At 38.8% G+C, this 72,089-nt stretch overlaps 2 protein-coding genes across 2 annotated transcripts; both read right to left on the bottom strand.

The window, feature by feature from the left end:
• Positions 1-9,000: 9,000 nt before the first annotated feature.
• Positions 9,001-30,343, bottom strand: LOC140241538 (alpha-2,8-sialyltransferase 8B-like). The gene is made up of 4 exons (XM_072321273.1): positions 30,280-30,343; positions 28,634-28,700; positions 9,951-10,505; positions 9,001-9,289 (listed from the first exon to the last, which is right to left on the bottom strand). The coding sequence occupies exons 1-4, from the start codon at positions 30,341-30,343 to the stop codon at positions 9,001-9,003; spliced, it is 975 nt and encodes a 324-aa protein (XP_072177374.1).
• An 11,559-nt stretch (positions 30,344-41,902) lies between these two features.
• Positions 41,903-63,714, bottom strand: LOC140241953 (mRNA-capping enzyme-like). Its single transcript, XM_072321699.1, has 10 exons — positions 63,554-63,714; positions 60,792-60,867; positions 59,903-59,934; positions 58,684-58,783; positions 57,833-57,912; positions 54,830-54,876; positions 46,123-46,189; positions 44,952-44,998; positions 44,165-44,240; positions 41,903-42,752 (listed from the first exon to the last, which is right to left on the bottom strand). The coding sequence occupies exons 1-10, from the start codon at positions 63,580-63,582 to the stop codon at positions 42,254-42,256; spliced, it is 1,053 nt and encodes a 350-aa protein (XP_072177800.1). The 5' UTR covers positions 63,583-63,714; the 3' UTR covers positions 41,903-42,253.
• Positions 63,715-72,089: the final 8,375 nt, after the last annotated feature.

Consider the following 72,089-nt stretch of genomic DNA (forward strand, 5'->3'; position numbering starts at 1 on the left):
CTTAGAAAACAATAAAAATTGAAAGTCTCGTCGAGTAAAAATCATAGTGTGGTAATTTGAGATACATACGCTCCCAGGGTATCATTAGATAAATTACTCAGCGATGTATACAGTGGATTAATAAGGAATAATTATTCTAATACCAAAAAGAGAGCCCCAAAGAACTCATGTGTGCAAACATAGTGCTAGATCTTGTATTATTGATTTGTATGCTACTTATTAATGCACTCTACTCTTATCTAGTTGTGCCGGCACAAGCCAAAGTTGAGCCGTCGATCAGAGTGGAGTGTTGTTCTTGTTGTTTACGTGGAGATCTTACACCAGCAGCTGCTGCAGTTGCCTGAACCTGAGCGCGTATACACACATTGTGCGCGCGCACACACACACACACCATAGGGTCCTACACAGTCATCTACACACAGTGTATTACTGTTATGTAGAGTACACGTTTACTGTCATTCCGCGAGGTGCGTTCAACTCGCCACTCAGAGGGAATTAACCAATCAGAAACGCGTATTCGCGGCAAACTGAAATCTCGTCAAAAATTAACTGTACAACGCAATGATTTATTCGCCAACCTGACCCGTTCATAGGATCAGTCCACATAAAGTCATTATGTTTTCATAGAATGATATTTCCTCTTTCATTTTATACCTCTTCCATTTTGGTCCACCTTAATTTCGTCGGTCTAGTGTACCCCTTAAGAAGAATGGAAAATATGCAAATTTTGTGTTTTATAATTTCCTTGTTCAGTATATTTCATATGTCATAACCTTTCAAGTGGTCAAATTTCATCAAAGTACAACTCTTCAGCTTTTTATCGATATATAAATCATGAAGATTGATAATGTCGTTTAGATTTACAGACACTCTAAAAATGTGGTCTCCCAGCTCATTACGTATTCATGTCCGCGAGGTCCATGCATACGCGTACGATAAATGCGAAGGCTTTTCAGGACGTTGCGGTCTGACTGAGATCACCCCTCCTGAGTACCAATAGGGAGCTTTAGATTTTGACGCGCGGACGTTTGAGCCGACGCTTGCGCTGGACGTTCTCCTCTCCCCGCGTCGTGTGGAAAAGTAGCTTTAGATTACGCTGGGACGCAACGTATAAAAAATAAAATCGCGCCCCCATATGATCAGTGCATGAAGAAGCTCTCTACGTCGCAAACTGTGCGGACGTAAAAATAGCCCAGTACGCGTAGTAAACAACTCAGGCGACGCAAGCTAAAAATAGATTGACTTTACGCGCGCTACTGCGCAAGCTCAGAACATGTTTTTTTCCTTTGAACGTCCGCGCGTCTAAAATCTAAAGCTCCCTAATATTGGTGGAGTGTCGCAATCAGCGGTTGGGCGCATTGTGTGGGTGCATGCATGATTGTGTATGCGTGTGTTAGTGTGGGGAATGCGGACGATTTAAAATCGTCCAGTATCTGGACTAGTGTGTTTGCTGCTCCGTTGGTTAGAACGTCAGCCTTGACTTGAATGAGCAAGTAAAATTGGTACAATTGTATATAGCATTCATTCAGTTATTTCATGCTTGCTATGCTTGGTTTGATCATTCAATATTCTCTCTGTGCATCTCCTTACTTCCCGCCGTTTTTCTCTTGGTGTAATGTGCATGGTCAGGTATTATCAGTCACACGCAACATGCATTATGCATTGTGGTAAAGTGGGAAATAATGAACTCCCTGACACGGGGGCAGCAATTTCTGAATTTCATAGTGATCATTACAACCATCATGACTATGCTTGCTTTTTTGTGGACAACAATTTATATTGTCTGCATAGTCAGGTATTATCAGTCACACGCAACATGCATTATGTATTTTGGTAAAGTTGGAAATAATGAAATACCTAACCCGAAGCAGACATTTCTGAATTTCACTATGATCATTGAAACTCTGCCTGTCTTTTTTTTTTTTTTTTTTTTTTTTTTTTGCGGAGGGGGTTAACCTAATACATAACAGTGCATGACCGAAGTGAGCATGACGAAATTGGACAATCCGTGTAAAAGTTACGCATAATAAAAGTTTCTTGTCAGCCATCGCTGGATGAGAAGACTACTATATTCCGTGAAATCACGTATGGAAAATGGTATGAAGAAATATTAGGAGAATTGTACAAAATTATAGTTTTTATTAAAGGCGCGCATTCCCTTGACATGTTACTAATATAAAGGGTAATATTTTCCTTGCTTTCTTAGAGAGGTTAATCAAGTGCGCTTTCATTTTGCTAGAATAGTAAAAATATGTTTAATTTTCTTTATATTGTTTTCCATGCGTGGTGCCAAAAAGTGTTGTAGTCTTCTCATTCAGTGATAGCTGCATCAAAACTGTAACAATCCATAACGTTTGAACAGATTGTCGGACTTTCCTCACACTTTCACTGATGTGTTTTACTAACATTGCAGCATTCACTCAATCCACATTCATATTTGGGTTTCATTCTTATGTACATTATGTCTTGTGGCAACGTTAGAAATAATCCAATCAATAACCCAGGGGATAATTTCCTAAGTCTACATTGATTTTTCATCATTGCCTGCCTTTTTGCGGAAGGAGTTTAGCGACTCATTCATGTTGAAGGAAAACGAAAACTGGCAAAAATAGGCAAATGTATATACTGGTACATGGTAGTCCCTGCATACTTGGGGGTTGGGGAAAACATTTAATGTGAATGCAAAAGGCTTTTTAAAATCAAAGTTTGAAAAATAACTTTCAGCATAGTTCAACCATAACCATATGATAAAATCATACAAATACTATTCTAAAGCATGATTCTAGTACTTAGACCATCTGATTTGAATTAAAAAAAAAATGGTTTATCAGATGATTACCTCCCCCCCCCCAACTGTTCCATCAGGTGTTCTCAACAGTCACTCCAAAATTACAATTATAATGCCCTACAATTTGAAATTTGAGCTCGCGATATTGAATAAGATTATTCACTATAATTCACATATACAATATTTCATTATTGGTACATTATGGCTGTATTTCTATTCATCTTGTGTTGGAAAAAGTATGTTATAGTTTGAAAAAAAAATGTTTGTTATGTTGTATATACTTTGTGAAAAATGCAGAAATAAATCAAATCAAAATGTTGCCAACTTATAGGATGCCACGCATGCTACATATAGACGATCCGCGTGTGTGTCAGTGAGTCATGTGCTGCGTTGATGGGAACTTCATCCTTGATCTGAATGAGCAAGATATATTTGGTAGCATTAATTCAATGGTTTAATGGTTGCTATTTTAGGCCTACTGCCTAACAACATTTCTGTACATCTCTATATTTTTTTTCCTGTGGTTCTTTCTTCTGTTACATATTTGCACTGTCAGGCATTTTCCTGTAGTGCGATAAATGGGTTAAATTTCACATTGAATATTGTAACAATCTTTGTCTCTTTTTTTTTGCGGAGGTGGTTAACAGAACGTATTGATATTTGCACAGTCAGACATTATCAGGGGCGGATGCAGGAATTCCGTAAAAAGAAGGCGCCTTTACAAAATCAAAGGGGGGGGGGGCGCAGTAGGCCCCCCCCCATTTTTTTTCTTTTATTTCTTTTGTTTTGACCCAAAAAATAATGATAACGAGGGGCGCGCGCCCGGTTCGCCCCCTCTGGATCTGCCACTGATTATCTTTGACAGAAGGTGGATAAGAGAACATTATTTGCACTGTCAGGCGTTATTTGTCAGACCAAACATACCTTATGAGGTGTCATTAAAGTTGGGAATCATGAAATCTCAATCACGAATGCCAGAACATCTGAATTCCACATTGATCATCGCAACTTTGTCTCTAGAATCTTTCTGCGGAGGCTGTGAACGATCCATGTGATTAAACAAAAAATAAAAAAAGGCAGGCCGGCAAAAACTTCAAATGTTTACGTGTACATTAAGTCTACCGGGAATTTTGCAAAATGTGAATGTAATTTAAGTTTGCTGAAATCATACCAGCCCGGTTCTAAAGTGAAATTCTATAAAAGCTAGACCATCTAATTTGCATAAACAAACTGGCTATCAGATAATCACTTAAGAAAAAATCTACCAAGGTGCTTTCAGCCGACACGTGGAAGTTACAATAAAACTGCCCAATAATTTGAAATAAGGGGAACAGACGAGGGCTTAACAAAATCGGACATTAGCTCACAATTTGACCGATATGCGTGTTGTTGCCGATATTATGGTGTAAAAGCAAAGGTTGTCACGCATGCGCATGCAGCATACACGATCCGTGCATGTGTATGTCTGCTGCTGCGCCGGTTAGAACTTCTTAGCACCTGCTCCTTCATGCTGACTTTTTGTGTTGACTTGAATGAGCATGAGATACTTGGCTGCATTCATTCATGCAGGCGTCACTCCGCCGCGCCGTCCCTATATCATGTTTATTGAGCAAAGATGGTACACGATAAATGAAATGTTCAATTCTGCTCTGATCCTGCCGGTGAAGTTTCCCAGGCAGCGGGTGATGTTCGTTATTCCGAAAGTTCGTTAAACTGAAAATGAAATAAGGTTCCTTATTCCTAAACACATAACTTTCCTGTACCTAGATGTTCGTTAATCCGAAAAAGAAAGAGGGCCCGTTAAACCAAACATTTGTGGCATTATTTCAAGTGTTCTTTTATCTGAAAATGAAACGAGGATCGTTAATTCGAAGATAACTTGGGTGTTGATAATATTTTTCGATTTGCTTTAACAGGAATGAATAACCATTGCTTTGATCCAGTATTTTGCAATGATCATTACACATCTAAGATAATTCAAATTTATAAATCTGGTAACAAAACTTCTGCCAACAATAATAGGCCCATTTCTATACTACCATCTGTATCTAAGGTTATTGAAAAGCTCGCCCAAATTCAGCTGTCAAATTATTCAAAATGTAACAACATCCCGTCTGAAGCTCAATGAGGCTTCAAAAAAAAAAAAAACTCTCAACAATTTTAGTCTTACATAAAGTCACTGACGATTGATGAACAACCAGATCGCGGTCTTTTTGTTTGCACTGTTTTCACGGACCTACGCAAAGCATTATATACCGTATAGATGTGTTCTCTTTGACGAGCTTTCTGGTATCGATGTATCAGCTGATTGTTTGTCATGGTTCAGAAGTTACTAAACTGGACGTCGCATATGTATACAACGTTCAATTCAACAACCTCAGCCGAATCAAGGATAGATTATGGTGCATTTTAGGTCCTCTTGTATTCATTATCTACATTGATGACATACTTAGTCATTTGGATCTATGTTCGGTTCATTTATATGCCTACGATACGGTTATCTATGTTTCCCACAGACACAAACATGCTATTGAGTCTGTTTTGAATCTAGAATTGCAAAGTGTTTTTGCATAGTGAGTCTCAATAATGTATATTGTGATAAAACTGTCTGTATAGTATTATTTAGTTCTCAAGGGATGTTGAAAAAAAAAATGTAATGAATTACGTATTGATGTTAATGGAAAAATATTCGACAAGTATCCTCCTCAAAGTACCTTGGTATAATTTTGGATCCTAGCTTAAAGCAGAATTTACATAATTATAAAAAATGTCATCACTCGAATCAGTAAGTTGGTGTGACTTTTATCCCGTTTAAGGTACTCACTCAAATTATCTAATTTGAAAATAGTATTGGCATATCGCAATTATACTCCCAAATCTTGATTATGGAGACAAACAGAACGGCAGCTGCTAAGTATGTGACTCTAAAAATTGCAAAAGCGAGCTATTTGGACTTACTTGGAGTGAGCCCTTATGAATTGGGTCATCCCACGAGACCGACACCCACCAGTCATACCGCCTACGAGACCGACGTTGAACATAGTTCCATGAGTCATTCAGCCCACGAGTGATACAGTCCACGAGTCTTACAGCCCATGAGTTCGACACTACGCAAAAAAGGCTCACGAGACCGACACTATACGCAAAAAAAAAAAATGCTCACGAGGACGACACTGCGCAAACAAAGCCAAACATGGACTTGCTTTGCGTAGTGTCGGTCTCGTGAGCTTTGTTTGAGTAGTGTCGGTCTCGTGAGCCTTTTTTTGCGTAGTGTCGAACTCACGGGCTTTATTTGCCCAGTGTCGAACTCATGGGCAGTATAACTCGTGGGCTTACTTCACTTGATGTCGAATTCGTGGGCTTTGTTCACTTAGTGTCGAACTCATGGGCTGTATAACTAATGGGCTGTATGACTTGTGGACTGTATGACTCGTGGGCTGTATGACTTGTGGGCTGTATAACTCGTGGGCTGTATAACTTGTGAGCTGTATGACTCGTGGGTGTTGTTCTCGTGATGTGCACCCACTTTTGTGGCTTTGATGAGATGCAAAAAGTCTTAAATGTACAGATCTGTATGAATAATGTGGGTGTAGCGGAGTGTTATCAACGCTTTTGTGACATGTACCCTCTCCCGAAATAGTAAGCGATTTATATAAGTATTAGTATTAGATAACCACATGTCCCAAAATACCATCGAATATTACACATGTATTTTAGTTTCTGTTTCACCTGTAAGATTTATTTATCTATTTATGTATTCATATATTTATTCAGTATTCTTTAAAAAATGCATTAGGTCTTCCGCTTCAAAGGCGAGGGGCCAGCTTTAAAAGAACGCACTGTGACATTAAAATACATTACATAATTACGTTTTAGCATCATTGACAATGAGTAACATTGAAACATGTCAAGTATTGCAGCAACCATAAATAAGACGTAATTAAACTTAGTAAAAGTGTTTTATAGGCACAAAATCATTGAGAAAAAAGAATTTAAAAAAATGCAGTAAAAGTATTGCAAACATAAACTATGTATAGCCTTTGAGATAAAAATTAGAAGGCCTGCAATGAACAGAATAGGGAGCAAAATGAGACAAAGATACAAAGGGCCATGTTTAAACAAAGCTACACACCAAACGCGAAACAATATATGGCATTAATACTGCACACTACTTATTTAATGCTAACAGTATACATTCTCTGGTAAAGCGAGGTACAAAATAAGATAAAATACACAATACAAAAAATACCGTCTTTAAGAGAAAAGCATAAATCAGATACTGCGTTCGCAAATTTCCCGCTTGAAATGTTATAAAGGCACTGTTTACCATTGGGAGCAATGATTTAAACAAAAATGTTCAAAATGTCACATTGAATTTTGATGCACGTAGGTCAGTTGTATCACAAAACATCCTACCATTCAAAAGTTTCGTGATAAAGCATAAAATTTAGGTTTTCCCGGCCAATTTCGCACTTTTGTTAGTCCAATTCCTTATTGCTGCATTCAATTTAGCAAAATTTAGCGTAGATGACATGTTCGGTATTTCAATTTTATGATCTGTTCATTCAAAATCATTTTGGAGCACTCAAATTATCTATAACCTCATTCTAATTAAGACTTTTTCAACTGAAATTCGTAAGATAAGCACCATTTCGTTATACGTTCATTCAACCGCTTGGAAATGTTTTAAAGGTATGCTGTTTACGATTGGGAGCAGTGATCAAAAAAAAAAAGATGCTCAAGATATCACATTCCTTTGATGCTTGTAGCTCAGTTGTATCACAAAATATCCTACCATACAAAAATTTCGTATTTCAATTTCATGATCTCTTCATTCAAATTCATTTTGGAGCATTCAAATTACCTCTAACCCCATTCTAATTAACACTTTTCAACTGAATTTCGTAAGACAACGCCGTTTCGTTATTCGTTCATTCAATAATTTAGAATGATAATAAATAGTCACGTGATCACATATATGCTGCGCTCTTTCATTCGAATTCATTTTCGGGCATTCAATATAGCACACATGTTTATGCTTTGGTTCTTTCTTTCTTTCTTTTTGTCATCATATTTATTGTTTTGTAAGCATCATTACCAGTTGATTACGTTTCATATTTTCGTATTCATTTTAGAGATTTTGACAACAGTGTTTTTTTCAATGTGCTTATTGAGTCTCTTAGTCCGAAGATGACCACAACTTATCTAGCTGTTGAGTGTGTCGGCCAGTTCTAGACAGTCAAGGTTATGATCATCAAAGTGTTCATATAATCATTTCTCTGTCTTCTTGAGATATACGTCTGTATCTAACTTGTGCCGTTATGACTGTAAGAAGATGAAGTTAATCTGTAGTATTGGTACATGTAGGCCTATAATGACATGTATAAAAGAAAAGGGACGTTACAGAACAACAAACTTGAGTTATATAGGGTCAAAAATATGATACTTTTACTGCTTAACACTGTGTGGATGAAAAAAAAAGTCACATACAAATGCACGTTTAAATGTTCTCACCTTTTCAAAAAAGAAATAACATGACGTATTTTGAATGAAAATGTTTGGAATCAAATACCCTTTTCGACGAGTGAAGGCGAATTTGAATGCACATAGAGTACCAGCCAATTTGAATGTTCTTTTACGAACTCGAAAGCCACTTGGGCAAATTTCATTGATCGAAATGCTAAATTGAACACACGAGTTGCAATTTTGAAAGACAGATTGTGCGATAACGAGGGGTTTTGCTATATTGAATGAACCTTCTATCAAATGGACTGACAAAAGTGCGAAATTGGCCGGGAAAACCTTTATAAGGAGATATCAATATTTTTCTCAATAAACCATAACTGTAGACGGTTAAGTCTTGAAACATTTTTATGATAGCTATTTTTCACATTTTGTTGTAAATTCAACAATATTTAAAGGACTTATAACTGATCAGTGGGAATCAGTGGGAGTGCTTGGGGATGATTGATCCAATCCTTGTAGGATTCATTTAAGAGTACATCATATATCTCTTGTTGTGTGAAAATTATTTGCTTCAGAATGGTCTCATATATTCAAGTAATGTGCAATTCAATGTTTCCAGGTTAACATGCCTGTACAGTGACGGGTCGTTAACGATCGCCCCGAATTCTACCGATGAAGAATCGAGGATTCATCAAATAGAAGGCTATAACAGTATACACTATAGTAAGCCACAATTATGGTGGCTTTCAGGTCCATGGTCTTAAAATGCGTTGATCCCATCTTCCCGCGCAATCATTCACTATGCGGAGAGCACCCTCGTTTTGAAGTTGGAGCAGTCTTTTGTATTCTTCGGGCATTGCGTGCCTGTTTTTCACGTAATCCATTACAATTGGATCGTAATAGTGGTGTTGCAAGGTTCTGTTGGTCGGATCGACGTTAAAAGGGTAGAATCCGAACAGTGTGATTCGTGAACAGAACTGAGTCGCTGCTGCGTACATAGCCAGACCAGAAGATGGCCGTTTAATACCAAATGCTCTGGTGATGAGAAAAGGAGAACAGTCACGTATATTTGTCACCAGATCGTCACTTTTAACAAGAGGCAAGAGCCAATCTGTTGATAGACAGGTAGGGTTCTACAATAAAAAAAAGAAAAGAAAGAAGATGAACCCGACGCAAGAATGATTAGCTTATATAAATATGAAGTACCAGCCGCTAGAAGGGATCAGTACCATCACTTACTATCGGGCATGAGCCCGGTATTCGTGTGGATATGGCTCCTGTCTTACCGATCAGGAAGTCTTGGTTTCGAATCCCACCAGCGACTACGTATGCCCATGATTTTTATCATAGATATTACTCCCAATATTGAAGGAACGGTGAGCATTTTAATAACTATCTGATGCGGCCACCCAAAGGATACGGGGAAAAGTGGCCGTTATAGACAGGTGTCCGCTATTGACAGAGTCTTTAACATGGCTTTTCTTTCGAGGGAAATTGTTTTATTGGCCGTAAACGGCAGTTAGCCTTTATAGACAGGTGGCCGCTAAAGCAAGTTTGACCGAAAAAATAGAAAAATAGTTGGTTTAATACCTATTCCGATTCGTGATAAAACACATGGACCCACAAGTTCTTATTCGCCGTTCAGCATGCATGATATTGTTACACGACCAATCCTCTTATAGCAAGAGATACATACCGTTTCGCTGGAAACACGGCTATTCTGGGACTATAAGCAAATGTCAGTTGAATGTTGAGGGATTCTCGAAGAAATGACAGTGACTCTCGGATATTATCCATTTTGTACTTAGATAGCAGTTTAATGAACCACAGGACGCTTCCATTTATTTGGGCAATTCTATGGAACAATCTCTCACAATCAGCGGTAAGGTTTAGTGTAGTTAAGTTATAATTCATTTTCACACATGCAGCAAGTTCGTAAGATTGTTCGGAGTTAAAGGTCATCAAGTTAACCTTTGAACCAACATCACGTGCGTAGACACCACCGAAGTAGGCAAGATTCATGCGTACAATCATATCCGCTCTGTCGATGATGTCACCACACGCGCTTCCCAGAAGCACCCCAGCATTCCCGACGACGGAGCAGGACTGTACTTCCGGCACACTTACTGTTTGGTTATATTTGCGGATTCGCGATTGAGTACCTGACGTTCGCATATCTCCGAACGGGATGTCGTGTCGGAAAATTTGAACGACGGACTGCCTGGACAATCGTGCTCGGGATACTTGATGTCTGTATTCAATGAGAAACGGATAAGTCGACCTGATGGTTTAACTGTGTTACCTCTTTTTTAATCACAGTCAAATCATATCAAATCAAATCAAATCAATTTAAAGGGGATGGCTAGTAACTGATCAGTTGGAATCAGTGGGAATGCTGGGGGATGATTGTTCCAATCCTTGTGGGATTCATTTAAGAGTACATTATATATCTGTTGTTGTGTGAAAATTTTTGCTTCAGAACGGTCTCCTATTCAAGTAATGTGCAGTTTAATGCCCCGTCACTGTACAGGCATGCTAACCTGGAAACATTAAACTGCACATTACTTGAATATGAGATCATTCTGAAGCAAACAATTTTCACACAACAATAGATATACGTGTATAATGTACTCTTAAATGAATCCCACAAGGATTGGAACAATCATCCCCCAGCATTCCAACTGATTCCCACTGATCAGTTACTAACCATCCCCTTTAATAAGTATCTTATGGTGGAAGTAATCTCTTTTATATCTTACATAGTCTTTGGCATCTTGATGTGAAGGAATTACAAAAAGTTACTTGATATGAAAAAGGTGAGAAAAAGTAATAATGGATCGTTACTTTTTGAAAACAATTAAAAATGAATTATTCTTTTCAAACCTAATTATTAGAATGTTTTTGTTAAACCTTAGATACGGAGATAAAAGATTTTACCCTTCTCTCCTCCTGAAACTTTAAACATAAACTTTTTAATTGGAATCAAACGGCCTCACAGTTTTTCTTGAAATGAGCAATATTGTTGTTGATATCAGCCCTTCGATGCAGTGTTAATTACTTTGTCAATTAGGTGATGTTTTCAACTGAATTTGATTATGTTGTTCTGTTGAGAGCTAAGCGTCATGGCATGACATTGCACGCCATATATTGTTGCAATTATTGCCACTGACTATCACGTTATGCATTCTATTATTCTGACTTGTGCTAATTTTTTCCTTTTCATTTTCAACGACCATGCAGGCAAGAAATACTACCGATTGAATGGATTTGTACCAGTGATATCACAAAATGATTGGTGGATTATGCCATATGAGTCTGCCACGTTTCGATTAATCAAGTGTTTAATAAGAAACGAGGCTTTGAATTTTAGGGTCTATTCGAGTGCTTAATCTTACCAAGCTATGCTGTGCTACATTATTCTGAGACAGCAACATAGTCATGATTTGGGAAAATATTCTGTTTTTCAAATCTATGTAACTTTTAACTTTTATGGATGTTTGTTAAACTGGACACGTAATGAGCAAAGTTGTAGAGAAAATACCAAGCTTTGTTTTGATGTAAATATTATTGTTGTATGACAAATCTATAGTTGCAACTGATTGACAAATTGCCCCACATCGACGTAAATAAGCACTGAATTGATCAGTGTTTTAGTAGTAGCCATGATAAAAAAAAAATCATGGGTGCACATACTCGAGCAGGATTCGAATCTACGACCTCCTGATCACCGGACAGGCATCATCTCCACTAGACCACCGAGCTTTCGCCCGACAGCAAGTTGATTCTAATCCTTATAGCATGCAACGGGTACTGCGTAATTATTCAAATTCATGAAATTCTTTCGTCGAGGTGTTTTCATTGCAACTGATTGACAAATTGCCCTACATCGACGAAAATCTATAGTTGTTTTTCATTCAAATGACCAGTAGCTACATTATTGTAGAGGCATGGCCTTTGCACACAAAACACTGGCAGAAACTTTTTATTTACATTGTACTCTCAAATCTAGTACTAGGGAGCAGCGCTTGATAGTCATGGTCCATGGGCCAGGCCAGATATTGGTACCACCTGAGGTGGCAAAACCTTTTTGGTGTCATTTTGTTTGTCGGGCATAGATATGCTTATCAAGCCATGATAGCATTTCCAAATGAGTAGCTTAGTCATAATAAATGAATTTTTAACCAATTTGGTCTCGTTGTTATATCCCTATACTTCTGAATTGAGACTAACTTCTAAACAAAGAAGAGCACTGTTTTCTGTATGCCCACAGAGATGTTCTGTTGTAAACGCAGTGCGCTTAGTCTTTATTCAAGACGGCGAAGGGAATATCCAAACCTTATGATACAGTGTATATCCCTTTATCTATAAAAAAAAAAAAAGCAATTCCTCGTGGATTTTGCCATATTTTTAAATTATTCATTATTTCCGGTGAAAACGCTACGGTGAAAACGATAATGCCACGCCGATATCGCTTTATTTCCATCCAAGGAAGAAAGATAATGCAAAATCAATATGCCGGTATACTACAATACATTATAATAAATAATATTATAAATGAACAGAGTGATTTTTGTTTAAAACTGATGTATTTGTTGAGAGGGTAGTATAAAAACAGTATAGATAATCCCTTTTATTAGGAACTGTAGACATGATAACGGTACATTGTTTTGTTTGTTTTTCTTTTTAGCAGTGTTTACCAAGTGTTTACCAGAATATTGTTGTTAATCAGGCTAAAAAAAACACACACACACACAGACACGGAATTAGCGTTTTCACAGTAGCGTTTTCACCGGAAAATGATGAATAACTGAAAAATACGGCAAAATTCATGAGGAATTGCTTTGTTGTTGTTGTTGTTGTTTTTAGATTAAGGGATATACACTGTATATTAAGCTTTGGATATTCCCTTCGCCGTCTAGATAAAGACTAAGCGCACCGCGTGACAGCTGCGGACATCATAACCCTTTGGATATTCCCTTCGCTGCCTTGAATAAAGACTAAGCGTACCGCGTTTACAACAGAACACCTGTAGACATACAGAAGACAATGCTCTTCTTTGTATAGTGGTTAGTTTCGATTCAGAAGTATAGGGATATAAAAACGAGACCAAATTGGTTAAAAATTCATTTATTATGACTAAGCTACTCATTTGGAAATGCTACCATAGCTTGATAAGCATATCTATGCCCGACAAACAAAATGACACCAAAAAGGTTTTGCCACCTCAGGTGGTACCAATAACCAATTTTTCGGGTCTTGGCCCATGGACTATCAGTCACATTAAAGGGGATGGCGAGTAACTGATCAGTGGAAATCGGTGGGAATGCTGGGGGATGATTGTTCCAATTCTTGTGGGATTCATTTAAGAGCACATTATATATCTATTGTTGTGTGAAAATTATTTGCTTCAGAACAGTCTCATATCCAAGTAATGTGCAGTTTAATGCCCCGTCACTGTACAGGCATGCTAACCTGGAAACATTAAACTGCACATTACTTGAATATGAGACCATTCTAAAGCAAATATTTTTCATAGAACAATAAATATATAATATACTCTTACATGAATCCCACAAGGATTGGAACAATCATCCCCTAGCATTCCCACTGATTCCCACTTATCTGTTACTAGCCATCCCCTTTAAAAGATTCAACTGAATGTGATCGGAATGGAACCGCAAGAAACGCATTCACTGTGCTGTTCCATTTTGCGATTTATCGATGTGTTTGGGAAACTTTGTGCGTTTGAGCAGAATATGCGAACTTGGAATGCCGCCGACAGGGTCCGGTGGGCAAACGCGGCACAGAAAGAGTTAAGAGATAGGTTTAGCATCCAATTTTGAAGAATATGTGTATATATATATATATATATATATATATATATATATATATATGAGATAAGTGCTGTAAACACTCCCTTTCAAAAGTTGATCTGCAAGTCTCCATCGCGAGAAACCGATACAAGTCCTGGTAGCCAACGCCCTAGTGGGACCCTGCCCATCATTAATGCCAACAACTGCCGCCAACGGCTAATGACTTCCGAAGGGTTTGTCAGCGGAGACATTCTATATCCATCCCATGCGTTTTACAACGAGAAAGGAAATAATTAGAGAAACACGGCAATATAACAAACAGAGTGAAAGAAATAGCCCACCCTTCATCCAGTCACGTAATCTATAAACCAATGCATTTATTTTTAAACTTTATATGCCATAAAGATTGTGCTTTATTGTCCGATAGTTCAAAACATTAATTGGCATGACTCAATAATATGGATGAATCGATGATCGAGTTTTGAAACTTTAACTTAAACTCTTTGAAAAGAGCTAGGGGTTGACTTCGTTAAAAGGTCCTAATTCAAACGGAAGAAGCATCATGTTTGACTATAATTCTTATTGTTAAGCCACTATATTACAATAAAAGTAAGCTCTGTTTTAACTGTGTGTATTTCATATAACAGGATATGTAGGCCTATAGAGCTCATTTAACGATATTGTGAAAATAATGATGTTCCACTACACGCTTACTTGTGTCAAGCTGATGTAAGCAGTGGTATATCTTTTTACCGTAAGATTGTACAACATGCATATCAAAATCGAATTAAACAAGCATATAGTATATCCCATTCAATCGTGTAGCATGTTGACTAGCTTATGAAAATCATTAAAAAAAGTCATTCATTTCCAAATATGATTAAAAAGCAAAGACAAAAGTGAAAATGATAACATGCAGTATACACGTACAAAAAAATACAACACAATGATAGAGTGAGGAAAAAAAGTTAGAAAAGAAAATTCTAAGAGAGAAAATGGAGGAGCCAGCAGAGGCTATTGGCCTTTCTACGGCTCGACTCCCTCTTGAGATTTTAAGTACCTTATGAGATACGCTTAAAATGAGGGAAAGAGAGAGAGAGAGAGAGAGGGGGGGGGGGAATAGCTTGAATTTCAACGTAAATTCACCCTTTCTAAACTCCGTTTGAATATTTTTTTTTCTCTCATTTGTGATCATAACACAATTGATACTTGTTTGATTTGTATTTGCATGCCTATTGGTATATCTTGGTACTTTATATTGTGAATAAAAAGTTCAGGGAGCGCACCCAAATGCAGTCTGTCTGATTTACGCTAAGGGCCGAATGCATAAAACTAGCAATATTTTATTGCTTGACAACTATTGCTTCAAGCAAAAGCATCAGCTCGTTTAGCAAAAGGTCTAGCTCCTCCTTCTTCTTCTTCTTCCTATTCAGTACAGTCTACCTTTGGTGTATTGTCGTACTGTTGGCAGGCATGGTGTGGAGGTGTTTATGTACAGTGCAGGTTAAAATGACTACATTTTCTACAGTGCAGCTAAAAACATCCCGTTCCCTTCTAGCGGAGTTGAATATCCTGCACCGCTTGCTTATAAACTGAGCTAAAGTGGTGCAGTTGAAGGTATCCTGGGGCAGAGCATTCCATAGTCTGATTGTGTCTGGGAAGAATGTCCTTTGGTAGCTAACTGTTCGTGCATATGGAATAAACAGCCTGTGAGAATGTCCGCGGAGTGATGTTGATGAAGAAGTTCAAGTTTTGAGTGAGATGGACACCAAGATACTTTGCAGTATCAGCTTTCTCGAGGATCTGACCATGGATGTTATAGGACTTTATTATCGGACGTCTCTTTTTGGTTACATGAAGAGTTTGGCATTTCTTGGGGTTGAATTGCATGAGCCAGTCTTCCTCCCATTACTGTAGTGAGTCAAGATCCTGTTGTAACTTGACTGTGTCTGCCTCAGACTTGATGTTACAGTACAACATGCAATCATCTGCACATAAGCGTACAGTGGTATCTGGAGATATGCATTCTGGTAGGTCGTTGATATATATATAGAAGAAATAGCAAGGGTCCGAGGACACTACCTTTCGAACGCCTGAAGTTACATGGCCTGTGGTTGATGAAACTTCCTCCAGCGTGACTTGTTGGGTACGATTGCGGAGGAAGGCAGAGATCCAGTCATGAGTTTTATCCTGAATGCCATAGAAGTGCAGTTTGTACAGAAGTATTGCGTGTGGGACCACGTCAAACGCCTTGGAGAAATCCAGCAGTAATACATCATGTTGCTGTTTTGTCATCAATCCCTTTAGCAAGATCTTGAATAGCCAAGATGAGTTGTGACTCAAAGTAACGTTTTTCGGAAGCCATGTTGTGCATTTGATAAGATATTTTTCTCTTCAAGGTGATTCATTATGCTACTGCTGACAATGTGTTCCAACACTTTGCATGAGATGGAGGTCAGTCCTTTGGAATTTCACCTTGGTTTAGTGATGCTTAGAAGAAGATTGTGAAGATGGGAGTCAGCTCCAAAGCAAGCTCTTTCAGCAGTCTTAGCTGGGAGTCCATCTGGTCCTGTGGCTTTGTGAGTCTCTAGACCAGAGAGAAGCTCAAAGACACCAGCTACTGAGATAGTGATATTTTCCATGGCAGTATGAGGGCTGATGCCTTTGTCCTTGATGTTGTGTAGGTTTTCATTCTTATTGAACACTGAAATGAACTGGTCATCCAGGATCTTAGCTTTGGTATGTCCATCTGTGTATGTTATCCCTTCAGGAGACTTTAAAGGAGCTACTCCAGTACGTTCGCAACGTTTGCTATTGATGAAGCTCCAGAATCGCTTTGGATTACTTTTGGATTCTGGACTAATAATGTCAGTAAGGTATAGTTGTTGTATGCTTCCTTACAGGCAATCCTGGTTTGTTTCTTTAAGTTCAGGTATTCCAGAAAGTCCTTCTGCTCTTGGGATTTTCTTGTTCGTACGAAGCTGCGTTTCTTCCTTCTGGTAAGCCGCTTCACTGAAGTGGTGATCCAGGGTTGGTTAAATCTGGTGGATGTCATCTTTGATGGGACATGTTTGTCAAGAAGTTGTAGAAGGAACTGTTTAATCTCTGACCACATCTCTGGAACAGGACTGGTTACAGAAAAATTCTCAGTGAAGTTCTTCTGAAAGACGACGCAGTCACTTTTCATGTTGCGAAGATCTGCATTTTTCCAGAGGTGTAACTTTCTCTTGACAGGTTTCCTTCTCTTTGGAGAGACATCAGGGTCTACAACAATAATGTCATGATCACTGATTCCAGGGTAGGGGTACACCTATTTACAAGTGATGGTCTGTTTGAGAGGAACAAATCAAGAGTCTTGTTGTGTCTGGTTGGGAAAGTGACCGTCTGCTGAAGCCCGCAGTTGCCAATCATCTCAAGGAAGTGATTGCTGATAGCATAAGTATATTGGTTTCCCTCTACTGCTTGGATGTCCCACTTGATGTCAGGGAGATATTCAAGTCACCTCCGAGCCAAAAAACAAAAACAAACAAACAAACAAACAAACAGCATTCTTATGCTTGTTGCAAAGGTTTTCAATTTCATTGCAGAGGTCGTCAGTGTACTGAGGAGAGCTTGATGGAGGTCGATACAGTGCTCCAACAGTGAGGGTCTTGTTTCCTCTGAGAGGTAGCTCAGTGAATACAGCTTCACACTCCGATCTGCTTGGCACATACTCACAAGTGTATCTCTTGACAATGGCTATAAGTACACCTCCGTAACCATCAGCACGATCCTTGCGGAGGTATGTACTGGGAAAGATTTCGGAGGTATGAATGCTGTCGTTGAGCCAGGTTTCTGTTCCAATGATGATTCCTGGTACTGTTGAGTCTATCAAATTTGCAAATTTCCTCTTTCTTGTTTTTGACACTTTGGAAATTCACTGTAACTATTTTAACGCTGGTTGAAAGATTAGTCTCCTTCACAGCACGCTTTTGTGGAAGAGGCGAAGAACTGGCTCCAGGAGGGCCAGGGCTGCCAGGTTCATTTGAGTTGTCTTCAGAGATGCTGCGTAAACCTTCAAAACTGTTCCACGTATTTGTAATGTGTGAGTCAAAGAGGCTACTTGAAAACTGGGGCATACCACATGCTACAAGTTACCAGGAAACACTGGAGTTAGCAAGGGCTTCGTAAATGGGGATAGCCATGTGCATACAGTCTACATGGTAAAGTGTACCACTGCTGGCAACAATCACAGGCAACTCCTCGTTGTTTCCAAGTGACAGCTCGTTCACATATCTGGCATGGATATTTTGCCTTGGGGCCAGGATTGAGTTCTACATCTGAGGAAAGAGCCAGTACAAGAAGGCTAAGGTACAGCAGAGCATGATCTTTACCATGCGCACCTTGGGATGACAAGCATATCTCAGATCGTTGCTTTAGCAGATCGTGTCACACCTTTCCGGGCAAGCTAACCGGGCTTGTTGCGAGGAGAGATTTTCCGCACGCAGGAGAATTTTCCACGGGCGGACAAGAATGTTTGTGAGTTTCGCACCTGTTTCTTACCTACTAGACACGTACTACTTACTTTCTACTTGCGTGTATTCCGTGTGACCTGCGTGAGAGCTTTGAAACCTATCCGTTTTCTGTTACGAGCGACTTACAGGTACTAAGATGTACTTGCGTTGAAGTTGCCTGGGAGGTGCTGCTGGTAAGGGTCTCAGGTGGTGTTCTGCGTTTACCTCTGCGAGCGAACCCCCATGACTCACTCGCAACAAGTTTTGAGCATGCTCAAGGCCTTGTTATACCGTATCTGGGGAAGTTTTTCGGGTTGACTTGCGGGGAAACAAATTTGCTACCCGGAGCTCTCCGCAGTTGGTCCGCACCTGACAGTACCTAGCGCGTATCTCGCCTTTAGTTGACCGGAGGTGCGCACGCAAGTCCGATTTAACCGCAGCCAAGTTTTCATGACCAAAATTTTTCCGGGTGGGTCGCGGGGATGCCCGGAGAGGTCCACGCAGAAGGCCAGTAGGAGGCCCTTAGTGGCAGCACCTCGCAGGCAACTTCCACGCAGGTACTTTGCAGTCCCGTATGCAGCCAAGATAATGACATTTTGTGGGATTTCTGCCATTCCTTCAGAGGAATTCCTTCACTGAGTTGTCAGCCCCCACGCGACTGGTACAAAGGTCACACAGTATACTCGCAAGTAGAATTTAAGTAGAACGCGTCCAGCAAGTAAGACACATGCACTGACTCGCCAAAATCCCTGTCCGCCCTCAGAAATGGTCCCTATGCTGAAAAATCCCTACACGCAACAAGCCCAAGTAGCTTGCACGGAAAGGTGTGACAGGGCCTAAACATGGTTGCGGGTAAAAAAAAAAATTGCGTGCACACCTCCGGGCGACTACGGTTGAGATACGTGCTAGGTACTGTCATGTGCGGATCATCTACGGGGACCTCCGGGAAGTTAAAATTGTTCTTTGCAAGTCGCACGCAAGGCTTGCCCGGAAAGGTGTGACACGACTTTTACACAACAGCGGGGCAAAAAGTACCCAACTCTCCATTACCAATTCTGTTGGTAAATATTCGCCCAACATTTAAGTAAAAATAATTGCCCAATGTTGGTCTAATCACCTAAAAGCTCAATTGGGCGATATTTGCCCAGAATTGTGATTTTTTTTTTTTTTTTTGTTACCAACCAACAATTAACCAACTAAATTTGCCCAATATTTTAAGAGTGTACGTTTTTAAGCAAATGCTTGGTCTCTAAGCAATTGCTTACGGGCAGCAAGCACTTGCTTGTGCTTCCTAGCAAAAGCTTTTGCTCGCAAGCAATAAATTGCTTGCTTTTATGCATACGGATTCAAGCAATAGGCTAGCACAAGCAATTTCTAGCGTTTATGCATCCGTCCCATATCACTTGTATATTGTCATGTTTTGCATTGCTTTCAGCGCAGCTCCGACGATGGTCATGGCCCTGTGCACAAACCGTAGCGTCGTTGATTGCGACTCAACTTGCGTGCACGCTCTCAGCTCCCGTGTTTGGTGTCTATTTCACGTTTGTGTGAATATGCATTTTGTTTTCTTTCCCCCTTCAAGGTCGACACGTTCCCACGTTTCTGCTGTCCCCTGTTCGCGCACAGTCCATCCTACTCCCGTGTTTGTTATCATTAACCCGGCTACGTGATATTTGCTTTTAACTCTTCGAATAGTGATGCATTTTTTTGATGATACTGCCAGACACTCTTCTGAATCCCATGAGGCAAGCAAAATGTTTAGTCCCTATGAATAATATACTGTTATATTGAATAAACATAATATCTCAGCGAAAGCTTTTGAATACAATTTTGACTCAAAGTGATCATGTGACGAGCCCACCATGCGGCTAGTTGAATGAATAGTATAGATAAAACTTTTCTGTTAGCCCACCAGAACGTATATACGTAGTATCACTGCGTTTGACATGAGAAATCCGTAGAAATATGGTTAAATCCTATATTAGTCACTTATTTGTGTGTGTGTGTGTGTGTGTGTGTGTGTGTGTGTGTGTGTATGTGTGTGTGTGTGTGTACCCGGCTTTGAGTGAATGTACAGAAACAGAAATGTCTTTACGAAGACCTGAATGTCATGACTGGTATAATCGAACTCCTTTTTGTTGAAATGGTAAATCCAAAATGAAATAATTGGAGTTGATTTACAGACACTGACAGACGCCCTTGATCGAATTCAAATTAGTTTTAGAAGTATACATAATTTGAAGATGTATACAATGGATACGTTTAATTTGAAATGTGATTCTTAATATACCTCACAAGAATCCGTAGAAACACTACAATGTCTGTTTATTTTTTCCGCTAATTTTCAAGCCTACCCGTGCTGTCGACCTATCAGCCACTCTGACGGATAAAATTGTTGGCAATTTTTCTGATGAATAATACATATCCGAACTGTAATTTTTTTATTTTGAAATTAGCAATATATTTTCAAACTTCAAATTTGGATTAAGAGAAAATCACAACACAACGCACGCCCTACATTCGGTTGAGAAAGTTACACGTGCATGCGGTTGATAAATTTTCACATACTATAGGCATATCCTTGGGCTTCGCCAATTGAAGGCTTTTGAAACGATACGATGTACGTCTCTCCAAATCATCCCATTGCGGCATAGCTGGAAAAGCCTTGCTTTGGTTCGCGAGATACCTATCATCCCTATCTAACAGATCCCGATAATGAACACGTCGACGGCTTTGATCACCAATGAAAACAACTGAATGTGGTGTTTCACGACATGACGTTGTCATGAGGACAGGTGCTGATAGGCCCATTACTATTCATAATTCATATCGATGATTTTCACAGGTCCTCTGACAAACTCCCACTCCAAAATGTTCTATTATGATCCTACTATCTTGATACGAAGAGCAAATGATGATGTTGGATTTGGCCAAAAAAGAGAAAAAAAAAATAAAACGAAATAAAACTAATAATGTCATTAGACATTGTTAGATATTGGAGACAAAAATTAATGCCTCTTATAGCAACGACTTCCAGGCAACGTTGCATTATTCGCCTAGAGGTCTAGAGGAAGTTTCTTCCATTAAAATCTTGGGTGTTTGTGTCAATAATAATAAGCTTTCATGGAAGTGTCATATCAATGATATTTGCAAAATTACTACTCTTAAAATAGGTAGAATGAATAGGTTGAAAGACTGTTTTCCTAAATCTGCATTATTGGCACTTTATTCAAGTTTATAACGGTATCTGAAATACGGATTCCATTTTGGCAGTAATAATATCAGACCTTATGAGACAAACTTGCAAAAGGGGCCAGTTAGACTTCATACCCGAACGCATAATGTTGATACTTTGTTTTCTGAACTTGAAATAGTGCAAGCATAAAAGATTTTTATTCATTTTTAACTTGGCCAGGTCATGTTACATTTATTCTTATTTCCACAACTTGCACAACTAGTTTAGATATAACTGATATCATACACCCACCCAAAATACTTCATGATTCATTTCATCGATATGTTCAAGTAAACAACTTTCCCGCGCACCGATACAGTGACAACTAGTGGACGCCTTTGTCATAATTATGTTTGTGAAACTTGTACACAGGTTGACTCTCTTTGTGCTGACAGTGCATGCTCAAAGTTGGTTTCTGACCTGAATGCCATTTATTGGTCGTGATGGAGACCTATCACAGATAGTGTAAATAACTTGTGTTTGTGTGTGTAAACACATAAGATACTATGCATCAGTTTTAATTCTATTTTCGTATTTCTCGATCGAAAATACTAAATTAGGATGATACATAATGTCCCGCTTGGATACATAACAAAATACAAACATATAGTACATAGCGGTCGATGTGTCAGTTTCAATCAAAGTAAAAGAATGCTATAGAGAAATACGATGGAACCTACTAAAAAATAGAGAAATACCATGGAACCTACTAAAAAACAAAGCTTGTTGGGAGCGTAGGTCCCAACAAAGGCCTAGTGTGAAGTACAGGATGAGGAGCACGGGAACAACGAAAAAAAAAAAAACCCGAAAAACAATACCATTAATACTCGGGGTACAGAAGATTCTTCTTAAATGCAATGAAATGAGAACAAGTAATCGCATGCTACACAGAGGAGCGATAATGTGAATAAGACGTGGAGTTAACATTAAGCCCCAGCCACAATTATAAACACGGATCCTCGAGGATCTACACGGCGATTCCCGGATCATGCCGGCGATGATCCGGAGAGTTCCGGGCTAATATTTCGCCCCGGATGGAGTGTCAACAAGCGTTGATGATTGTACACACGGTATCAACACGGCAGCTACACGAATGAGGTCGGACCAGCAAGGCATCTACACGGCATTCACACTGCACTTACACGGACCTCCACGGACAATGCCGGACCCACCAACTACACGGTCAGTGCCGGCAGAACACGGCGTCTACACAGACCAACAGGGCAGTTAAACGGACCAACAAGGCAGCGACACGTACCACGCCGGCAGACGAAAATCTGTCGTTAAATGCTTGCTGATTTTGGATTTTCATTAATCTTATTATCGTCCCCGTCTCTAACGGACCGTATAGATCCGTGTTCATCCCTGTAATATCATGTTTGAATGTAATGGTCCATGTAGCTGCCGAGTGGGTGCCGTGTAGGTCCGTGTAGCTGCCTTGATGATCCGTGACGATCCTTGATGTGAAAAAAAAATACGACACGGATTGCCAGGCATACTCACGGCGCCTACAGGATCGTTCCAGGCAGCCACACGGACCATCCCGGACCACCCCGTGTCTGATCCTGGGTGATCCGGGGAGAGATCCGTGTTGACGCCGGGAGGCCAACACGGCACATTTTGGAGGTCAAAAACATCCGGCGTCATCCGGGGACTGCCGTGTTGGCAGAGCAATCCGTGTGGTCCGTGTGGCTGCCGTTTAGATGCCGTGTTGATCCGTGTAGATGCCGTGTTGGTCCGTGTAGACGCCGCGCTCTTCCGGCCTTATCCGTGTAGCTGCCGTGTTGATGCCTTGTGTACAGTCATATCAACGCTCGTCGACGCTCCATCGAGGTCGAAACTATCCGTGTTTATATGTGACTGGGGCATAAGGCCCCAGTAACATATAAACACGGATGCTCAATGATCTACACGGTGATCCGGGGAGATCCGGGAAGATCCGGGATAGTGTCTACCTCGATGAAGTGTCGACGAGCGTTGATATGACTGTACACACGGTATCATTACGGCATCTACACGGATCAACACAGCAGCTACACGGCAGCCACACGGACCATCCCGGATTGCTCTGCCAACACGGCAATCCCTGGATGACGCCGGATGTTTTTGACCTTCTAAAGCTGCCGTGTTGGCCTCCCGGATGTCCCCGGACCTATACGGACCTCCATGAATGTCCATGGCGTCAACACGGATCTCTCCCCGGATCATCCCGGATCAGATCCGGGGTGATCCGGCATGTAGGCTCTATATATGACTGGGGCTTTACGGCTTCCATTGAAAATTACGGGAAGTGTCGGAAAATGAAAGACACTGTATTAACAATTATTCCTATACGTGATATACCAGCCACCTGCAATGCAGCAGGAAAAAAGAAAGAAAGAGAAACTATGACAGTCTCTGACGCGACCAAAGGTCTTATATTAGAAGTGGAAAGAAAAACACTGAAACGGGTAGGCAGGAATTTTAGAGTGCAAGCAACTACATGTACAGAATGTATGCATAAGTCTTTTCACATGGCAACAACAGAGTAGTAACAGCAGAACATCCACGAGCATAAACAATGATAATGACAAACAGCTTGTGACTTCTGTGGGGACATCATTCCAATATTTTGGATCTTTATACATAATTGTTTTGTTTTGTTTTGTTTTGCGAAAATTGTTCGAGTGCATGGAAGGTGGTGATAAGCGTCACCTTGGCGAGTTGTATAGTGGTGGAAAGAATTGTCTCTTATGAACATCTTAAAAAAAAAAATCAGGAAGATCTTTTGAGGAAAATTTATACATAAGAAATACATTAAAAAAGTTATAATAAAAAAAAATACCTAAGTTATAATCAAATATATATGTCAGTTTCAAAATTGTATTTTTCTGGAAAATGGTTATAATAATCATAAGAAAGAGCGAATCCAGCAAATATTTTGATGCGTTACACCACGCAATAATTCCATAGTTGAGATATGGGGATATAGGGGTTGAATATATCTGCAATATGTTGTTGGGCAAAAAAAAAAATAATATATAAAAAAATGTTTCAGTTTGTTTAAGATTCCTGTGTCCCAAGAAAAAATTTTGCTCAAAGAATTAGAGCGCGTTTTCCAGGAGAGCAACTTCTATGGATATAGAGTCCTAAAAACTTAGTACTGTTCACTCAAGTTAAATTGATATCATTAATCTTAACATAATCAGGAATAACTTACAGAGATTTGCTAAACTGTAACATAAACTCCTCAAAAAAAAAAGTTTGGAAATCTGAATTCAGTTGTAAATTTCTCCAGTTTGTAAGCACTAAACAATACATGTTTGATATCAATGGAAAGATTATTAATTTTTTTTTTCATGATATCCTACTCATTATGATTATGCTGTCAAATAAAGGGCTGTACTCAAAAGTGTCTGATAAGATCTGCATTGAAAAGTTGTAGAACAAGAACGGTCCTTTAGTATGAATGAGAATGGTGGTGAAGGGTAAATAGAGAACATGCTCTTTTGTGTTATGTCTCTTGTTCTCAACTGGTCAGCCATAAATGCAAATTTCAATAGACATCTTAACTTCATATTCAAGTTTTCAGTAGTGCCATGCCAGGCAATTTTGATAGTTCATCAAGTTTTATGGTTGTACATAATGCCATGTATAAGCTATGTTCAAAAAGCCCGCGCCATAGGGCAAATTGAAGCTGAGATGCTTCAAAAAGATGACAACGCAAGACCACATTATACAGCGAGACTTGTGCGCAAATTTCTCGAGAGAGAGGGCATCACTAGAATGGACTGGCCTGTATGCAGCCCCGACCTCAACCCCACAGAACATGTCTGGGATCAACTTGGCCGAGCTGTGGGGAAGAGGGTCACAAATGCAACGACATTGTCAGGACTCCGTCAGATACCGGTTGACGAGTGGAATGCCATTCCTCAGCATGCAGCGAATCACAAAGTTAATCAACAGCATGAGGACACGAAACAAAATAAATAAAAGGTCATGAAAGCATCACCAAACATGTATTACTTTATCACTTTCACCATTCAGATATTAATTTTTGACTACCAAATCTGGTGTAACAAAAGGAGAATCAAAGAATTTTTTTTTTTTTTTTTTTGGGGGGGGGGGGGGGTACTCAAGGTACATCTCCATGAGTTTCACAACACGTACTTTACCAACCACTGCAACAACCAATACATGCAATCTACAATCAACGTCATTACATTAAGATATGTTTTTCCTTTGGAGGATCGTCAGACTGATGCCAAAACTCCCATTTCCTTATATTTATTCTTCTTCCTCCATTATCAATTTCTGCACATGGTTACAGCAAGTGGGTAAAACAAGCAAACAAACAAGCATGTCAATGTTGAGTTTTCCACGCTTGCGTCCACATAATATCATTATGGCTGTGTAAGGGAAATAATAACAGAAACGCACATGGACCTTCCTGTTTGAATATTTTTCCACCATATCACTGCAATTGTGACATGCTTTTTGTTTAAAACAGAAAAAAAAAGAAAAGAAAATGGGGTTTAGAGTGAACCGCATGAGATACATACATCCTAGCAGGGTATATCCGTGCATTGATTCCTGACCAGATTTGGGGGTCTTACGATGGTTTCTGTCGCAAGGAGGCTCTGCCAGCATAAAAGCGAGCACAATCATGAACCCCCATGTTTACAATTGTTCTGCATTAAGTAACTCTTCTTCTACAATTTGATAAAGTTTCGTAAAAATGACATGGGTTTTGAATGTACAGCATGACATTCATGAACCCCACCTAAACAGGGAACCCACGAGAGGTTTATAACCAGATTTTGGGGTCCTAGGATGAGTTCTACCATAATCTTATAGCTATCTTATAACTAGCACATGAACCCCCATTTTTTATTGTTTTTCTGGAATAAGTAAGCCTTCTACTATTTGGTCAAGTTTCGTGGAAATGACATGGGTTTTGAATGTACATCATAAGTTTTATGAACCCACCCTGTCAGGGCATCCCTGCATAGGTTCCTGACTAGATTTTGGGGACTTACGATGATATATGTTGCATGGGGGCGCTGCTAGCACAAAAACGAGCACATGAACCCCCACTTTTTATTGTTTTTCTGGAATAAGTAAGCCTTCTACAATTTGGCTAAGTTTCGTGAAAATGACATGGGTTTTCAATGTACAGCATAAGTTTTATGAACCTTGTCCTTCAGCTCACCCCTAACAGAAAACGTTGATGAGAAGGATTTGAGCGATTTCGGTGTTTTCTGCCGCGTGAGGGTGCTGTTTGCTCAAGAATGAGAGTGTAAAACCAAACTTTAAAAGCTTTCTCTCGTTTTGGGTACCTTTTTCTGCAAATCTTGCAAATTTGGAGAAAATATCGTGGATTTTGAAAGGATTATGGGGAATTAAATTTGTCATTGCAGATTTTGTTGCCAATCATGGTCTTGATCCTGTAACGCTATTTTTGGTACTGGACGGCAGATTAGTCATATTCTTCAAAGTCCCGTAGAAGAAAAACAAGCACATGAACCTATGGTTTTCTTTACATATTTGGGCTTCGGATGGGTCAAAGTTACGGACTGTCATGGCCATCCTCGTGAAAGCTGTCAAAGAGGCTATCTTGAAGACATAACTCAAAAAGTTTACGAATCCCTATACATGATTCGATATAGAAAGCAAGGACAGAGAAATAAGCCACTTGTCAGTGCGCTCCCATCCCATCAGATGAGGAAACTTCAACAGAGGCTCGATAAGGTTGATGATAAGCGCGACGACCAAGAGCAGCAGAGTCGACGATTCTGCCCCAAATCCAGAGTCTAATTTGATCTCCTCGCAAGATATGTCCCAATAATAGTCAGATAGTCTCTCGCGAGCGCCGCAGTGCATTATCGTGTTCGTCATTATATCATGTGCGTGTACAATTCAATTTGGCCTTTCACACAAATTTGTCATTTTCAGTGGGCTGTTGTGGGCAACCTGAACGAAGTCCAATCAGGAATGAGAAGTCTTAATGCTCTTCTCGTTACAGCTTCTATTCTGATGAGAATAATGCATGTTTGGAAGGAATACTGAGTAGATCATTCAGTATAAAGAAAAGGTTGAGGACTGCTATTCATTCTCTAAAACATGTCGGAAATTATAATGAGCTGATTTCTAAAAACTAAAAAGAAACAAAGATAGACAAAAACGAATAAGTGCGTTAGCCACCATATCATAGATTTCAATCTAAGAGGAAGTATGAACGTTTCAAAGAGAATAGACACTTCCTTTTTGTGTTGTCACCATTTCAAAAGAATATGAATAAAGGCAGAGTTATCTAAGATGATAATAATTATTATTTACGCCCGCGCACATCTTTCAGGTTATTACTTGCGTCTTACTGAATTTAATCCACCTCTTCCGTCGATCTGCCTGTGTTTGTGGTTAAATGTGTCGCGAATACAAACCTTGATTTATTCTCTAGATAACATGAATGAAGTTAATGAACCATACAGGCTGTCTGAATTCATACAGTAGCGTTCAGAGCACATGGTTTACAAACACATTACAACGAATGGGTCGCTTTCGTTTCAAATCATTTATTACATGTATTATAACGCACCTAAATGTCTGGTTTGACAGGTATGTAGATAATATATTATATTCACATGCTCTTTTAAATCAGCAAATTGTAAATTACACTAACTTTTCCCTCTCTCTCTCTCTCTCTCTCTCTCTCTCTCTCTCTCATCTTTTTTCTATGTCGTCTTATCTGTCTAACAAAGCACCAGCCTCAACCTTCCTTGCTTAGTGGCTCCTTGTAGCATGATAATGCCATAAATATATAATAGTCACGACAATAATGTCTTCCGACAATACTTACCTCATTGTAAGCGATGCGTTCTCGTTTAATCGAGTCCAGCTGTCGTATGTGATGTTTTTCAGTGGTTCTAAGAAATTAAGTTGAAATGGAAAGAGTATCATCTCTATTGTACAGAAGCATGTCAAGTGGGGGTTTTGGAGCCTATCATCGTTCAATATTCCAGATGACCCTCTGACGTAGCGAACATCAGTATACGAACATTGGACGTTTCGGAAATGTGACGATCAATTCAGGATATGAAAATAAGTATGTTACCTTTATTACAGAAAACCCCGTTTAATTTGGTTCAGTGGTCATGGAGAAATGTGGATCTTCGTAAACGTATGTCACGGGTCCATTTCTTCCAAGTTTAGCACTTGGATGCTCTTGGCATCCATATGAGTACAAAATATTTTGCTCACAGGTGACAGGCTACCAACAAATGAATTCGAATTTTGTGCATAACATTACATCAATATGTGAGCATACACATTTGTAAATATGTAGATAATGCTGTCATAATTATCTTCATGAAGAAAAAAGAAAGAAAAAGAAAGGAGGAAACAAAAAGCAAAAATAAAAAACTTCAACGCAGTCTTCAATGAGTTAATAATTTCTTATCTTCCTTTAATCGTTCGTTTTCACACCTTAATCATGCTTGCAAAACTAAAAAGAATCTGCATTCTTGTTTCTGTTATTTATTTTTTCATTCATTTAGTTGAAAGGGAACAAGCAAAAGAGATTTTTGTGAGAGAACACAATGAACAACTTGGTACACATGTACTTGTAATGCTCGAACACAATGGACAACTCGTCTCCTTATGCAAAACTTGGAGGGAAGGGACTTCTGATATGATCTACAAAGATCCCTGTGACCACTGAAACAAATCGACTGAAATTTTCCACGGGATGTACGTAATGAGTCATAGTCTCATACCCTTGAATTGCATTTCGATCAATTCATCACTTTGCAGAAAGTCCAATTGTATCTTTTTTTTAATACGATGTAGTAGATTAAAGAAAAGGATGACATTATTGTTACATTTTGAGTACTGCATTAATGTAACCGAAAATTCCAGAAAGTGTCATTACAACGTAACACGTTGCAGAAAGTCCAATTGTGTCTTCTTCTTTTTTTAATACAATGTAGTGGATTAAAGAAAAAGATGATATTATTGTAACATTTAGAGTGCTGCATTAGATGTAACTGAAAATTCCAGAAAGTGTCTTTACAACGTAACACGACGTGCTTTTTTCATATCTTCCTTTACTCATTTGCTTTCACACTGTAATAATGCGTGCAAAACTTAGAAAAAAAAATCACCATTCTTTTTTATGTTATTCATTCTTTCATTTCTTCAGTTGAACATAAAGATCGGAAATAAAGAGAGAATTCTTACATATACGTATTATTGAATAGCTTTTAATTTTGCAAACTACATGATAGAAATATCACGATAATGGTTTTTGATGAATTTATCAGGTCTTCGCAATGACGGGTTGCATAACAAATAGTAGCTGCACTCCAAGTAAGTAAACGTGTTATACTCGGGTACACGCATACACAGTTCACGTATTATCATAGTACGAGAACTTAGGAGAATAAACGTATTATGTTCGGGTACACACATACACATATCACGTATTATCATGGTGCGAGAACTTACGTTTAAACGGCAGCTGAGTGAGATGATAGTCAGTTGCAGTGAAGACAGCCATGAACATGATCATCAGGAATACAACTAAGGTAAAAACTGATTTCAGATATCTGATGTCCAACAATGCAGCCATTTTTTTTTTTTTAAATCTCACACTAATTGTTTGTGGAGATTTCTGTTGGGTGTATGTGAGGGCACGTTGTTGACTTAAGGCAGTATTTTCACGGGGTATACGCGAAAGATTTGTGAAAGACACGAATGTGAAAACGGCAATGACGCTTCTTGGATCAAGCCAACACGGAACGTCTTGTCCATGCCTTTGTCACCACGCACCTTGACTATTGTAATTCTCTGTATATCAACCTTCGCTATGCCCATATTGCCCCATGCAAAGAATCCAGAACACAGCAGCTCATCTCGTCTCTCGCACCAAGAAATCCGACCACTTCACCCCCATCCTTCGCTCCTTTCACTGGGGTCCTTCGTATACGGGTCATTCTATGATGATCTTAATTTCCAAAGAACTCGGAAAGTTATGGCTGAAGCTGATTATCCATAAAAACACCGACATGTATCAAAACAACTCCTCCAAGGCTCTTAAAATGGGTAACATTGACTCGTGATATTTGTTTGTATAATCCTTGAGCTGCAGCAGAGTTTTGAGTAATGTGAAGAAGCGTGAAGTTTCTGTTGTGGAAGAGCTGCTAAGCTCAACCAGAGACTTTTATTATCATTCATTAAAACAAACAAATACAAATGCATAATCATACTAATTTTCCAGTCGTTCCTTTTGATAAAGTAACCATTAATAACAGGTGCAATATTCTATGTCGTGGTTGTTTTTTTTTTTTGTTTTTTTTTGTTGTTGTTGTTATTGAGTGTTAAGATTTCTGTGATATTTTATATATGAATTAATGACACTTTTATTTTCCCCTAAGATTCCTCTAATGGCAAAAAGGCAAGAGTCATGAAAGTACTAAGCCGAATGAGCTCTTAAGAGTTTTCCTCAACATTCTGAATAAACATGATTGTTCAGGGTAAAAGCTATCCAGCAAAATACAAATAAATGTCTCTATCATTATCATAGGTATACTGGCTCTTTTTTGTGATACCACTGTCTTTTTTTTTCTAATTGGAACAAACTTGCTTATCTTGATCAGATACTGACAAAACAGTCCAGTTTCCCAACTTTGCATATGCCGAACGCAGCTGAGCGGCACGTGTTGTTTATATGCCTCTGTAGCTTGAGCTTGTGGTCTACGACAACCCCGAGATCTCGAACTGATGCTGACGGGGAGATAGCATCTCCAATACAGTTGTTGGGAAAGGGCGTTGATTGGCGAAACTGAGATGTGACGTGCAGGATCTCAGTCTTAGACTCGTTGAGTTTGAATTGGTTCGGTAAATTTTCAGAAATTTAGTGAAAGGAAATGCAAACTTTGCTCTTTGTTCTGTCCGTACTAAGAAGCAACTGTCTCTTCAATATCTGTATAAGAAGACTTCAAGAAAAACATTGGTAAAACCTGATAATTCGTTTCATGGTGAAAATCAACGCTTTCAAGATCTCAAGATTTAAGCATGACATTTCCGGAAGCATATTTGGCCTCGCTCCGAATGTCATGATATCTAAATGATATATTATGGAAAACCTCACTCCCAATGTTCATGATATCTAAATAACTATAATTATGGGAAACCAATCAGATGGGTTGGTTCTTGTTTTGGTTTTCGTTTTCCAAGGGTTTTTGTAGATTCTTAAACCCTTCGTATGATCGTGAGTTTTGATCAGATAGGTTGTCAACATTAAATTTCAAAGAAACACCATGGAACATAAATACACCGGAAGATGTTTTCGTTAAGTCTTTAAATTTAGAAATGCCAAAATGATGTAATTTTCTTACAATTATGAATTATGCAGGTGAGGAACAATGATATTTTCTGAATTATGCAGATTTGACCTAAATCTGACACGAGTTTGTTTTAAGAATCGATGGTGATTTTCCCTTTTTTGTGATTCTTTTTATACGCAGTGTATCGGTTACCCACGGATATAAGATATGAGGATATTGATTACTGATGTACACATCGTCTTAACCGGGTTTATATTGTAGATAGAGCAGGAAAACTTAAATATACAATATCAAAAATAATTGATTTACGAAGAACTCAGATCGGCTCTGCTGTGTGCAGATGCTTTGTGAAATGGCGTACGTTGTGTGGCGGGTTTTTGTTTTCTTGCAATAGTAGGGCAGTGCTCTCTGTTTGCAACATGACAATGTGTCTGCCTCTTTCTTTCTTTCTTTATTCTCTGCCAAACATATATGTATATGTATGTATATTTTTATTTCGGAACCCCACAGAGGCATTCGTTGCATCCTCGTTTACCTACTGTGTATGGTGCATGTTTATCTTCCTCGTCCGTATTGTTCCTCGTCTCGCTCTAAACCCATGACCTGTTATCTTTTATTCTCAGTTCCATTTGTCGGCGCGATCCTCTATTCGTGCACATTATTTCGACGCCAGTCATGTTCATCGATTATTTCGCGTTTTTGCCACACTCCGTTCTTTGGTTACTATCTATCACATCATGCACTCACTTATAGGCACACAGTTCTATTGCCAACTTAGATTCCCTTTTGCAGATCATAAATCATTAGTTAATTTTTTTTCAATGCACCCTTTCAGTCTGTACAAAATGATGCTTTGTTTAGGCATACAGCGTAAGAATCTGGCCCAGTTGGTGGGGTAGAAAGTACAAAGTACATGAACAACTCCTCATTGTGGCAAACGAATTGCCGGGGTCATCCCACGACACCGACACCCACGAGTCATACGGTCCACGAGACCGACATCAACAATAGGTCCATGAGTCATACAGCCCATGAGTTATACGGCTCACGAGTCATACAGCCCATGAGTTCGACATTACGCACAAAAGGTTCACGAGACCGACACTAAGCACAGAAAGCCCACGAGACCGACACTACACAATAAAGGCTCACGAGACCGACAGTACGAAAAAGAGGCTCACGAGACCGACACTAGGCAAAGAAGGCTCACGAGACCGACACTAGGTATAGAAGGCTCACGAGACCGAAACTAGGCAAAGAAGGCTCACGAGACCGACAGGATGAATAGCGCCATCTACATGTCAATTACCTGTGCAGGGTGTTCCATAAAAGGGAAAATTGTATACTGGCTTCACGCTCTGGAGCGGGAGATTGTAACTAATTGAACAGCACCATCTACATATCAACGATGTCAAGTAACTATGTATTTCTACACGTGTGACTTTTAGAGGGCAGTTTTTCACGCTACAGGGAGCGATATTGTTACCAATTTATCTCTTTTCTTTTCATGGGACCCCCCCCCCCCCCCAAAAAAAAAAAAATGTATCAAAAAATAATAGAGGACAAGAACGATGTATGGCTTGATTTTAGATGTCATCGTGCTATTTTTAATAGGCTTTCCCAATTTCTAGATAGACGGTGGACAGAATATAAGGTGTTTTTTTTTTACCCTTTTCTTTCTTGCTTCACTAGTTAAGTATTCCTTATTAGATATCCTATCCTCCTGCTTAAGAGTTCAATTTGTATTTTTTTTTCTGTAACTATAATGCATGACATTTCAAAGAATGAAAACGGTTGGTTTTTTTTTTTATTGCAGCGATTCACCTCGATTTGTGGCTTGTATTTGTAGAATTATTCTCCTCAAAACAGTACATTTTTCATGAAATAGAATAGCTGTTTCATGGATGCATCTTCGTTTTCCGAATCCTTAACGCTACCTTAATAGATAATTATATCATTTTCTGTGAATTTGTACTAAATCAGCACCTTTGCACATGACTACTTCCATTCCATATCATGTAAAGCAAGTGTGCACTGCAACATTGACCATTTTGAAATATTTTCTGGTGAACTTCATTTCACACCTGAATATTATTCTAGTTGGTTGATCTGAATGTCCACATCATTTTATTTCATTTTTTTTCCTAAGCAGATGTATACCGGTAAATGTTTTGCGGAAAGGGAAACGAGTGTTTTGGCATTTTCGAAATTAATGTTGAAACATGCACTTTTACTGAATTTTGTTAATTTTTTTCACAAACACTCAAACGCGCAAACACAATTAAAAATCTTGAACAGTTCAGGGGGCGAGGGAGGGCAATTGACGGGGTAATCCCCGAGCAACTCTCCTTTTCCATCTCTCACATCTTCCGTATGCCATTATCTGGACACCCTATACAATTAATTGATCTATAGGTGGCGCTGTTCATCCTGTCGGTCTCGTGGGCCTTCTTTGCGTAGTGTCGGTCTCGTGAGCCTTGCCCGGTCACACCGCCCGAACTTTGTTGGAGCGTTCCTTGAACGGTAAGGAGAGGGGGCCGAATTTCGACAACGCTCGTCACCGCGCACAAAATGGGGGAAAAAATCGAAAACACGGGCGTTGCCTTAGCGGTGCACCGCTGAAGCCGGCGTTGCTTTAGCATTGGTTTAACGGTCGCGAGCGGTAGCGAGCGTTGGTTTAGCGGTGACGCGAGCGTTGATAGAGCGGCGTTCTGCGCATGCGGGCGTTGGCTCGGCGGGGGTTTAAAGTTGGTTTAGCGGCATACCGCTTTTGAATACGGAGCTGAACGGATCGCTTTGATAGAAGTTCTGATAGATTTTTGAGAGAAGTCGATAGTTGAAGTTCATCATGCCACGTGGACAAAAGAAGAGGAAGGCTGGTGAAGGAAAGGCAGCAGCCTCCAAGAAGATTCTGCTGCTGGACTATAGTGCACCAATCATAGTGAGTCTCTAGCATCCATGGTAGTACAGTTTTACTGTAACTTTGAGCAAATTCGATATAAATGAGGTCTGCACTCAACGGCAGCTCGATTCCAAATGGGCTCCTGGTCCATTTCTCCCCGTATTTATAGCCAAATTCTGGTCCCGCTCCGACACCTCCATACCAACGCCAAACCAAAGTTCATCACCGCAATGGATCACTGCTTCAACGCCCGACACCGTTCCAGCAATCCCGTGTCCGCTCGTAAAACGCTTACAACCGCTCCATCAAAGTTTGTGCAACGTTTAATCACCGCCTGGGCAAAGCTGGCGAAGCAGCGGTGGTCCAGCGTTCAAGATTTCTGCGTTGGCCTAGCGGACCAAAGCGTCCACGAACTTGCGTCTAGCGGTGCCAAACTTTGACTGGGCGTTGTTGGAGCGGTGGTGAACTTTGCCGGAGCGGAAAATTGTCTGCTCCTCACCGCTCGCAATATTTTGTGCAGCTCAAATTTTTACTTTCGGAGCGGTAGGAGGGACCATCAGCGGTGGCCGAGCGTATACGGCGTTGCCTTAACGGAAGCCAACTTGTGTTAAACGGTGGTGAACGGTTACGAGCGGTGATGAATTTTTTCACCGCTCCAGGAACGCTCCAGCAAAGTTCTGGCGGTGTGACCGGGCCTTTAGGGTAGTGTCGGTCTCGTGGGCTTTGTTTGCATAGTGTCGGTCTCGTGAGCCTTTTGTGTGTATAACTCGTAGGTTTATTTTACTTGATGTCGAACTCGTGGGCTTTATTTTACTCAGTGTCGAACTCGTGGGCTGTATGACTAGTGGGCTTTATGACTTGTGAGCTGTATGACTCGTGGGCTGTATGACTTGTGAGCTGTATGACTTCTGGGCTGTATGACTCGTGGGTGTCGGTCTCGTGACGTGCACCCGAATTGCCCTGTGTAATTTTAGTAATGATTTAAATCAGAATATGTCATTTCATCAAATTACAGTTAATCAATACAAAGATATCGTGTGTTATGTACCACAGTTTCACTACAGATAAGTCTTCTGCGCTGCATTTAAACATGGGGAGTGTGAGTAAACATTTCGATGAGTTAAAGTTTTTACTAGAGTCTGATGTAAATCCGTCAGTCTCTGTTATTGAATTAAGTAGAACTTGTTTAACTTCCCATTCTGAAAATTCTTTTGCAGCTGATGGTTATGAATATTTATGTACGTCAATAGTAGAGTTGAAAAGAGTGGTAAAGCGGTGTTACATTTCATGTTTCAGGTACGTGTACATGTACTTTTGAATAAATTCTTCAGGACGATCTGTAGAATGAACGGTTCCATGACATTGAATTGGAGGCAACTTTGTTTTACCGTCCATCTAATGTTTTTTGATGGTTTTACTCTATTTCGGGGTGCTGAATCCGAATCTGGATGATGCAACTCTTGCATCCTCGAAGATTTGAGATATTCAAGATGGCCTCCAAATTGGCCGCCAAAACCGGAAATTCCCATTTTCATTATTTCCTTCTTTATGGCGAGAAATTGAAAGCAATGGATGGTTTTACCCTATTTCGAGGGTACTGAATCCGAATCTGCATAATGCAACTCCTGCATCAAAATGCAAAATGGCCACCAAAACCAGAAATTCCCACGTACACAATTGTATTTTCTTCTAAATTGTGAGAAATTGAAAACAATGGATGGTTTTACCCTATTTTGAGTATGCTGATTCCGAATCTGGATGATGCAACTCCTGCATCCTTGAGGATTTTGAGATATTCAAGATGGCCGCCAACATGGCCGCCAAAACCGGAAATTCCTATGTATTTCCTTCTAAATGGTGAGAAATTGAAAACAATTGATGGTTCTACCATGTTTTAAGGGTGCTGAATCCGAATCTCGATGATGCAACTCTTGCATCCTTGAAGGTTTTTGAGTTTAAATGTAAACCTCTGGTTAGAAACAACAAACGTCTTGCTTTTCAGACTTGGTCCACGAAATAAACTTATTGTATTACAACAAAAGTTTTAATTGCCACGTAATCAACAGTTGCACCAGCTGCAATATGTCAATCTTTGTCTTTTGCTGCACTTTTTTCCTGCAATTTCAGCGGATTCAGTCATGACAGTCACGGATCCAATTTGCTTATCTTAATTTCTCTCCGATCATGAATTTGACATTAACAAACTCAGCTTTCCTGTAATTTCAACACTTTTTGTTCAGACCATCAAAGATCTATATTGAGTACAAGCTATATGCCTTGGAGATAAATTTCTGCAAAATATTGTGTGGTCCTCTGGAAATATGCTCTAGGGTGCAAATTCCATGATCTAACTGTGCTTATAAGGTTTGCAAAACTTTGTTGACACTGACATATTGACGACCAACAGTCAATGATATTCTCAAAATATGGCATCTACTTTCTGTAGTTCTTGTCATATTGTTTGCATAGTCACACATTCTCAGTCATACGTTACATATTTATCCAATGGAAGTTGAAAATAATTATGAAACTATTATCAAACTCCGAAGACCAAAATTTCTGACTTTCATATTGATCACTGCAACTATGCTTGTCTTTTTGCGAATGTGGTTATACAGTAACAGTTGGTTTGCTTCCGTTGTCAGGCATTATCAGTCCCACGCAACATACATTATGCATTGTGGTAAAGTCGGAAATAATGAACTCCCTGACGCGGGGGCAGCAATTTCTGAATTTCATATTAATCATTACAACCATCATGACTATGCTTGTGTTTTTGTTTGTTTGTTTGTTTGTTTGTTTGTTTTTTGGACAACAATTCATATTGTCTGCATAGTCAGGCACTATCAGTCACACGCAACATGCATCATGCATTGTGGTAAAGTTGGAAATAATGAAATCCCTAGTAACTCGGGGCCAGAATTTCCGAATTTCACACTTTACACAACCTTGCCCATCTTTCTGCGTTTTCACTTAGAAACCACTTTATGAAATGTTAAAGAGCATACATACAGTTACATTGCAGTTTGTTAGTTTCCTTGTTTGTTAATTTTCCATCTTGCAAGATACATTGTGGATTCAGCTGCACTGGCTAATTTTCTGTTGGGTCCAGTTACTTAGTACATGTATATGCAGGACGGGTGGATCACTTCACCGAGTTAAATGCACCCTGCTCTTTGCGATGAATGAATGAATGAATGAAGAGAGATCTTTACTTTAAAGCGTGTCTTGTGGCTCTCTCACTCTCGGGACCTCCATTTTATGTCCCATCCGAGGGACAGAGTTTTTTTTTTCTTTTTTTTTTCCTTCTTCTTTTTTTTTTTCCCCCTACTTGATAATTCCCATTAACAGAGATGCTGGAATACAGAACTCTTGAGAATGCTGTCTCATCTCTCAAATAAATGTAATATAAGCTGTGTAAGTCCTTGCTTTTCAAGGAGAACTTCAAGACTGCAAAATTAACATCGTATGAGCTGGCATTTTCATAAAATGCAGGTTGGCTTGACACTGTCCCAAAATTGACATAAGATGCCCATATGAATATGGAATTTTCACTTTTGCGTGAAGTCAGCCCTGAAATTGATAACCGGCAAAAGCCGATCAAAAGCAACTAAAACAAGTTTGATCTTTTGTTAGCAGCCTGAGAAATTCCACTGGGGGTTATTGTACAATGGCTCTAAGATACCCTCACAAAACACGATCAGAGTGGAATTTTAACGTTTGCTTTATCGTGTGTCCATCTTTGCTCAACTTTGGGAAAGTGTGACGCCTACTGTACATTTTATTTCCATGGCATTTATTTACAAAATGCGTCACAAAGAAGAAGTGTTCTACCGTATTAAAGGGTGTGTACAGTTCTGGTCGAGGCGAGGATTTAGCTTTTACCGTTTTGCGAGATATTCAGAAACCACTCTATGAGATGTCAAAGAGCATGCAGTTCTAAGGGGTATCAAAAGTTTATTCGATGAAAATCGGTTTTGAAATGGCTGAGATATCCAAAAACAAGGTGAAACAAAGAGATCCTCATAAAGTTGTGGCATGTCGCCTTTTATTATTAGCACTTTTTGGGATATCTCAGCCATTTGAAAACCAATTTTCATCAAATAAACATTGAATCCTTCTTAAAATTACATGCTCTTTCATATTTCATACGAGGCTTTTCATTATCTCACTTAGGAATGTTCAAAACATGAATCCCCACCTCAACCAGTACTGTACAGTCCCTTTAAAATGAAACAGAATCAGGAACGGCACATTTGCAAAACATGAATAACACCTTCACCCAAAGTAAGCTTTTCTCACACTTTTTACTGATGCCAAATGAGTTTGAATAAAAATATTTTCACGTCACATTTTCATGTCATGTTCACACTTGTTACGTATTTCAGGATTTATAACATGAACACAGGTCAAGACTTCCATGATTATGAGGACAGATTTGCCTGGATGAAAATGATACATGTACATGTAAGTTATATACTGGTCCTCTATCATTCCTTGTAAATTAAATTCACATACATATACTATTTGCAGATGTATTACATTTTGACACAAACAGAAATGTCTTCTGTGATCTCTCCAAATTCAGGGCCAATAAAATATTGCAACTACTTGTACACCAAACACTTCAAAATTAGAGGGGGGGGGGGGGGTGAAGAAAATACATTTATGGTAAACTGTAATAACATAAGGACATTAAAGTTAAAGCATATTCACACAATACACGTACATGAAAAGATTAAATCTTAAACTCTCTTATCCTCCCCCCCCCCCCCACACACACACAAATGAATAAGATTGAGGAAAGAGGATACTGTATTGAATTGGCAGTCCTTATCACAGATCATGTTCTCAATAATAACGAAAAGCTAAAGAGGATGAACATGAAATATGGCTTAAAGTGGTCTCCTGGCAGCCTGAGTAATATTGACCCATTGATGTTGGTCAAGTAAAATATCCCTCTAAGTAATTGATGCCAAGTTCATGAAGTGTTTACCCATTTGTTTTGCACTGCCTATGCTTGCCTTTATGATAAAGGAACCAATGTTAAGTGGCTCCAATGGTTCCTTTATGAAAAGGAATGACTGGAAAAATGGTATGATTATGCATTTGTATTTGTTTGTTAAATGAATGATGATAAAAGTCTCTGGTTGAGCTTAGCAGCTCTTCCACAACAGAAACTTCATGTTTCTTCACATTACTCAAAACTCTGCTACAGCTCAAGGATTGAAAAATATCACGGATCAATGTTACCCACTTTAAGAGCCTTGGAGGAGTTGCTTTAATACCTGTCGGTGTTTTTATGGATAATTGGTTTCAGCCATAACTTTCCCAGTTCTTTGGAAATCATCACAGAATGACTTGTATACGAAGTACCCCATTTTCCACTAATTTTCATGGTTGATGCAGTTCTTGGGGCATGCTGCTCCTGCATTATGGATTAGCCTCCAAAACGATACTAAACATGCAGACACAGCAGGAATATTTCACAGATCTGAGACTTACTTTTCTTCACTGTAATTACATGTGCTTCAAGCAAATGTAAATTGAGCTGCATTTCTGGATGTTATTTCTACATTTTTCCCCCCTCTGAAAGCATGTTGAGATCTCGTTAGGGGTATTATTACGCTACGCAATAACAGTTAGTAGTGATGATAATGATAATAACATGCAATGTTACATTTACTGCCAGATTGATAAATTCATGCTCTTCAAATTTCCAGTTTCATTGCTCCATAGGTCTCGTATACATGTATCTACACTATATGGAGTGTAAAATACAAAACTAAAAGAACAATGAGAATTTCACCATTATAGGTAGAATGCCCACCCCCCCCCCCCCCCAAATCCTGCACCTCCCCATATTATGGCATACGTTGTACTTATAATTTTATATGAAGAGTTTGTTTGCAAAAACCGATAAGTCCATTTTTGAAGATTTTGAAGTACGGTCTCTGTCATAAAGTACGAAATAATACCTTTTAAATGATACATTGGTCACTACATATAAAGGTATATTTTTGAAGTTATGGTCAAAAGAAGCAAAAATTTTCTTATTATTCTCTTTATTTTTCTTGACCTTTAATCGCAAATATCTCCATTTGACAAATATGGACTTATCGTTTTTTGCAAACAAACTCTTCATATATTCTCCTTATGCAATGATACTGCTAAATATGATCAATGCAAATAAAATGGCGTGTTAATTTTATGATACACTCTTTTATATAGCCCGATGATAGGAAAGCTGTCCTTTTTATTTGAGCCTACTTTTTTGCTAGACGTTAACTTGAATAAGTACTTGAGTTTCTCTACAGCTCTCCGTGCAAAAAGAGACAGCGTATGACCAAAGCAGTGCTTTAATAGACAACTGCAATGCCATCACAGTCACATTTTTAAGATTGTTCAGTTGTAAAAAGGGATGCGAGACAAACCACTTCAAGTTTGCAGATGAACATTTTTACACACCCCTCAGTGTACGACTTCTCTAATCATGGAGATTTGGAGAACAACAGATATTGTAATATGCAGTGTTAATCCAACAAAATAAAGAGTTAAGTGGAGATTTCTACTACACTGAAGAATAACATAATTGGATGTAGGCTCTAAATTCTATTCTATTCTCTTCTATTCACATTTCAATCTTCACTATTCAATCTGAAATTTGAAGCAAAACTAAGGATTACAGCTGTAGGTACCTCCAGGCAAAAACAAAATAAAACAAATGAAAAAAGCCCCAAATCAATTAAAAATAAAACACTTATAATGAAAAATTCCAATGAAAATAGTCATTAAAAAAAATACATGAAAAAAAAAAAAAACCAAACAAACAAACAAACACAACTACATTGTTTCAGGAAGAAAATTTACTGTACCGTGCAGAGAAGACACATGACCTGACCTATAAACCTTAATCTTTTCTTAGGAGAATAAAAAGGAAGAAAATACAATAAAATAAAATAAAAAGGAAGAAAATTTACCGTGCAGAGAAGACACATGACCTGACCTATAAACCTTAATCTTTTCTTGGGAGAATAAAAAGGACGAAAATGAAATAAAATAAACAGGAAGAAAATTTACCGTGCAGAGAAGACACATGACCTGATCTATAAACCTTAATCTTTTCTTGGGAGAATAACAATCTGCTTTATAATAGTGACCAGTGACTACACTGATTTCATGCTGACATCAAATGACTATGAAGGTCAGAGTTGAGAAAAGCTACTAACAGTTAATCCTCATCAAAACGTATATGCCTGTTGTAAGTCCTCTGCTCTCTGTCGTTGTAATGGTGCCAGTTGCTCCTGTTATTATAGCCCCTGTGCCAGTTCCAGTTACCATGGGGACTCCTACTCCTGTATCCCCTGTGCTTCCTGGTCCCATTCCTACCACTGTACTGCCCCCGCCGGGCCTTCATGCTCTCCCACGACTCACTACTCCTCCACCTGTGGTCCCACTGGCCGGCATTACCATAGGGATCATAGTGATTGAAGTGGAAGCGGTCGTCATGGCAACCCCTCCACTGTGGCCGGTCTGAGTAGGGGTTCCAGTCTGCACCGTAATGCCAAGGATTATGATGTCTCTGTGTGTCCCTTTCAGAGTTGTATCTGTGATCCCTTCTGCATTCTGTAGAATAAGGGCGTTTGTCCTGCTCAGACTGGAGTTCAGGATGGTGGTGAACATGCTTATCCACATCCTCTTCATTAGACTTCACTGTTGGAACTGTTTCTCTGAAAGATTAAAACAGCAACATGTGGGTTGTTTGAGAGTGCCAAATCACCGGAATCTCATAAAAGGCAGTTCATATACGTTTAATTTTGCAGTAGCAATTGAAAAGCACAAGTTCAGCTAAATAACCTTCTTTTCTATGGTAATAACTTAAAAAAATAATTATCTACCCATGCATATAAGCAATACAAAACACCCTACAGTAGACTCCACATAGGTTGACAGTGCATATCGTCGCTGGGGCGACAAGACCTCATATCTACAAAATGTCAAATGTTCAGGAGAGCCAAAAAACATGGCGGCCAAAGCACTGTAGCGAATGGGAAAGCCTTTCCTTTGACATGCCATGGTGGCTTTATTTTTGGAGTTAGACAGTTGGGATTTGGACAGGACATCACTTTACCCATTATTTGACCATCAATCCAAAAACGTCATTTTCACCAAAATGTCAGATACAAGGTCTTATCACCCCAGCGACGATATGTCAAATACTGTAAACGACATATGTTTAGCAAGTCTAATTTTTCACGGATTGGGACATCTCAATAATTTCTTGAGTGATTAAATTCACGATCATGGAGTTCAGTAATGAACGGAGAAAAGCACAGGCACAAATTGCATTTCACAACAATTCAGCGTGAATAATTTTGTGTGTTGTTAAATTCGTGAATAGCACCTGACTCACAAAAATTTCAAAAATAAACACCTTGGGAAATATATGGCGTAAAGAGTAATAAGCCAAGTTGCTGAAAACAAGAAGTCACAATTTCCTCTGAATCCACAAAAGTCAAATATTGCCTGTGGTACAGTGTAGTTGATGCAATTTCCCCAGTCCCATATAGATTGACTTATGCAGAATTGACTGTACAAGTGTGTATTACAGCACAAGACAATACACTTACAAAACATGTCTCTGTTACATGTGACTGCAATCTAAATAACTAATAAACTGTGCATTTACTTGTTGAATGTGATTTCAACATATCACAAACAGACTTTCATCATATATTCCAAAAAGATGTGTTAACAGAATAATGGTGATGTGTTCAGATTTTGATGGCTCTGTCCCATGCGGCTGAAGTCCAAGATACTCAAGTAACTCAGCACTGAAGTTTTCCTATTGGAATCAGTTGCAGTACAAATTGCTAATTGGTTTTCTTTATAATCAAAATTTTAGTCTGCCTCAAGTGAGTTTGGGTGTTTGGGCCTTGAGCACTTACAGAATTGTGCATGAAATCTCAACGTCTTATTAGCTCAGTCAGATCTCTTGTGTTGTTCTTCTTCTTCAAGGAGAAGACAAATTTGTAGAGAAGGATGTCTCACCCAAGCCTATACAACTATCTGAATCAAACTGAAGCACAAACTTTGCACACTCACTGACACAAAGTAACATGTACACTTTAAGGTCCCCTACCCGTTTTCTGTTAGACCGAGCAAACTATCCAGGTAGTTCTGTCTCTCGATGGGGTAACCCCTGGCCTTGGCGAAGGCTGCAATGTGGAAGACACCAAATTGACACATGGACTGAATTATGAGTGTGAAGTATTAAACTGGCTAAACGTACACACAAGCAACAAGCTGATATAGAATGCCTGCCCTGCACATTATAAATTATTGAAATCGCAGGAGTCAGATTTTCACACATTTGCACAGTATGCAACACGGATGTTAGAGACAATAAAGCATTGCAGTAATTACTACATCAATTACATTGTATGACCATAATTATGCGTAATATGCCATTTTATATTATTTTCAACATATTTCACACAATTCATATTAAGGACAATAAACAAGTTCACTATCATATTCAATATTTAATGCATGCCTTTCTAACAATCGTTCTTCTTGACAACCTGAAGTTTGTTCAAGGTTTGCCTGACATAGCAATAAACATTGTATGCAAACTTAAGAATTCCAAGTATAGAAAAGTGTTTTTGAGGTATAGGTTAATAAAATAGCTTGTTACTAGAATAGAAGAAACATTAATAAATTAAATATGATAGTATTTTTTTTTTGTCAATTGATAGAGCTGCACACACAGAATCATGTACATGTATAATACAAAAAAAAAAAAAAATGATTTTCACTGTCATGATACTAACATTAAACAGATAGCAATTGTTCCCTTTCCCAAATCATCAAGCTCCTTAAATGATAATCTCTATTCCACACATAGGGTATGATCTCAGTCATCTCACCTTCTATTGCTTTGGCAGGTTCAAATTCTTTGTGCTCAATGAGATATCTGGAAGACATGAAAATGGAAGAACTCTTGAGAAAATATCCATACTCTAACTGAAAACAGTAGATATGTGTAATATACAAAGTGTATTATGTCATCATGTCATCTACTGTAAAAGTGGATATTTTCGCGCAACTTATTTTTTGTGGTTGGCCATGTAAGAAGACTTTCGCGTGTTTTTAATTACGTGAAATCAAGACATCAAGTACTGGAACATACGGCATGCAAAACCATTTGTGTGCTTTTATTTTCACGCTAACTTCTGGTTGCGCGAAAAGCGTGAAAAAGTCAACATCGCGAAAATTTTCACTTTTACAGTAGTTAAATATTATACAGTCAACCTTGCCTGAGTTGTATCCTAAAGGACCAGGAATAAAATATCCTTTGACTTTACGAGAATTTCAACTAACACAATGAAATTGATAGGAGTGTTTATGTTTCCCATTCAAAGCAGATTTTTTTTCCAGCTTGACCAATTTTTCAACTTACAATGTATGTAGGGTTGAATAAGGCAAGGATGAATGTATTACTGATAACTTCTACTGTATGTTCATTCTGTAGAGAGAAAAAAGGGGCCTGAATGTGATTGTTGAGTGTGTGCAATAACTGCCCACATTCCACAATCCCATTAACACTTCTGTCACATCAGAGTCAACCTATTATTTTCATGATTTTCCAAGGTTCCATTCATAATTAAAAGGAAAATAAGCCTAAATATATGGATGGAGTGAATGCAGAAATATTGGTAGAACACAGTGAAGCAAGAGGAAAATCTGGCAAACCTTACAAAAGTAATGAATTTCTAAAGTTTCGGAACTGTCATTGCAGGATAAAAAGACTATAGCAATTTGTGATGTCACAGTAAAACAACAACAGAGCATGTATTAATTTTTCTAGCATAATGAAAACGCACTTGGCTTACCCCTTTCAGAAGGCATTAGGAATATTAACCTAAAATCTATGTCAGTAATAAGTGGATGAAATGTGTGCTATTTAAGAATTACACTTTAGAAATATGCAATGTTGTTTGACAAACTAATTCAAAACTACCAAAAAAAAAAGTTCTTCAGAGCTCAGTGAGTTCAAGAAAGAATTGACTTAAATAGGACAAAATGCATACTACTCACCGACATATAAGATAGCCGGTGCGATTTACACCATGCGTGCAGTGGACTCCTATAACGTAATCTGAAGCTGAAAAAAAAAAAAACACATGGAAAACACATTACCACTTCTGTAAGTATCTTATCAAAGCAGTAAAGCATCACAGACATTTTCCTGAAGCCTACTAGTCTGGTTTGAAGTGCCCAATAACCAGCACTCAACAGCTTCTATCTGACTAGAGAAGCACCCATCTAGATGGTGGCCATGAGTTCTTTTATCCTTTAACCCAAGTACAACGTAAATGTTGCTTATTCCACAGTGCAAAAACAAAAGACACACATATCATCAATGAGATAATAAGACCTAGAATCTAGATGGACATACAGCTCCAAACCCAATTTTCAATATCAAAAATATTGATGTCAGTTTTAAAACAGAACAATAAAGTATCAATGTGATTAAAAAAATACTTTATTTGACAGCAACATTCATATTATTGTGTGAAAATGCTGTAAAAATGAAGAAGTATTTTTTCGTTATTTTAAAAATTATTGATTTTGAGATACGAGGTCTTGCCATCCAGGGTGATATGTAACCCCAGGCAATAATACAGGAAGGTGCATTCTACATAGTATATTACACTGTTGAGGAGTTGCACCTGTTCACCTTCTTAAAAGTGGAAGAGCAATTCCTGGCAAACCATTGCAGATGATTTGGATCCAGGCATCTTTAATATCAAACATTAACCCGTTTAGGACGTGTCCCGAGTATACTCGGGCTGACGTTTTCCAGGCTGTGGACTGGTCCCGAGTATACTCGGGCTGAGAGAGTGAAATGAACACGCATTTTTAAACTTAGAATTTCACCAACAATACGATGCCTATGTTGAAAATGATTTATATTTTGTGGGACTACATACATCAAAGTTGCCATCTGTGAACATTTTGTGATGATTGGTCATATCTTATGTCTATAAACAAGCAAAATATTGACAAACATGAGTGCAATTTTCACGACATTCAGACCTTCGCAACGGTCGGGAAACTGACCAATGACGAGCGACCAGCCGCACGCTCTGGCGATCTCATTTGCATCGGTATGCAAATTGTCACAATCAAGTGAAAAGCGTGCGTGCGGCGGTCAAGACCGTTGCGTGCTCGCACCTACCTTATTAGCACACATTTACATGATAAAGTAAATAGCATACTACTTCGTGTTATATCAGGAATGCAATGTCGTACTTATGGATCTTCTATGAAAGCCATCTCGGCATGACAACCTGCTTACCATTATTGGCATGAAGTGTTGGCCTTCTTCTTCCGCTGCCGAGTCCTGGGATTTGCCAAAACTCGGCGAATTGAATAAATTCAAAAGTAAATCTTTTGCGTGTCCCTGCATGCATGTGATGTGTGTGAATGTTTTTGTGTCTGTTTGTTATCATGACAGCGATGTTACTTGTAGTTGTTTGAAGAGTTTTACCGTCATGAATAATATTCTGATTATGTTATAAAATCGTAAAAAAAAAAGAAACCACTTGGCCAAGAACAAACCGAGTAGGGGATGTACTGCATACAAACAACGCAGTCGATTGTGCTACTTCATTGAAGTCGTAAATTCATATAAATTGAATAGACCAGGTGGCCAGAGTATCAGGTTACATTGTACCTCCTTGAATAGACAGGATGTTGATACAAAAACATTCCTAAGACGCACTCGTAGACGCCATCTGAAAAGTCGGGGATTATGAGCATAATAGAGAAGTTCAAAGGCCGATTACAGACAGTCTCTTTTTTCTGCACCGGTCCATAGAATGCATTATAGTGATGTGCTTCGTATGTATTACGTAACCACTTTTACGGACCCCAATGATTTTATGGTTGTTGAGAAGCGAATGTGCAAGTTCTCATGTGTTGTAACCAACATAATGTATAGAATTTAAACTTCGACAACGAAATACGCTGCAATAAAGCGAGTAAACAAGACATATGGCATTTTTTTTTCTCTCATACGCTTAGCATTCGCCAAAAAATTGCAGATATAATTATGATGTTCGGTATTTGATGTTTGCAGCATTTCAAAGAAGCAGTCAAAATAAAATAATATCCCATATTTCGATGATACCGAAGATGGTGATGTCGACTGTTTAGTCTTTTTTGTTCTAGTTCTGTATGAATTCCTCATAATATGCTAATATTCGGCTATAGTCGCTCTGTCAATTACTTATACATTTAGAAGTCTGAGGTGTTTTCAGTCCACTTCTTTCGTAAGTTCACGAGTCATTTTTTTTTTTCGATCATTGAGTTCAATCCATTTATAATCAGTCAAATATGACAACTTATACCGAAAAAAACACACCGATTTTTCTTTTTTTTTTCTTTGTAGAAAGCGCTCCACATTTGCGAAGTGGTGATTCAATTTTGCGAGAGACGGAGATGTGATAACCACATCGCTTCAATTGAACACTTTGTTTAGGAGCAAGGTATTTCGGGCAATAAAAACATGAAATTAATTTTCTTGTCTTATCTCATGTTTATCGATGTAATCAAATTTTTTTCATGTTGCTATTGAAGTAATTTATGCACTTTTCGTGCCTGTGTATTTTTTTTTAATGTCTACGTATATCTCTGCATTTAGGTATGCCTACATTCATTCATTCCATTAGACTTCGTGAAATCGCATTGAAGCATTTTCATATTCATAAACGATTGCAGCAAATGCTCGTTTCCTTTATACATTATGCTTATAGTACTTCATTTTTGTTTTTGTCTTTTATCGGGGGATGACTGGTATACACAATAAGAAAATATTGATTTACACTCATGACATAAGAGAAGATCATTTCAGCAAAATTAGCCGTCTGTTATGAGATATCAAAGAATGCCGGGAGAAATGTCGTTTATTTCAACAAAAATATCGTCTTTTCCTTATTTTCTGAAGTGATGTAATAATTGTAGCTCGTAATAAATGCGCTCGTTGATCTCCTTTATTCATCTCATGGAAACCTAAGTCATATAATTATGGTCGAAATCTGGAGGCAGTCATGATGGATAATTTCACAAAGCAAACGTCTTTATACAAAAATGCATGGAGTTCGCAGGTTTAGTCACCATTAGCTGTCAAAGATTGCAAGAAAGATGCAACGATTTATCTGAATATTGAACATCCCATCAGGCTCTTGTCAACATTATGAAAATTTTTGAAACAAAACCAAGAAACAAACTCAAATGGAAGATTGGTTTGAGAAACTCAACTTCGATGTTGCTTGAAGCTTTTTTTCTCTCTCTCATACTTATGAATGACAGCGTGATTATGTTATAAGATCGTTCAAAAAATCCCATTTGACAAAGATGGACTTATCGGTTTTTGCAAACAAACTCTTCATATATATAACACAATAATCTATCCCGTTTGCTGAATGATTATCATATCACTGTGTGACATTTAATTTCAAGTGATGTGCAGTGAACAATACCTTCCCGCCATTACGGTAGAGTGTAAGGGAATCATGATTGCACATAAAATTTGCAACATACAACCCGACAGTAAACTTACAAATGCGCTCGTTGATCTCCTTTATTCATCTCATGGAAACCTAAGTCATATAATTATGGTCGAAATCTGGAGGCAGTCATGATGGATAATTTCACAAAGCAAACGTCTTTATACAAAAATGCATGGAGTTCGCAGGTTTAGTCACCATTAGCTGTCAAAGATTGCAAGAAAGAAGAAACGATTTATCTGAATATTGAACATCCCATCAGGCTCTTGTCAACATTATGAAAATTTTTGAAACAAAACCAAGAAACAAACTCAAATGGAAGATTGGTTTGAGAAACTCAACTTCGATGTTGCTTGAAGCTTTTTTTCTCTCTCTCATACTTATGAATGACAGCGTGATTATGTTATAAGATCGTTCAAAAAATCCCATTTGACAAAGATGGACTTATCGGTTTTTGCAAACAAACTCTTCATATATATAACACAATAATCTATCCCGTTTGCTGAATGATTATCATATCACTGTGTGACATTTAATTTCAAGTGATGTGCAGTGAACAATACCTTCCCGCCATTACGGTAGAGTGTAAGGGAATCATGATTGCACATAAAATTTGCAACATACAACCCGACAGTAAACTTACAAATGCGCTCGTTGATCTCCTTTATTCATCTCATGGAAACCTAAGTCATATAATTATGGTCGAAATCTGGAGGCAGTCATGATGGATAATTTCACAAAGCAAACGTCTTTATACAAAAATGCATGGAGTTCGCAGGTTTAGTCACCATTAGCTGTCAAAGATTGCAAGAAAGATGCAACGATTTATCTGAATATTGAACATCCCATCAGGCTCTTGTCAACATTATGAAAATTTTTGAAACAAAACCAAGAAACAAACTCAAATGGAAGATTGGTTTGAGAAACTCAACTTCGATGTTGCTTGAAGCTTTTTTTCTCTCTCTCATACTTATGAATGACAGCGTGATTATGTTATAAGATCGTTCAAAAAATCTACTCGGCCAACGAACCAAATAGAGGATATACTGTATAATAGTCATCATTTTCATACAATGCAAGAGCCGATATTGCCACTATGGGGTCTTACAATTACATTCATCATGGTGAAACACAGCGTAACATGTGCGCGTGTTATAGGCAAGAACACTTTGAATACACCAGGTGGCCAGAGTATCAGGTTACATTGTACCTCCTTGAATAGACAGGATGTTGATACAAAAACATTCCTAAGACGCACTCGTAGACGCCATCCGAAAAGTCGGGGATTATGAGCATAATAGAGAAGTTCAAAGGCCGATTACAGACAGTCTCTTTATTCTGCACCGGTCCATAGAATGCACTATAGTGATGTGCTTCGTATGTATTACGTAACCGCTTTTACGGACCCCAATGATTTTATGGTTGTTGAAAATCCAATGTGCAAGTTCTCATGTACTTGTTACGAACATGACGGTATTACAGAATTTAAACTTCGACAATGACATATAATAATAATAATAATATCTGGTTTTTATATAGCGCATTTCACACACTTCAGGGTTTCAATGCGCTTTACAGACTATTATTACCCCGGTCACTGGATACATTAGTTCCAACCAGCACTAACAGTGCTCATTCTCCACTCCCTGGGGAGCATTCCAGCCAGTCGCAGCCATTTTACAGGCGCGCACATGCTGATAAACCAACATAAGCTTTCTCATCCTACCGGGTACCCACATACGCTGCAATAAAGCGAGAAACAAGACATACGGCAGAAGTTGTCTTTTTTTTTCTCTCTCTCTCATACGCTTAGAATTCACAAATAAAAATTATGATGTTCAGTATTTGATGTTTGCAGCATTTCAAAGAGGCAGTCAAAATAAAATTACATCCCATATTACGACGATACCGACAATGGCGATGTTGACTGTTTAGTCTTTTTTGGTTCTAGTTTTGTATGAATTCTACATAATATGCTAATTTTCGGTTATAGTCGCTCTGTCAATTATTCATACGTTTAGAAGTCTGGGTTTTTCAGTCCATCTCTTTCGGAAGTTCACAAGTCAAATGATTTCGCGATCATTGAGTTATAATGGTTTTAGCAACGCACTACCGTTTTGTAGCTCAATCGATTTATAATCAGTAGAATATGGTAACTCATGCCTAAAAAAAATAAACTTTGTTTACGTAAACTTGTAGAAAGCACTCCAAATTTGCGAAGTGATGATTCAGTTTTGCCAGAGACGGAGATGTGATAACACGTCGCTTCAATTGAACACTCTACTTTGTTTAGGAGCAAGGAATTTCGAGCAATAAAAGCATGAAATGTTCTTGTCCATCTCATATATTGATGTGATCAAATGTTTTCATGCTGTTATTGAAGTGGTTTATGCACTTATCGTGGCTGCGTATTTTTTTTTATAATAATTGTATTATACATCTCTGTATTTACGTAGACCTTCTTGCATTCATTCCTTTAGACTTCGTGAAATCGCATTGAAGCATTTTCATATTCATAAACGATTGCAGCAAATGCTCGTTTCCTTTATACATTATGCTTATTGAATGAGAATAGTACTTCATTTTCTGTCTTTTACCGGGCGATGACTGGTATACACAATAAAACAAAATAATATTGATTTACACTCATGACATAAGAGAAGATCATTTCAGCAAAATTAACCGTCTGTTATGAGAAATCGAAGAATGTCGGGAGAAATGTCGTTTATTTCAACAGACATATCATCTTTTCGTTATTTTCTGAAGTGATGTAATGATTTTAGACCTTCAAGATTGTGTGACATGTGCTCGCCGTTCTCCCATGGTCATGTCGTCTTCTTCTCTCAGCTGGCGGGTGGTCAACCTTTTTGTTTCTAATATGAATGAACTTCTCCGACGAACTCGGAAATGCTCACCTGCGACCCTGTCTGAAAAGATACTCTCTCACATTGATGCGAATCTGAATTCTCGATGGGAATTCTAATTTGAATTGTGCTAACGCTACATTTTTTGAAGTGATAGGACATAGTGAAAGGCAAACGAGGTTGAATGAACATCTTCATGGCGCTATCTTTTTTTCTTTTTTTTGTTGGCTATTCTGAATTACGTAACTACGAAATTGGAAGGCAAACGTACACAAAAAATGACTGCAAAATCTTTGCATAATGTTGTACCCTTTTGCCCTTTTTTGCCGTTTTGCTCTTCCTTTGTAATACATTTGTCTCGTTTAGTGTTCCTTCATTTTATCTCATTACATCTCATCACTTTCCTTTCCAGCTATCCCCTTCTTCATTCCCATATACAAACCTGTAGACTGAATATTATCATTGATGGTGATGATCGCTTCTCCAAGATACTCTGCCCATAAAATTTATATATGTATATATATATATATATATATATATATATATATATATATATATATATGCATATATATATATACATATGTATTATATAAAACGTAGAAAGATATTACCAAAACACAGGTTGTAGGCAAACCTCATCTTGTATAATTTTACATTGCGTTTGAAAAATCTTTTCAGATTATCTACCGTCAATCAAACAAAATTTAGATGACCAGCCTATTTTTCTCTCCTTTTTCTCTTCTCATCGTATAGACTCCCCTGTTTCATCTGAAGAGCTCATACATGTTCTGTCAACTGGCTTAAACAGGACCGGTGTTTTATTCTTAGTTGTTTTGTTTTGTTTTTTTTCTATGTAAGAAATAACGATACTCATTTAGGTTGGTGATTACTTTTTATAATAATTAAATATATGTCTTGTATCACTGTGTGAAATCTCATTTCACTTGATACATAGTGAATAATCATTATCTTCCCGACATTACGTCGAAGTTGTAAAGGAATTGTAAGATCGCACAGAAAAATAGCAGCATCAAACCCCGATAATAAACTCACAAATCCACTCGGTGATATCTTGTATGCATCCAATGAAAACCTATCATAAGTCGCACGATCGAAATTTGTAGGTAGTCACGATTGATAATTTCAGAAAGCAAACTTCTTTATACAGACTTCTTCAGGGGATGGCAGGTATCGCGCAAGCGTGGATTATGCATTTTTATTTGTCTCAAAGAAAGTTAGAAAGATGCAAAGATTTGTTTGAATATTGAACATATTCCAGGCTCTTGTCAATTTTATGGGAATTACTGAAACAGAACCAAGAAATAAACTCAAGTGGACGTTATTCTATTACGAAATTCGACTTTGATAAATCAGTATCACCAATTCTACTTGTAATATTACATCGTTGATGGTTTGCCTAGTGTTGAAATAAAGCCACGTGCTTTTGTTACAGACACGCGAGCTTTGTATTTGGATACAAGTAGCGGGGACAAACAAGGTGTAACAGATTTTCAAATATTGTATACAATGAATAAACTTCCTTCTGTTTCCAAAATTCATTGACTAGCTAAGGTAAGGAATTTTGTGAACAACAGGAAGTCAAGAGTGGGTTCGTGTGCCTTTGATATCGCCACAATACGAGATTTACTTGGCGTGTCTTACAGTCATGTAAATGGAAATACGCAAGCCTGTACACAATCCTCCGATCGATCGCTTTTCATTGAAAGACTTTGAAGGCTTGTGATCAACGGATTACAGTTTCCATAAAAGATTGCCTCCATGAATCAGTAAATTCAAGACAATTATGTAGTAGAAATTTGCGACACCCTCGACATAGCCTGGTGCCCAATAATAAAAGACGCTATTCATTTGAGTTGACGAGGGAACGTAAATTGACGATCGTACAGTACGTGAAGTTCAAACCGCGCGCGCGAACCCAGATAGCAAAGGGAACCGATATTATTATTCATGAGCGGTCGTTATTCATCCAATCAGAAAGCGGATTCCTACACCGCATACACGGCAATTTGATGATTGGGTAAAGCGGGACCGTAAGTCACACCCCCTTAGTAACCCTCGGTTCGGGCTCGATTTTGGAAAACCTGTCCGTCTGTGGGGGTGTTCGCTCGCCAAAGCAAACCGTCCTAAACGGGTTAAAACATCCGTCAAAGCTGTTTTTTCTTTTACCTGCATATCTTACAGACTGTTTATCCATAACACACATTAAATACCAACAAAACTAGATGTTAATATCCATTTAGTTGACTGTTTTTACCATGTTTTAAAAGACAAATGATAAACTAACCAAAGAAAAAAAAAAATCAACATAAAATGTAGAGTTTGGATCACATAAGTCAAAGTACTTACTGCCTGCATCATTACTCTGCTCAAAGTCGCTTACTGCAGATGTGAACCTGAAAAGAAGATGACACACTGACAGACTGAGATTGGTACATTGCAGACAGCCTACTAAAATCTGAAACATGTATAAAGATTTTAACAATGGAGAATGGCTGATTGAATACAATAGAGATTACAATAGGTCAAATGAATCAGTGGAACAGCTGGCAAAGGGCAAACGGAGTGTGATGGTATGGGCATGCGTTGAAGAAGGACGAGGATGATGTCCTGAGGAAAGTGCTCAAAAAGTTTAAAGTGAACGAGCCATAAAAGGATGACAAAAGAAAACGTGGATGAGACAGACGGAGGAAGAGCTTGGATAGGTTGGCTTGAGAAAGGAGGATGCCCCCAAAACGAGAGAGATTGCAGAAAGGTGCAAGATTCTGTGAGGTAAATCCAGCCACCACCCCATTATCAGAGACAGACCAAGATTAAAACTGGTATGATGATGATGATGATGATGATGATAACTGCAAAATAACCACACATAAACTTCATCAATATCAAACAGCGCATTGACTTTCTGCTTCACTTCTGAAATAAAAGATGGAGCAATTTGATTGCATCATGCCGTTGCCTGGAATGTCTCCGCTTTCAAACTCAAATCACTGTGTTGTACACCAAGTATGGTACTCCCTTCACATTTTGATGTAGTAGTCACCTTCACCTTTGATTTTGAGGGTTGGCCTTTCACCATTGTGCAAAATATACAGATTTCCATGTTAATTTCTATCTTTCTGACCAACCTAATTTCTCACAAGATTTTCCTGGCTGAAGTTATGTCTTGAAAATAAGATTCTAGAAGCAAAACTGTACATCATCATGTAGTAATGTTTGACCCTTACCCTTGAAAATAATGCCCCAAATCAGTTCCGTGTAAACAAACCTCATGTACTTTACAACTTGTGCATGTACATACCTTGACAATTAATCAGGGACACTAACCGATTTTCTCTGTGTTGCCAAGATTTAGGAGTATATAAATATACAGATAACTCTAAGATATTATGCCTTGGGCACTAAATGCTTGAATGAAAGAACAAAATAGAACAAAGGTAGGCACTTGGTGAATCAAAAGGACGTAACAGTATGCTCAATGGCTGTATCTATTCCACAAGCTTCAATCTCCTGGTCTTATATTATATACATAGTGCATGAGGCTGAATGCACTATAACAATATAAGCACCGACAAATTCTGAATTTGCCCCGAAGGCCAGTTATATTCAATGAGGCCGCAGGCCGAATTGAATATAATTGCCTGAGGGCAAATTCAGAATTTGGAGGTGCTTGGTACTTGTTATAGTGCAATAAGATGTCATGCACTATGTGTTATATAAAATAGCATACATACCCAGGCAAAATAAATTGAAAAAATACGAAAGCCTAGCTAGATCATTTAAGACTCTACACGTGTCTAGACAAGCAATAATACCAGTTTCTTTGAACCTGTGTAGACAAAATCCTGAAGATCCAAATTCAACTATAGAGTCTAGGGTCTACGTGGTTATATCTAACGATTTCTAGGCCCTACGACAGAATTAGGTCTAGGGGCCCTGGCCTAACGTTATACTACTAGACCTACGTCACTTACGAGCGACAGAGCTAACGTTAGTTAACACTTGACCCTACAATACAGTAGGTCTACCATGGATCTAGCACTAGCAGTAACACGTTAGACGCCCTAAGTTTACTTACTGCACTGTGGGTCCAGGACCAGGACTAGATGATGTTTTGTAGGATTAGGGATCTAAACACAAGGCTCGTGCCAGGCATCATTGAAGTCACCATTGCTACACAAGTGGATTCCGAGAGTGTGTTGTGAATGTCGTAGTAAAAGTTCATAGCGTAGCGTGATCAAAGGGCGCTTAAGCGTATAGTCTACCGTACACACGCTGCCCATTTCCACGGCGCACTTCCGCGTAGAATGTACGGAGAAAGCGGCACAAATCTTGGGTTGACTTGCTCAATATCCGTCGGATTGATTCCTTTTTCGGAAAAGTAGGAGTCCAAAATAAATTCGTAGGGCGTATTTGATGGCATCCTTTATGTCCTTATTGTCTAAGATACTGTTTATATAGATCAGTCTCTGTAAAAATAGCGAACCTGTTCATTTCAGCTTCCATGTTTAAATCTACCGCTGAAAGTCTAGTCCCACACAGATAAGTTGCTGGCATAGTCAGCGAGAATCGAGAATAACGATAATATCGAGCATATCGCGGTTGTGGCGCAATCGCGTCAATGAGGTGCGGGATTCAGTACTCGATGATTAAAATGAGGGAACAAAAACCGATATCAAATCGATAGTGGGTTATCGTCTTCAATCGTTATATTTTGCGTGCACTATAACTTTTGTCATGCACTGCCGGCCTGTATCATAAGTATGTATGCTATTTTATATATATATATATATATATACATATATATATATATATATATATATATATATATATATATATATATATATATATATACATATATATATATATATATACACATCACTGCAAAATGAACCATCAGGTACTGTAAAAAAGGAATATTTGTGTGCATTTTAATTTATTTGCAAATATCGCGAGAGCCAAGATTTGCAAAATTCAAATTATTTTGCATTGAATGCCAGAGGCAATTTGCAAAAATTTAATGCAATAAGAAAGGTGGTCGGCTCCAGTTCACAAAAAAATTAATGCAATGAAAATATCTTGCTTTATGGTAGACTTGGGAAGTTTACAGCCATGTGTATCTGCTATTCTCTCCTTCTTCCTGGTGCTATCTATTGTAAAACTAACAATTTCTGTGTGCTTGATATTTTTGCAAATTTCCTGCTCTAGGAGCGAAGAGTCATGAAATTAAAATGCATGCAAATGTCCTTGTCTACACTATGCATTGATTGCTGCCAATGGCAACTTGCGAAAATTTCATGCCGCGAATATTTCTGGTTTTACATGATCAGACTACCAGGGGTAGATACTTACTGTTGGATGACATCATCTGAAGGCACTACGTGGCCTTGGGTAAAGATTTTCACATATTGCACGTCGTTCTCCTGAAAGACCTGTTAAGAAATCACACACAAAAATTTCAGCTTCATGAGTTCTGATGGGGCAGAGTGGAACAGCAAAGGTTATAACATGCTTGGGTCTTTCATGACATCCACAATGGTCTATCCAGGAGCAACTGACCACCTCAGTTCCAGTATCTCACATTGTCATTGGGATAATACACAAACAGGATCCCAGTCCTGGAAACAAGGTAGCAACCTGGTAGTAACTCGAGTCTCACTGGTTGCCACGACATCTCCTGGAGACTAGCCAGGTCTCCATTGAGTTGCGGGAGAATCAAACATGTTCCTTTTTTTTTTTTCCCATAGACTTTTTCCGGTCTTCAGCTGGTCTCAGAGATATCTCTGCGATGTCTCCGTAAAGTCTTTATCAGTTACAGCCACACTGCAGAGACAAATTTTGTCCAGAACATCTCCAAGACATCCCTGCAACCCTGCAGAAACCCATGGCCACCTAATGGCGACAATGTGGAGCAGTGTCGGTTTTTCTTTAGAATTAACCATACAACATCTAACATAGGTTGTAAGTTACAGCTTGATAAACTGGCCATCCCCCCCCCCCCAAAAAAAAAAGAGAGAAAAAAAAAACAGCATTAAGTTCATCAGAATAACAATATTTGTCTCTCTCTTTCTGTTGTATGTTTAATTCATGCTCTTTATGGGCATCTACGTGTACTAATCTATCAACCTACATACATGTTGATACACCAAACATACAGTTTGGTGTTGTTTGATGATGTACAGTGTTCATGTACCGGTACTCACTTGAGGGTTATAGTATCGCGTGGTGGCAGTGAGGTCAATGACCAGCCCCAGCCGAAGGTTCTTCTCTTTCAGGATGTCCAGTAAATTGGCCGGGGTGAAGCTGTTTGGAGGTCAAGGGAGTAGAACTTTTGATCACCTGGCAACTCTCAAACACAAGGCTGTTCACATCATGATCTATACAAGCTATGTCGTAATGTGTAAATTACAGACTTGTGGCTCTGGCATTTTCCTCTACATTGTCATTCCTACAAATTTGTACAGTAATTGTCAGCCCAGCTCTTACAGTGCAGAGTATGCACTAAACAAGTTTCATACAATGCAGAAAGATGCTTACATAATGTAAGTATCTGATGTATCCTGGCATTTGCTTTTCAAATATTATTTTTTCATACAAGTGTACAATCTTCAGGCATCAGGGGCGGATCCAGGGAGGACCACAACCGGCGCACGCCCCCCCTTTATTTTTTGTTGAAACAAAAGAAATAAAAAGAAAAAAATGGGGGGAGGGGTGCGTGCGCCCCCCCTTTATTTTTGTAAACACGCCCCCTCTTTACGAAATTCCTGGATCCGCCCCTGGGCATGCTACAGACAAGAAAACAAAACCTTGTGATAATCATTGATCAGTTTGGGGTTATTTAGTTGTGACTTATACACTCTTTTTTCACTCTTCACAATCTCTGCACAGTATAGTAAATTGTGAATACTTGCACACTACATCTGTGAGATGCATCCACAACAAAATCCTGTCATATTGAAGAGGTAGAAAGAATCATAACTTCATTGCTCTGTGACACACATGAGTGAAATTCAACACAGAAATATTAAGAACTGTTCATGGACTACAAGTGTAGCTACTTTTTCCTCTTGGAGGCATTTTAAGCAAATTCATATAGGTGTGGCATATTGTGAATAAAATTGATGTGTTTCCACATCATGCTCATAAATTTTTAGATAAACACCTCGGAAATTACATAGTTGTACAGTCAGTAAACTTGCTGTCTCAAAGATGTAAAATCTTGTGTGGCACATATTGTACCCAGGCCCTGTATGCAATGACCCGACTTTGACAAAACTTCGGTACATACATTGTAAAGCACATAATATGTAAATGTACATGAATGTTATGTGTTATATATACACTGTACTATCACACACACACACACACACACACACACACTGACACATGCATGTGGTGACTGGTATGGTCTACATAATGTACCTTTCGTCTGTAGACATCCGACTGCAGAGAGCCTGAATGTATGAATAAGGAAACATCAATATTGTGAACCAATTACTTGAAAAAGAAAAAAATATCTTCCATTCCACTCAAGAAACAGTATTTTCTCACAGTTAATCCACTGAGGACAGTTTGATTTTGCTACAACACGCATTTCCCATAGACAATGTAATGATATTACATTGAAGTTTGAACTACCAAAATTTATGCAGTACAATAAGGCAGGTTTAGTATTGTTGTTACTAATTCCCTCCAAGATGAATATAATATGTGACCCGCTACAACAAAAGGATCCTAAAGTCGCTGACGGGCGAGCTAAGCATGGCCCAGAAAAAATGCTATTTTCAGGCCTTTCCTTTGATCATTTACCTTCGAAATTTTGGCAAAATGATAGAAGATACATTAGACTACAAAATTATGTTAAAACTGAAATCCGAACGTTTTGACAGATTTTGGTGATCTGACTTCAAACTTGATTTTCTCGGCTCACCCGTCAGCGACTTTAGGATCCTTTTGTTGTAGCGGGTCACATATCAATAATTACAGAAAAAAAAATATATGCACTTGTATTCCTGTAATAAGCACATGTACTCTACGATTCATCAAATCCATAAACAGGTGATAAGAAATGATATCATGCATTGATCAATACAAGACCATTCACGTGTATGTACTTGTATGACTACAATGTTACCTACATTTTGTAATACCAACAATGTAGGTACTTAGAATTTACAATGAAAAGCACAATTTTACTCAATCAAAATTTAAAAAAAAAGGCTGTAGAACTTTGTTTGTATCACATGACACATCAAATATTACTTATTGTTTACAACTGAAACTAGTCAATTATTTGATGCATTTGACTCACCCTCTTTAAAGGTACTTTGAAAGGAATAATGCTTGTCCCTTTGATGACATCGCCACATGGTGCATAATCTCGCCATCTATTAAAATTGATGGGAGTGTGAAAAGGAAGGAAAGAACAAATCAATAAAATGTCAATAATTTTCCAAGAAGCAATCATCAGCAAATGCATCAAATTTTGATTCAAAATCCATGACATTTTTGTGACTTTTGCAAATAAGGCTCTCGATCACAAATGAACACATGAAAATAACAAAACGGATCCTGCATGCAATGCTCAAACTAGGCAGCACCTGCACTGCAATATCACGTGATGCTCCGATGCCGTAATACGGTATTATTCTAAACTTTTAACAACATTGACTTTTTTTTTCTGGACAACTATGAGACTTGATTTCTGGCAATACTTAAACAAATGTTTGTTTGAGAAGTCACACTTTCTTCTAAACATTTGTGGGCAATTGTGCATTTTATGACCCTATAGATATTATCGGCATTTGTGTTAATTTACTGTTATTGTAAAACTGTTTATTACAACAAGAGACGCCATGCAACAGGGCTGTGACCTGTGTATGGTTACTGTAAAACATTACGTATATTTGCGGTCAAATCCGTAGCGCTCCTTGTACACAGTTATACTGTGGGAGCGTTGGGGCTGGTCGCAGTTAATTTGCGGTATGAAATTTGCGTGCATTGGAGCCAACAGCTTTTTCATGGCATGAAATTTTCACGAACTGCACCTGGCACTAAATGCAAACAGACTTTTACAGTATGTTTTACTAGACAGAAAGATCTGTCTGTCCAGAGGAGTCTTTTATTTTTTGACGTTATCGCTCTCCTCCGGAGACAGTGGAGGGGGATCCGTGAAGCCAGACGTAGTCTCCGCGGAACATATCCTCGACAACCAATACAGACCAATCTTTCGGTCAAGGTTTTACCAGCTTAATGGGGCATCACAGGCAAGAACTTTCACACACATTTTTATTTTGCGAATCTAGGCTTTCATGAAATTTGCAAAATTAAAAATGCAGGACCCTATGAATTTTAAAGTGAGTTGACAGTGATCGAGTGCATTTTATGCATGCATGTAGATAGCTACACGCAGCCGCTGTAGAGACAGCGGCTGCACCTCTATTCCTTCGCAGACGTTGTCATTTTTCAGTGTGGTTGTGCGACTCCTTCATGAATATCTTTATTAATCGTGGAAAACTAAAATACAAGGAATTATCGTAATCTATGATAATCATTCAATAATCGGTAGGCCTATGCGATTTTTTGTTTGATTACGTCAAAAACTCACCGAAATCTGTGGCTGAAATCAGGTCTGTAAACGTCCTTATTGCTTCACTCCTCATCTGCGTGTTATTTGAATGGCATTCACTCTCGTATACTACAACGTACAACGTAGGTAGTCGGAGAGCAAGCAATAAGGACGTTTACAGACCTGATTTCAGCCAAAAATTTCGGTGAGTTTTTGACGTAATTAAACAAAAAATCGCATACCGATTATTGAATGATTATCATAGATTACGATAATTCCTTGTATTTTAGTTTTCCATGATTAATAAAGATATTCATGAAGGAGTCGCACAACCACACTGAAAAATGACAACGTCTGCGAAGGAATACAGGTGCAGCCGCGTCGCTTCGCGACAGCGGCTGCGTGTAGTTAGCATGTAGATATCTAGATCTAAATTGCCAGGCTGTGCATGTGAGTGTACTGTGTAGTTATAGGGTGCGTTTATCAACTCCTTTTCTCGGCAGAAACAGGTTATCCAAACAGCTTTCAAGGAATTTTTACGAGTTGATAAACGCAAAGCTGTTTTGAAAGCCCTTTAGGAAAGCCTTTTACGAAAGGGTGCGTTTATCAACTCTCCTTTCTCGGCAGAAACAGGTTATCCAAACAGCTTTCAAGGAATTTTCACGAGTTGATAAACACAAAGCTGTTTTGAAAGCCCTTTAGGAAAGCCTTTTCGAAAGCCCCAAATTTGTGGCGATCCAAACAGCTTCCCTAAACAGGTTTTCAGAAACCTGTTTGTAAAAGCCTTTTGGAAGTTGATAAACGCAAGATCTGTTTTGAAACGGCTTTGTAGTCTTGTACTTCAGGCACGCCTTATGACCTCTTCTCCTCTGGTCGAATTGCGCAATGCAGCTGTGCAGTGACAGGCCAGTTAAAAAAATTGTGTTCGCGAAGAGAGTTGATAAACGCAACTATTTTGAAAGCCGTTTCTAAAGGGCTTTGGAAAGGGCTATCGAAAGCCGTTTAAACAGGGGAGAGTTGATAAATGCAGCCAAAGTCGCATGCCGCCACTCAGAAATATTTGAAGTATGTGCTAAACTGGAGCTGCCTCACAGATAGGAAGACAATTGATTTATGTGGCATTGCATCATGACTCGTCACTCTCAAAGGAAGATATGTCTTTATTTTGGTAATTGCTTTTCGCCGTCCCTTCTTAGAAAACAAGCGGCACATTAATAGTACAGGCAGTCAGGGCTTTGGAAAGGGCTCTCGAAAGGGCTACGGAAAGGGCTTTCGAAAGGGCTATCGAAAGCCGTTTAAACAGGGGAAAGTTGATAAACGCAGCCATAGACACACATCCCAACCGTTAAGACTCATAAGAGTAATACAGAGGACGGGTGGAACAGTGAGTGAGTTTGTGTGTTAGGCGATCCCTGTGGTGTTAACTATAGTCTATACGCAGCCCAGTCGCTGTAACTGTGATGTATGATTACCGTTCTGCGTACACACTTTCTCTTTCTACTCACCTGTCTGGAATTTTGTGTGATTTAGGCATGATGATGCGGCAGTCCACGCACAGACTATCCTATGACAGTATTTCACGCCACTAGATTCTGTAGTTTTAGTGACAATTTTCCCCAGAGAGAAGACAGTTGAACACTATGTACTATGATTTATATAAATTTATATGGATGAAGCTGAGTCTGATGCCTGATGGTGCATGGGGGGAGAGAGTTCCTGCTTTTAACACTGTGATTGTGAAGCACTCAATCGTACACACATGTAGACCGTCTATGACGTGGGGAAAACCCGCCGTGCCCTAGGCCGCCGGGTGCCGTCCGTGCCGTGTTGTAACTCCTCGGATTCCTGGCTCGAAAAAAAAAATCCTCTCGTATAAATTTACGGATTAATTACGCCACAGTACTGTAGTACAACCGCAGTCATAGATCTAAGCAATTCTATAATGCTTTGATCTACTTCCGGCCGTGATCCAGGCCTACGTTTGACAGCAAAATGTGGCGATGATAATCCGCTGGAGATGACAGTACTGTACCGTGAGCATGAACTACGTAGCAGCAGTAGTTTCCTTTTGTATACTTACTGAATAAAGATAGACGATTGAAAGCGTCATCGTCAGGAGCTCTGCGACCCAGGTCGATGAGAAGTAAGGAAGAGTTAAAACGAAAAAAAGAAAAGAAAAAAAAATATATATATATATATATATATATATATATATATATATATATATATATATATATATATATATATATATATATATATATATATATATATATATATATATATATATATATATATATATATATATATATATATATATATATATATATATATATATATATATATATATATATATATATATATATACGGCCGTTGGGCTTCAGACGAGCAATGTAAAACTGCATGCAACGTATCATAATAAGCCTTTATTGCAGAGTCCCACACAATTTTCAATTAAGGAAGAAAGGTAAATCGCATAGTGCCAACTTGACCGAAAGATCGGTCTTATCTGTCCGTCAGGGAATGTTCCGCGGAGCCTACGTCTGGATTCACGGATCCCCTCCGGATAGACAGATCTTTCTGTCTAAGTGCCAACATGACAGGGTGATTGCTTTTCTTGTCCCATCTAGATCACTTCTAAAACGTGCAGGTTAAATTTGCCAAAGCGCCAAATCCAAACAGAGGTCTTCTTGAAAATATAAAAAAAATTAAAAAAAAATTCACAGCTCGACAGAATATGGCAGAATCGCTGTTCTCCATGAATATGTTGCCTAATATCCGCATCGTGAATAGAATGGTGTACTGTATCTTCAAGGCATTTTCGGTCCAGTAGCAGTGGCAGTGTTCCAACTTGACAAAGTAGGCTTAGTAGAAAAATCTTTGAGGAATGACTCTTCTCGATGCATATGAGCCAATTAAAGGAATCAGAAGATAATTATTTTGAACAACAGAACAATATCAGAAGATGGAAAATAAAAAAGGCCTGATCAATAAGTCCTTAATTAGTAGTGCAAATCGATTCACTCATGATGATTGAATGACAATACCACTCCCACTTATGACCAATAACAGCATGCGTATTACGAACTCGGTGAAGTATATCGGCCTACACCTTTGATTGAGGCACTGGAAACCAAACTCTATAGATTAAAAAAAAGTAGGACAACGTATAAATTTGTAAAGTCCGACAAGATCTTGCAAAACAAATTAAAGCTAGGATCCATGACCGACCGGATTGAGTGCTGATAGTGGATCGCAACATCAGCACTTTACCGTATATGTACAAATGCCATAAGAAGTGGCGGATCCAAAAGAAATAAAAAAAGAAGAAATGGGGGGGGGGGTGCGCTTCCTTTAATTTCGTAAAGCGCCCCTCTTTAGGGAATTCCTGAATCCACTCCTGATGAGTAAAGAGACCATTATGACAGGCCCGTGTCTATAAAGGGGGTGGGGTGTTCAGGAGGTTCTAACACCGCCCCCTGCACTTAACACCCCCCCCCCAAAAAAAAAAGAATCACATCAGTCTGTACACGTACACACACCTATAGAAATACAGGGGTAATCCCACGAGACCGACACTCAAGAGTCCATGCATGGCCCACGAGTTCTACTCATTGTAAATAAGCCCTATGAGTCCGACACCTCAGAGGCAATCAAGGCCCACAAGTTAACACTAAGGGCTAAGCAAATAAGTCCACGAGTACGACAATAATTATTATAGACATCACGGGACTTTGTGGGCCTTGTTTGCTATAGTGTCGAATTTAAATTCTAAAAATGCAAAACCTCCCTCGTGTAAAAAATAGGGTATCCCCTCAGAGTCCCCTCTGCATCCTCCCCTCCTCCGACGCTTCGCATTTATATCATATTTTCAAATTGTTTGATCAGTAAAGGAGAATATCACGCAACAATACACAATAGGTATAGTTTGTTAATAGCTTCTCTTGCAACTTTAACCAACACATCATCTTAATAGTCAGTTTTGGAGTGAACGGTTCTGAATTCCCTCAGGTGAAGTGTGCACCAGATATTCGAATTCTATATCCAAAATGATAATGAAATCATACAAAAGCTCACTCGATATCTCATTCGGGAGGCTGCATCATCCCAAAATATTGAAAATATATTCTTGCCCCTGTGGCACCTGGCGTGAAAACATTATTATCACGGCGTACAGCCATAAACTCATACTAATTAATTGTTTGTTTCGAGTAAATTGCTGAAGATTTCTCATTTGTATTTATATCATGTTGAAATTTTTATGTATTATTAAATTGTGACAATCTTCCTAGTATATTTTCTTCGATGTTTGTTAAAAACAGTGATATCCATACTTACCCTTTAATACACAGTGAATCCTATCAATGTTTTCCCCGTTCGTACAGATTTAGCCCGTAATAATAAGATAACTACTTCTACCGGCCCTTCTTTCTGGAATGAGTTAAATTCTGTTCGGTTGCAATCAAGATCTCTAAGTTCCTTTGAGCAAAATCTTCAAGCCAATTTTCTAAAATCCTACGTTTAACTATTTTGCCGTGATCACTTTAAATATTTCTGCATACTCAAAATGATGCTTCGTTTGGATGACTTCATTAATTTTGTTTGATCAATTTGAGCATTGATACCTGAAGGTTGATTATGAACATCATATAATACTTTGTACATTCCGTAAACTATGATATTCTCGACATTTTGTACTTTGCATGTTACGTCATTTTTGACATTGACATACTGTACTAAAAGACTATATCTTTGGAACCTACATCCTACAAGCTTTGCTTTTTAGTAGGTTCCTCATATATTACATGTCACTTATATGCCCTCCTTTGTGCAATTATGTTTCAAATCAACTGTTTTGTTTTAAAATATTTCTTTTGGTAAAATCAAGTGGAATATAACACTTGTATGAAATGGGGAATATGGAACAAGAATTAAAAATGAATAACTCGACTAACTTCTCAAAAGTCTGCAACATTCCTTATCTATCCAACAGTTCCTGTCTTTTCCGTTGACAAGGAAGGGGTAAGGAAGCTTCTCAGCAAACTCAAGCCCCACTCTGCCAGTGGTCCAGACGGTCTACCAGCCTATCTCCTCAAAGAAGTGGCAGATGAACTATCCCCTGCTCTGACACTCCTCTTCAGTGCCACATTCCACCAAGGAAAGATCCCACATGAATGGAAATCAGCCTATGTCACACCAATCTATAAAAGGGGGACAAACACAGACCGGAAAATTATGGGCCCATATCTCTGACATCTATCATTTGTAAAGTTGTTGAACATCATACACAGCCAGATTATCTACCACCTTGACAACCACAAGCTCCTTTCTGATTGCCAGTTTGGCTTTAGGAAGAAACGTTCGTGCGAGTCACAGCTCTTGGTAACTGTTCACGATCTTGCCACTGGACTTAAAGATAAAAAACAGATGGATGCCATCCTGCTCGACTTCTCCAAAGCTTTTGATCGAGTATCACACGAGCGCCTTCTTCAGAAGCTTCATTTCTACGGAATCAGGGGACAGATCCTGAATTGGATCAGGGACTTCCTCACAGGGCGTACACATCAGGTCATACTAGAAGGGACTAAGAGCAACATCACACATGTAACATCTGGTGTGCCTCAAGGCACTGTCCTTGGACCCTTGCTCTTTCTGGTGTTCATTAATGACCTCCCAGAGTGTGTCTCTTCAAATATCCGCCTGTATGCTGATGACGCCCTATATTATACCGTATAATTGACTCACCTACAGACATTGACATTCTTCACAGAGATCTTGCTAACATACAGGAATGGGAGAGGAAGTGGCTAATGGCCTTCAACGCGGAGAAGTGCGAAGTGTTCAGGATATCCAACAAAAGGAAGAACATCGTAGGAGATATCCAGTACTCAATCCATGGAAAAGCATTTCATCGCAATCTTAGCTGGAAACCACACATACAAAATATCTGTACGAAGAGTAATAGTACACCTGGTTTTCTTCAGCGCAATCTGAGGAGGTGTCCGTCCAGCATCAAGGAACAAGCTTATAAGACATATGTCCGTCCAACGCTTGAATACTCCTCCTCAGTTTGGGATCCCCACACCAAAGAACTCATATCTGACATAGAAATGGTCCAACGACGTGCAGCAAGATTTGTGATGGCTGACTACAACCAAGAAAGTAGCGTGGCTCTAATGATACACAATCTTCACTGGCAGTCTCTACGGTAAATTGGCACCTCGTCTACACCCACCCTGTCCACTATCCACCTAGTCTAATGCCATCTCGTCTAAACCCACTTCGTCTACTACCAACTCGTCTACCAACCATTTTGTCTATATGCCAATTAGTCTAATTGTCATTTCGTCTACTAGCCATTTTATCTAATGTCCAATTTGTCTAAGTCACATTTCGTCTAACACCCATTATGTCTATTGACCATTTCGTCTAGTAATCATAAGGTCTATGAATAGAATAGTCTACAGCTCATTTTGTCTAATACCCAATTGGTCTACAACTCATTGTCTAATAGTCAATTAGTCTAATAACCAGTCAGTCTACTGCCAACTAGTCTACTGCCAACTGGTCTACTCCCAACTCGTCTACTCCCAATTGGTCTACACCCAATTGGTCTACTCCCAACTCGTCTACTCCCAATTGGTCTACTCCCAACTCGTCTACACCCAAGTGGTCTACTCCCAACTCGTCTACTCCCAACTAGTCTACACCCAACTTGTCTACTGCCAACTCGTCTACTCCCAACTCGTCTACTCCCAATTGGTCTACACCCAACTCGTTTACTGCCAACCCATATCTACTGCCAACTCGTCTACTGCCAACTAGTCTACTCCCAACTGGTCTACTACTAGTTATAGATATATATATATATATATATATATATATATATATATATTTGTTGTTATTTAAGTTTACTTCATCCATTTTCTTTTTTCCCAATTAAATAGGTTGAACACTCTTGGTGCCCCATTTGGTTTAAATTTTTATGTTCTAATTATGACAATTTTTTAGGAAAAAAAGATAATGTCACAGTGTGAAAAACTTGCTGTGTTATTTTTGTGTTGGATGTGTAATTTATATCAGAAGCAATCATGCAGCATTTATATGTCCAAACTTCAACACTCCATCCATTCAACTTTGATACACAATCATAAGTATGGTAAAAATGAAAAGGAACACATTAGAAGTACATTATCAGTATTCTTTATTCTGTGTGCCACATACTGATGCATGTAAACGGTTAAATGCACAAAAAAGGTTGAAACATATACACAAAAATATGATTCATGCCAATATATAGCTACTACTAAGATGAATAATTTACTTGCCTGCAATGTACTCAATACACGTTTCGCGAGGAACCCTAAATAAGCATATATATGTCCAAAATTCAACACTCCATCCATTCAACTTTGATACACAATCATAAGAATAATAATCCATCCAACTACACGCCCACATCGTAACAACTAGAATAGTCTAATATTCCTCGCGAAACGTGTACTGAGTACATTGCAGGCAAGTAAATTATTCATCTTAGTAGTAGCTATATATTGGCATGAATCATATTCTTGTGTATATGTTTCAACCTTTTTTGGTGCATTTAACCGTTTACATACATCAGTACGTGCCAGACAACAAAAAATACTGATAATGTACTTATAAAGTGTTCCTTTTCATTTTTACCATTCTTATGATTGTGTATCAAAGTTGAATGGATGGAGTGTTGAAGTTTGGACATATAAATGCTTATTTAGGGTTGGAGTTGGGAGTAGACCAATTGGGAGTAGACCAATTGGGAGTAGACGAGTTGGGAGTACACCAGTTGGGAGTAGACCAGTTGGTAGTAGACCAGTTAGGAGTAGACCAATTGGGAGTAGAGCAATTGGGAGTAGACCAATTGGGAGTAGACCAATTGGGAGTAGACCAATTGGGACTAGACCAATTGGGAGTAGACCAATTGGGAGTAGACGAGTTGGGAGTAGACCAGTTGGGAGTAGACCAGTTGGTAGTAGACCAGTTGGGAGTAGACGAGTTGGGAGTAGACCAGATGGGTATAGACCATATTGGGTATGGACAAACTAAGGGTTGGACGATATGATAACTAGACAAAGTGAATGTAGACTGAATGACTTGTAGACGAGGTGGGAGTAGACTAACTAGTAGTAGACAAAATAGATATTAGACGACATGGCAAATAGACATTGTGAGTGTAGACGATTTGGCTATTAGATCAATTGTTTTGTAGACGAAATGCTCCTTAGACGAGTTGGGTATTAGACAATACGGGTAGTGGGCAAAGTGACTATTAGACAATATGGGTACTGGACAAAACGAGTTGTAGACCAAATGGGTATTAGACTAATCGGTAATAGACGATATGCCAGTAGACCAATTGGAAAATAGACATAGTGGCTGTAGACGAGGTTACTATAAACCGTCTCTACAGGAGCGTCGTGCACACAACAAGGCCATCATAATCATCAACGGCCTTATTGCTATCCCTGCTGCCCCATCATACCTGTATCATTCATCAGACCTGACCAGAGGCCACCACATCCAACTCCGGCAACATCACTGCAGAATCCTCTCTTATCAACACAGTTTCTTCCCAAGTGTTGTTTGCATCTGGAACGGCCTTCCCACAGTTCCCACAGCTATGGTTTCAGCTCCGTCTCTCGAGACCTTTCGGAGCAGTTTGAAACCACTTAGGCCTACACTCCGATAACCCTCATACTATGGAGTTTTTTTTATTTTATTTTTTTTTACTTGCACCATTAAGTTTATCTTCTTGCCCCAGATGTGATGTTTGTTCCTGTAGTCACATCTATAACACCCAGTACGACAATACTCTTTGAGAGTGATGTACTTATCGGAAGAAGAAGAAGAGAAGAAGAACGGTCAAAGGCCTAAAAGATGTACAAGTTGTGTTCAGCAACACACATCCTGGTTGATGGTGCTGAACTTGGCTGATGATGACGAGTCTTCGTCGACACGACGGACGTCCCCTAGATAGATAGATTATAGATTGATAAATAGATAGATAGATACATACAGTAGATAGATAGATAGATAGATAGATAGATGGATGGATAGATAGATAGATAGATAGATAGATAGATAGATATAGATAGGTAGGTAGGTAGGTAGGTACCGGTAGTAGATGTATAGATAGATATAGATAAGACATGGAGAGAAAGTGGAAGTTAGGGGGAGGGAGAGTAGAACAATTAAAAGATAGGCACCTGGAAGATCAGAGGAGCAAAGACGTCAAAACAAACAGCAAATAGCGTATTGATATCGGATACCCCTCGGCCCTCGTAGCCCTTACTCCCCTGGGTGCCCCCTCCCCATGATAATGATTCTACCTCTATACGGGGGCTAGTCCCGATACGGGACTCTTCTTTTTTCTCACTCTCTTATACGCCCTCATTGGCGGTAGCGCGAAGTCTTCTTGATCGCGACAGTCCCACCGAACTAAAACATAGTGGAATGCGTGTCCCTATTCCCAACATACATGAGACCGTGCAGCCAAATTTACCGTGTTGCGTCGCCATCTTGTTAGGTCAATTTTTCCTTATATGGAGTGCACGCTTAGGTGCGGTCAGACTGGGCCACTGGTACGCGCGCAAGCAAGAGTACGCCGTCCAGTGGCTAGTGATTATGACGTAACAATGCACGTTTGTACATGACAATGGCCTTGCGCTTCGGAGACATAGCCCGCAAACAAATCGAGAAGTTTGGCGGAAAGTTACGTGGAAAGTTTGCGGTCACACTGGCAAAACTTCCGAGTTAAACTTCTCGATCTTTTGCCAGTCTGACAAAGTCGATAAAAAGGGTCTAGAGCTCGACGAAATCATGTGTGCACGGGCGCTGTGTGTAGGCTGTATGGCGGCTATGCGGAGGACTCACATTAGTTCTTTTAACATGTTTGCGGCGTTTTTTTTTTTTCTTGCTGTTGAATTTCTAGATTGCTTTATTAACTCTAGAATTACATATGCACCGTAGATAAATCAAGTTTCTTCATTAATAAGCACTTTAATT

The sequence above is a fragment of the Diadema setosum genome, chromosome 18, assembly GCF_964275005.1.
Source record: "Diadema setosum chromosome 18, eeDiaSeto1, whole genome shotgun sequence".
In the NCBI taxonomy this organism is placed as follows: domain Eukaryota; kingdom Metazoa; phylum Echinodermata; class Echinoidea; order Diadematoida; family Diadematidae; genus Diadema; species Diadema setosum.

Bases quoted from the DNA above. Each gene is read 5' to 3' on its own strand.
- LOC140241538 (XM_072321273.1), bottom strand. From the start codon at position 30,343: ATGATCATGTTCATGGCTGTCTTCACTGCAACTGACTATCATCTCACT. The intron at 10,506-28,633 runs GTAAGTATTGTC...CATTGAATACAG, and splicing joins AACGCATCGCTTACAATGAG to ACATCAAGTATCCCGAGCAC. The intron at 9,290-9,950 runs GTATGTATCTCT...TCTCATCACCAG, and splicing joins GCCGTGTTTCCAGCGAAACG to AGCATTTGGTATTAAACGGC.
- LOC140241953 (XM_072321699.1), bottom strand. From the start codon at position 63,582: ATGCCTAAATCACACAAAATTCCAGACAG. The intron at 60,868-63,553 runs GTGAGTAGAAAG...CAATTTTAATAG, and splicing joins TCACACAAAATTCCAGACAG to ATGGCGAGATTATGCACCAT. The intron at 58,784-59,902 runs GTACATTATGTA...ACCTCCAAACAG, and splicing joins CGGATGTCTACAGACGAAAG to CTTCACCCCGGCCAATTTAC.